The 72,089-nt window shown below is 36.3% G+C and overlaps 2 protein-coding genes across 2 annotated transcripts; both read right to left on the bottom strand.

The window, feature by feature from the left end:
- Positions 1 to 25,220: 25,220 nt before the first annotated feature.
- On the bottom strand, positions 25,221 to 27,257 carry LOC145661483 (uncharacterized). The gene is made up of 2 exons (XM_081726800.1): positions 27,092 to 27,257; positions 25,221 to 26,758 (listed from the first exon to the last, which is right to left on the bottom strand). The coding sequence occupies exons 1-2, from the start codon at positions 27,255 to 27,257 to the stop codon at positions 25,221 to 25,223; spliced, it is 1,704 nt and encodes a 567-aa protein (XP_081582926.1).
- Positions 27,258 to 27,679: 422 nt separating this feature from the next.
- LOC145661484 (uncharacterized) lies at positions 27,680 to 28,381 on the bottom strand. Its single transcript, XM_081726801.1, has one exon. It carries the CDS (start codon positions 28,379 to 28,381, stop codon positions 27,680 to 27,682), a length of 702 nt encoding a protein of 233 aa, XP_081582927.1.
- Between the last annotated feature and the right edge of the window lie 43,708 nt (positions 28,382 to 72,089).

Raw genomic sequence — 72,089 nt, forward strand, 5'->3', positions numbered from 1 at the left:
TCATTATTTTATGCGAAAAAATCATACTACTAGAAGGGGAATCGAACCGAGATTTTCCATTTGGAAGATTAGCACTTTACAACTACACCACCGATTGCTTTACCCAAACCTTATTTAAGAAATAATGTATTGTTTTTTTTTTTTTTTGAGAACGATAACATGAAAAGTGTATACTGCAGATCAATGGTGTGTTTGGAATGTCCTGGTAATTCAATTAACCTTTCCCAACCGACATTCGTAAATCGTCTCTATTACGATACAGGTGTTTGCTTTCACATTCTTAAGTATTGCTTATCCAGTATGATAAGCCGATTCTTCACAATCACTTGTAAAAATCTATTTTGGCGTGAACAAGATTTGAACCTATGTTAGGTAGCTGTATTACTCATGATGCAACGCCCTGATCTTAGGAACGAATCGACTTCTTTTTGTAAGGTTATTTGCACCAAAGTATATAACGAATTTCATTTATTAGACGACCTGGAGAGAAATTAGTACCCACTTATAAAGGAAATAACATACAATCCAGGAAAAAACACAGAAATAAAAACGTATTATGAAGTAATTTCGACATGCAAGTTCAAAGGTACGCAAATAATAATAGTAATAATAATAATAATAATAATAATAATAATAATAATAATATATTATAAAATTGAAAGGAATTATATTTGTGGCTCGTAATCTCTTGAACCAAACGACCGATTTCGATCAAATTTTCAACATTGGTAAGATTCGTACCTCGGAAGCATTTTTTATCATTTCATTTTAAAGGTAGAACTTAGGAGGGAGGAGGGAGAGGACGGGAGATATATGAACATATATAAAACTTAATAATAACTCTTGAACCACCAGACCTATCTGTTTCAAATTTTCAATATATATAATGTTCCGATCTGGGACGATATTTATCATTTCAGTTTGACGGTGTAACGTAGGGGCCACAGAGAGGGAGATATATGTAAAAAAAAATGAAAACGAAGTGTCTGTTTTGTGATTACATCACTCTTGAACCACGCGACCAATCTCGATCAAATTTTCAACCTAAATGAAGTTCGAACCTGACATGGTTTCTGCCATATCAGTTTGACGGTGTAACTTAAGGAAAGGGAGGGTTAGCGACATTTAAAAGAGTACGATAAATGATCAGTATTATTGACGAATCTATCATTATTGGAGTCGCTGAGATTAACACTGACACATCTGATGCTATTTAAATCCAAATTCAGCCAACCGACTTGGAGAAGGGGGAGATATATAAAAATAATCGAAATAACCAATATCAGTGTCGAATTCATAGTTTTCCGCCTCGCTGAGATGAACAATGACACTGCAGATGCTATGCTTCACAACATAGGGTGGGGAGGGGATATATAAAACTCATCAAAAATGACCGATATCAAAGAGCGCTTTAGTAATAGGAAAAAGTGACTAAGTAACGGAACATATTACTTTTTTCTCAATTTAATCCAGCGAAGCGAGCAATTGATGCTAATAGTAATAGTAATAATAATAATAATAATAATAATAATAATAATAATAATAATAATAATAATAATAATAATAATAATAATAATAGACAACTACACTGTGAATCTGCGCATTTCTTCTTCTTCTTCTTCTTCTTCTTCTTCTTCTTCTTCTTCTTCTTATTATTATTATTATTATTATTATTATTATTATTATTATTATTATTATTATTATTCACGTACTTTTGAACTTGTACGGCGAAATTACTGCAAAGTATGTTTTATTTCTGTAATTTTTCCTGGATTGTATGTTTTCCCTTCATTAGTGAGCACTAATTTCTCTCTAGGCCGTCGAATAAATGAATTTCGTTTTGCATTTTGGTGCAAATAACGTTACAGGAAGAGGCCGGTTCGTTCCAAAGATCAGGGCTAAAGTAAGTAATATTTGGCTTTAAATTTAAGGTCACATGATAGTGTAGGGCTAACGTAATGGCCTTATGAGTAATACAGCTACCTAACATAGGTTCAAATCTTGTTCACGCCAAAATAGATTTTTACAAGTGATTGTGAAGAATCGGCTTATCATACTGGATAAGCAATACTTAAGAATGTGAAAGCAAACACCTGTATCGTAATAGAGACGATTTACGAATGTCGGTTGGGAAAGGTTAATTGAATTACCAGGACATTCCAAACACACCATTGATCTGCAGTATACACTTTTCATGTTATTGTTCTCAAAAAAAAAAAAAACAATACATTATTTCTTAAATAAGGTTTGGGTAAAGCAATCGGTGGTGTAGTTGTAAAGTGCTAATCTTCCAAATGGAAAATCTCGGTTCGATTCCCCTTCTAGTAGTATGATTTTTTCGCATAAAATAATGACTGCAAACAGATATTCGTTTTCTATTGGAGAACTTACAAGGCATCACTGGTCATAATTCGAATAAACAGTGTGTGCATTCAATATTATACACTGTAAGGAGAAGTATGTTTCATATTTATATTTTTCCGCCTCTCTCTTTTTCTCTTGAAGTTTTCCTATAATGTCTTTGCATCTTTCACTTCTTCCCTCTCTCTCTCTCACACACACGCACTTCATGTGCATGTGCGTGTTCCAAAGTTAAAACGGAGCAAGAGCCCGATATACCTGGTCTGGAAAATCAAATAAACTGGGAACTTCGGCGTTGTGTTTTTCGTGCTCCGGGGATAATATCTCCAGTTCTGATCATCTCTGATAGAAATACTGTTTAAATGCTATATGTTAATATGTATGTTCATATATCGTAATATCCCTTAACAGGAAATATGTGTCTGTCAGACACGTATGGTTTTTCTTTGTATTACATTGGCAACACTGATTCACTCAATGTATCGGTTTTCTCAGTACCATCCCATTATTTAGTTGTACGTGTGTTGCAGTAGTTCATTGTTGGCGTTAATGTCTGAGTGAACATTTATAGATGATTTTAGAAAACCTACGGTGTCTGAGAGACACACATTTCCGTTATCGTCTATATTTTTGCGTGTTTATTGGACACACATTTCCTGAAGAGAGAGTTTTTCTTTCAAAAGGTTTTGTGGTTGACTTTTATTTAACATGAAATAGAAGCTATAGAACTCTTTAAACATACTATTTTATTTGTTTGAGATTTTATGTATTTGCAAAATATATACCTAGTACTTCGAGAAACAAATGTAAGAAAGAAACTGTAAATACAGCAGATCCTTATTTCACGGCAAAAAATTCCAAAAATGCTGAAAGTGGAGGAGGACTTTATGTTGTTGTCTTCAGTAGATTCTGATTAAGACCCCTGATGTTTTTCCTGAAAGTCAAGAATTACCTACTGACAGTGAGGGCGATGCTAATTGTGATAGTGCAAGGTGTGAGGTCAAGTAGTAACAGAAATGTCAATGTGAGCAGCCCTAGTTTCATGTGATAACGAAAGCCTTAGATACAGAGGTAAAAACAGGTTTGTTTGGAATTCAAATGAACCTCTAAGAAACCGAAGGGTTCTTCATCAAGACTTAGTAAGAGGGATGCCTGGTATAGCCACCCATGTAAGAAATCTGAAGAAAAAATCCGAGCAAAGTTGATATTTGGTCTACCTTATGTGATGATGATATAATTCAAGAGATTTCAACATGGCGTTGGAAGAAGGTGGAAACAAATTTGAAGTAGAATAAAGTCAAACTACAGATCTACTGACCTATCTGAAAATAAAGTCCTTATTGCTCTCCTAATGTTGTGTTCTATTTGTAAATCAGGATACGAAGACAGGTATTCACCATTTTCAAGACAATTTGGGACGACTTCTATTTAGAGCTACCATCTCCGTCAAATGTTTCCAAGCTCTTTTGGACAGATAGCACATTTAGACAGGGTAGCTACATGTGGACAAATAGCATATATGCAGGGTAGTAATGTGTAGAATTATACTAACTTAAAATTCGTCAGTTTTTAAATTTATGTACTATTTTTATTTAGATATTGAAATATTTTCCGCATTTATATGCCAATGGAATCGAATTAATGTATGTAATTCTTGTTTATCATATTGTGCTCAAAGTACAAAATATAATGTTTCATTAATCTACATTTCACATATGTTTTATTTAAAAAAGATATTGCTTTATTTATGTCCGTGTCTCACAGACACACATTTCCTGAAAGCGAAAAAAAAAATAACATTTCCTGTTAAGGGATATAGGTAATAGAGACATCATAACATTCTACGGGCCGCTCATCTCCGGTTAGGAATGACATGCTTTGTTTATTTATATCATAATATTAAATTATTCACATACAATTTCAATTGTGATTTAATATATGATCGACTTAAACTAATTCATAATGATCATAAACTCTTAAAAGAATTAAAAGAGAAACAAATATTATTAAGAGAAGACGAAATTGCGGCAAAATAACAAGAAATGCTAAAACAACAAGAAATGATGGTAAAAGAAAGATATATATATATATATATATATATATATATATATATATTAGAATTAAATTGAGATAGTAAATGTGAAATTGAAAATGTATCTCTCAATGACAATGACAGTTATGATGAGCTGAATTCTGATTTGCATATTGTTTAAAATATCATTGCGTCGTTGGTATTCAGAAAGAAAGTCGTTATTTTCTTCCTTATATGAGAAAGATCTCCTCTAATTCTTTACCGGTGGGTAACGTACCCAAAAATGCTGACACGTTCCCACGTTAAACTGCGACACTGATGCGTTGACTGAGGAAAGATTTAGATCGTTTACCTGCCGATATAAGTGAAATACAATGGTCGATTTCGATTGTTGCTTACACATATAATTTTAAATTTTTAATATAACAAAATATTGTTATAAGTTACTGTTTCACTTTAAATATTTTAAATTATAACTGTTATAACACAATATTTTAATTTTAAATAAAGAAATACATACTCTGGTCAGAAAAATATTATTTACACGATTGTTTTTTTATGTTGAATATTTAAGGATACGATATTTATCAATAGGATATCAAATTGCTTAATAGGTATATTATTGACATAGATAATAATGTAAATAAATGGATATAATTGAATAAATAAAGTTAAAGGATGCGGAAGAATTGTTGTCCTTGGTCTTGGAGACAAATTTCTTGAGCAAGTCCGTTTCACCATGTTGTCAGATACAAACCTAAATACAGTGCTTCTCAACTGATGTGTCGCAAAATTTTAGAATTTATAAATTAATTAATTAGAATCAATTTTGAAATAGATTGTACCAGTCAACAGCTTCAGCAGCAGCAACAATTCTACATGAAATCATTACTTTATATAAACTTTTATACTATTACAAGTGGCGTACGCAAAGGGATTTCTGGATTATAGCCCTCTGGAGCAAAGTATGGGAAAAGAAGTATTTACTATATTATGATATATATTGTAAGGATACTCACCTTTCAGAGCGAGCACATGTTATCCATGCAACATGTCCTATTCTTTACAATCATCTATACAAGCAGACGACACACATGAAATAAAGAGGAAGACATGAAGCCAGCGCGGAACCCGAGAAGGAACGAGCACCCCAGAAACTACGTATCAAAATCGACCTGAAAAGGAATAAAGTATCAGTTGACCATTGATCGCATAACATACATCTACTCCTGAAGTCGCCCTGGACGTAGGAGTATTTACCTAGCCCAAATCCGTGCAGGCTGCCATCCGCTAAGGAGATTCTTAACTATACCCTGAACCTCTGGATGATGCCATATGCTAAAGAGTTCCTTTGCAAAAATATTTCCTTTCTTCACCTGTGCTTGTAATAAGGTATACTCAGATATATTCTTTTTGTAAATTCAAAGAAGTTTTGTAATATTTTTATAAAATAAATTCGGTAAAGGGTTAAATCCCGGACTATTATTGTCACTACCAAATAGACATAATACACAAAAATCTTGCCTGTCCGAAATTGATTTGAGGTTGAGTGTATGAAGCCCCATGGATGAAATTCCTCATGCGCTGCTAATTATTATAATGAGATATTTTAATTAGAAATCAAACAAGTGTGTCACGTTGTCATATGGATACATTAAAATGTATCTTAGTCAAAAAAGATCGCGAACCACTGCTATAAATGTGTCGACACCAATTTTGTTTATTTCGGCTGTGATGTTTCGCCAGAGATCATTGGTAGTGCGTGGCTTGTTTATGTGGGCTCTGTCGTTTAAATAGCCCCACAGAAAAAGAGTTCACTGACTTCTGATCTGGTGACCTTGAATAGCACACCGTTTGATGACAAGTGACAACCAAAGACAACGAGTATACTACGTGAAAATGCAACATCTAATTGTCTCGAAATCGAAATTCGTGAATTCGTGCATCAATTAGTATGTAAAGGGGTCATGAAATGTCAACATTCTGACAAACTAACATGAGAATGAGGCAACTGGGAGGTGAAAATCTAGAACACAATGTATTATGTTTTGGGTTGGTTCAGCGAGCTGTATATGAAACGGAAAGTGTGTGCAGAATGAATACGGATTGTAAGAGAAATTGGCAAAATGTCTACCGTGGAAAAAGTGGACTAAAGCAAGGGTAACGGTTGCTGTAAAAAAGTGATAAAGGCAGTCGATTTCGAAGCATGGGATAGAGGGCTCAGATCCCACCTTCGAATCCTATCTATTGTTTTTGTTGGTTGAAACAGTTTTGTATATGGCTGATACCTGTTAACCAACGAAGCAAATAGCATTTTTGAATAATGACTTTGGTACTGTTTTCAGATAGCCAACTGATAGCGTGCAAGGGAGAGCTGCTAGTGTTTGTATTTCCAGATGTGCTTTGTTGGATCCAAAATGAGTAGAGCGATAATCACGTGGGGCTCTGTTTATGAATTTCAAGCAGGAAATGTGGTATATGCTCAGTTTCTCTTCCAAATGTATTAGCATTAATGTGCAAGCAAGTCGGTGTTTGTTATATGCTGTCTGCATGCAATTATGGGAAGAAAATAACACAGTATATGAGTGTATCATTACGGAATACATCGAACGCAATGAACTCGAAGAGAAGAGTATGACATACGATAGTGACGATGAATGCGCATCCTCGTCGAATGTAAACGACACATTCTATTTCACCGAATCAGGTAGTATTTAGTAACGGTAAACTAGTTTATGATGACCACATGCGTCAAGCTGTCTCATTCTATCGATCCTCTACCAGAGGACATACATGGTTCTCGTCCACGCAGGCACAATTTCGATCCATCAAAACTGGAATGCAAGTAACACCTTTACGCCAAATTGAACAGAACAAACAGCCAATAAAAGATCCTGGTAATCAGTTTGATGCACAGCCCAACCAACTGCGTACAGTAGTGAAGGATGAATTGGATCGCGAGTCATTCGCATGACAGTTATTTACAATTACCGGCACGTGAATTAAACAAACAGTTTAGTAAAACCCGATTTGAAGCATAGTTGGTTTTGAATTAGAGGTTTAAACAGCAAAATCTATATGGGTTACAACATATTACGAAATTTATTAGTCATTGGACATTGAGAAACCGAAACAAAGTGGAAGACGATTCCTGTGCGTTTGTTGCTAAAGTTGTTACTAAAGGCGTCGAGCCATCTTTTATCCCGAATACAAATGAAAGTAGTATCACTATATAACGGTATTTGACTGTACTTTGGCGCCGATAGTTGCAAGGAGCATCGAATGCATTGCGCAGACAGTGACATCCGTGACACATTTTTACACCATAGTCCCAACAATTAGGGCAGTTGGTACTCTCTCACTTAAACTATATGTTGTAAGTGGAACTAAGTTGCAAATTCGCGGAGCAAACTTCATTGTGACGAAATTTTGGTCGAGGAATGTGGCTATTTACATATCATCATGAAGAATGTGGTCGTTTGCATACCATGATGAAAAATTATATGCTCCAGTGGCTGCGGAAATCCATTACGGTACCAAATATGGCAAACCATGTAACATCAATCTTAGATTCATGGCTTCCATTCAAGCAACATGCAGCAATGAAAGCCTTACTTCCAATTGACAAACAGTAAAGGTTACTGATATTACCCAATATGCTACCCTCTATAAATAGCCACTAGACCGCTTCTCCTTCGGAATTAATTAATTCTGTCGTAAGATAAATTCCTACATACTTGCATATGATATTGATTTCGTTCTGCACCACCGTGAAGACATCTTGAGCATTCTCGAATTGGTAAAAAACGAATTTACGAATACTGTGTTCAAATCTAATTTATTACGCTAATGGTATGCATGTGTTATACATGGATATATGGAGTGGGTAGACAAAAGGTCTCGCGGCATTTCGGCTCAAATTTGATCACAATGTGTTTCTGAGATTCAAATATTGTTTTAAAAAAAAATTCACACTGCGAGAAACTCAAAGAGTTGTCCAAAATTACGATAGAATTTACTAGGTATGAGCAAGACTGCAAAAAGTCAACTGATTTTTAGTTCAAATTTGATAAGAAAGTAAATCAAGTTCCAAGTAGTATTTCCAGAAAGTTTCAGACTGCCGAAATCTCAAGAGTTTGTCCAATCTGAGAATTCAACTCTAGTATTGGGGCAGTGTGCACATATACTGGAAATAAGACTGAAACTGTAGTCTGAGTAGACAAACGTAGACTAAATAAATAAATTCATACAACGGTTGTAAAAGAATTCTTCCCCTGATTACAAATATTGATGAGTCATAAATGACTTACCATCCTGAATTGCATGTAACTTATTCACGTTTTTGTGTACTTACATAGTTATTTTGTTTATTACAGCGCCCAATGATGTAACAATAGCTGAATTGGACATCATTTACACAAACATGTACTCAAACGAGGAGAAAGCCACGTATGGCAAGATAGCCCCCCCCCCCCACTTTAGAAAATTGAAACAATGTTTAGGTCATTCGTTTGTACTACGTTTGTACCGTTTCTACCGAAAATATTTTCGTTTGTACCATTTTCCTTATAGGGTTACTTGAGAGGTCGACTGGGGGGGCTATCTTGGCGCCAAGATAGCCCCCCCGTATCACAGCACAAAAAATTGGAATACACCATTCGAAAGCAAATCGTTTCTACCGTTTGTACCGAAAAGAGTTTTCTTTGTACGCTGATAGTTTTCGAGAAACAGGGGATGACATTCGGGTGGGCTATCTTGGCGCCAAGATACCCCCCCGTATCACAGCACAAAAAATTGGAATACACCATTCGAAAGCAAATCGTTTGTACCGTTTGTACCGAAAAAAGTTTTGTTTGTACCCTGATAGTTTTCGAGAAACAGGAGATGACATTCGGGGGGGGCTATCTTGGCGCCAAGATATCCCCCCGCCCAAAATATCATCCCCTGTATCTCGAAAACTATCAGGATACAAACAAAACTTTTTTCGGTACAAACGGTACAAACGATTTGCTTTCGAATGGTGTATTTCAAATTTTTGTGCTGTGATACGGGGGGGTATCTTGGCGCCAAGATTGCCCCCCCCCAGTTGACCTCTCAAGTAACCCTATAAGGAAAATGGTAGAAACGAAAATATTTTTGGTACAAACGGTACAAACGTGGTACAAACGAATGACCTAGTCATTGTTTCAATTTTCTAAAGTGTGGGGGGGGGGGCTGTCTTGCCATACGTGAGAAAGCCCAATGTGCCCTCTCGTATCATCAGACATAAGCACGAAAACAGTCAATAGACAATTCCAGACGGCATACTATAGACAGTCACCAGATGTTAGAAGCATCAGGACTTACTACGCTAAGTTTAAGGAAACAGGCAACGTCAGTGATCTCCCTAGAACAGTCAGGCCTGGACCTAGTGCGCAGACAATTCAGACATTGAGAGAAGCCTTTCTGATCCCGGCGGGAGCTCATGTGGTTCGGAATCCACGTTAATCAGTAGGTCCACGTCTCATATAGCCTCGCTGCTGAAAAGGGACGTTAAAGTCAAAACCAACTCTACTCAACTCAACTCAAGCCTTTCTGAGAACTCCAAGATGTCTGCCTACTGAGCCTCAAGTAAGTTACAGATTTCTAAGACATCAATGGACCGTATCCTACATAAACAACGTTTCCGTGCATATAAAGTACATATCGTGCAGTATCTACAACCAACGGATTATAGTGCTCGTTGTGACTTTGTTGTTACCATGTTGTCTGAGACTGAGCAAGATGTTGACTATCTGAAACGTGTCCTTTTTACAGATGAGGCCACATTTCGTTCGAAAGGTGTTATCAACCTCCACAATGCTAGGATCTGAGGGCCTGAGAATCCTCACACTGTGTTTTTGGCCATCAGAGACAACCCTAAGCTAAATGTGTGGTGCAGTCTTATGCATAATAAAATTATAGAACCATTTTTCTTAAATAAAACGACGATCACAGCCTATAGCTATCTTGATATGGTGCAGTTATTTGTTGTACTACAGATTCAGAACATTTTGGACTTAATTTTACAGCAAGATGGTACGCCACCTCATTTGGGGTTAGATGTACCAAATGTTCCTCATTTGGAGCAATATTTCCAGGGAGAAGCATCAGGCATGATGGCCCCATAAATTGGCCTCCTCGATCACCAGACATAACACAACTTGATTTCTTCCTTTGGGGTCATGTAAAGGACCATGTTTACTAAACATCAGTGAACGACGTCCAAGCTTTACGGCGCAGAATTACTGAAGTCATAACATCCATCTCTCACGTAATGTTGACCAATACATGTGTGAAATTGGGATATTGACTGGATGTAATTGGGGCAACGAATTTACCTGCGTATCTTGGCCACGGAAAATACTGTTCTGTTATTTTAATTAACTCTTTCGTATTCCCATATGACAGGCAGATGTTCTGTATTTGTGAATGGGGACAAGAAGCATGGATTCTCACGATTTGTTCTTGGAGGTCAATGGCCAGAACCACCGACAGGGACATAACCCTATGCACGCCCCCTTCCTCAATACCGCTATTCTACCCTGGTAGGGGGTTGGTGAAGGAAGATGTGAATAAGAAAGAGCACGTACAGGAATTCAGGAACTGGTTGTAAGTATTTTTTTACCCTGTCTGTTTTGGTGAAACCATTAGCTATATCGGCTCCTTTCATCAGTGGAGAGCTTTAGTAATTCCGGAAAATTCTCAAGGTTAAAGCTAACCATGTCCATTGTCAACTATTGGCTCTTGACGGCTTGTCGAAAGGTAGCGGAGGTTTTGAGATATGAACATCCTTCTCAAAACATCTTTTGCTCCGAGAGAAACACTTGTAGCTCATTACCAAGAGGTAGTTAACTACAGAATTAGGACGTGCATATGTCCCAAAATAATAAAAGAAATACATTCAGAAAGAATCATCATGAATAAATTTGTATAATAAATGATTTGCAATTTTTTTAGAAAATAATCTACAGAAAATATTAGTCACTGTCCAAAAAAGTCATATAAACTGCACATAAATTGTTCAATTTATAATTTTGCTTTTCTTATTTTCAATCTAAATAACTCAGTGTGCTACAATATCAATTTCAATAAACTGCGTACAGTTTCTATTTTATGGTTGTATGTATTGATGTGTTTGCAATACGAATAATTCAGTGTACCAGACTAGTACATATATGAAACATACTGTAGTATTTTTTCTGGTATTGTATATTGTTATGATTACTCTATATACATAATTTAAAAGTGGCCGTTGTGTCATTGCTTATTAAAATATTAGAATCAAGTATTACTAGAAATCCTATTCTAAAAATACGATAATCACACTTTATCTGTAAGTTGGCCACTTTTCACTGTACAAGTTTTCTACCTGGAAATTTGATTGAGCCTTTTAAATTACGCTGGAACAACACCTGTGCCATGGCGTCGACCTTCGGAATTTGCTTTATATGATAAGTCTCTAGTAAAGCTTTTTAGACCGGGTTTTTTGCATTCATTCAAATATGGAAGCATCATAGAATATATTTTATGGGGCAGCCTCGCGTGCTCTGTCTGGGGGCTGTGACGTCACAAACATGGACGATGGGTTTTAAAAAAGGGTATATTTGAGAAGCTTTTTTCAAAAAATCCCTGACACATTACTATTTACCTTACAATCATGGTTTGTACCTCGTTAGTTTTGATATGAGACTGGCTTTCGAAATGTACCACTCAAATTTCCCTATCGTGTACCTGAAGCGGGAAAATCTCGTCCAAAATGGAAAAAATGGGATTTTTAAAGAAAAAATCCCATTTCCCCATGTTTCTCTTCACAGGTATACGATAGCGAACTTTGAGTGGTACCATTTGAAAGGATGTCTTACGCTGAAGAAAATGAGGTATGACTCATGTAGGTATAGTCAACAGACATGTGTCAAAAAAATCTAGATTTCTTTATTTTTTCATTTTTTTACACATTTTTAGTCAATTACTTTAGTACAGTAACTACAGTATTATCACTGTTTATTCTAAAGTCATGATACGTACCTCGTTTTCTTACGCATGAACCAGTCTTTCAAACGGAACCACTCGCAAGTCTTTAGCATGTACCATAGTGGAGGGGCCCAAAATCGGGGAAAAATTGATTTTTTGACAAAATTTCCATTTTTCGCGAATTTTCTTCACTATGGTACATAGTAGAGACATGCGAGTGGTACCGTTTAAAAGACTAGTTTTGGTCAAACAAAACGGTGTATCAATCATGTCTCTACGATAATTAGGGTTGAATCAGAAAATTTTTATGTAAAAATGGATTATCCATTGCTCACATAGGGGAAAGCTGATACTGTTTGCACATGGGGCAATATTTTTTCCTCTCTTATTTTTCAAGATATAACATTGACACTTAGTACAGTTAATACACATAGTATGTAGTATGTTTGGGATTTTTTAACAAAAATGTCCTTTTTTCGCGAATTATCTCCACTATGTTACATGCTAGAGACATGTGAATGGAAACGTTTAAAAGACTGGTTCATGGCAAAGAAAACGAGGTACAATTCATGTTCCCACAATGAACAGTCTTGATGATGATAGTATACAAATTCACTAAAAAGGTATTATCAAGGGAAAATATGTAAATCGGTTGTAGCATCAAAACTATTCATTCCAGGGCCACTCTTAGTATCTCATTCTCTTCAGCATAAAGCAAAGATTTTTTAGTAGCATTCGCATGATCTTATACTATACCAAAGGGGAGATATTCTTGATAAAAAGGGGATTTTTTAAAAAGAAAATCCCTTTTTCCCACTTTGAGCGGAAATTTCCCGCATTTGGTACACTTTCGGAAAATTTACGGATGCAGTTGGAAACACTGCTCTACTAGAAACAAAATGGGGTATGAACCATGATCCTACGATAAATAGTCTTGATGCAATAGATGATTGAGTGAAAGTCTACAAAATACCTTAAAAAAAAGCCATAATTTAAAAGGGTTAATAGGGATTTTGTAGGCTAAGTGTAATATTGATTCGAAAAACCTGATCCTTGTATGACGGACACACAATCCAAACAAGGACAGACAACAAATTTCATGCGTCATAATTCATGGTGCAGTTTATGAACTTTAAAGTTTCACTAAATATCATTTATTATAGAATTAATTGCATGAAATCCTACTTGAAAAATTAATTCTAGTTTTCTGTATAAACTCAATCAACTGAAGGTTGAACTCAGAGGTTTATGTCAGGGAACTACTGTAAGGCCTTCTGAACTCAAGTAAAAATCAAATTAGATTTAATTTATAAATACATTTTTATTTTTAATGGGGCAATTTGGGGCAAAATTTTATTCTTGGACTAAGTTAACAAAAGATTGAACTTTTAAATGCAAAAGGAATCATTGATCAGCTAGATTCAGAACATAAACAAAAACACTTCTTAACTTGTAAATTTTATATTTTTTCTTGCAATAAGCTCTTGACATTTCGTTACATATTTAACCACCAAGACTTAAAACTAAAATGTTAACATATCATCAAATTAAAATATCAATCAATGTCCTTTAAAACAATACACTTTTTGTTGATAATTACCTTAATACAATTACTAAAATTAATACCTTAAAAACTGTACGCGCCGCCACAGTAATTTAAATTCGCATGGCCAGAAAAATTGAGTGACTTCAGCAATTATTATTTACGTTCATTTCAATTTAAATGATGGAATTTATGTTTACAAGATCCACCAATTATCGAAGAACAAGAAATAAATTTTATTTCATGCCTTTTTCAAATTTTATTTTTTCGACTTTTGTCCGGGTTTTAGGGTTAAATATTTCACTGTACAGCGAGTGGGAAAACAGTTTGAGTCCAAAATAGGCCATTTTGAGGTAAAGGCAAAAATAACACTAAAGATGTAGAACTACAAGTTGTAATGAAGAGCAGTACAATTTGCAAGACCTCGCACGTTATAGCAGAATGCTATAATGTCGACTGTACATTTTTGGCATTAACAAACGAAAGTTCTTTCGTCAAATATCTCAAAATACCTTTTGTAGACTAGTAGTGTTTTTCCACTCATCGATTCAATTACATTTTCTCTATTTCGGCCCTTTTCCTTAAGTAAATACCGTATTATTCAACAATGGCCTAATTGCTTTCCGATGTTGTCTATGAAAGCGGCGAGCTTCTCGAGCCGCTAATGTGACAGATATAAACAGTCGATTTCTTCAGTTTGTGTAAAGCTGAAACGTGAGGGACGCAGTTTAGGTGAGTAAACATTTCATTTTTTTACTTTTCTTTGTTTAAGATTATTTCCGTAAATCCAGTTTCTCTCTGAATTTGTACACACTTTGTTATTCCTTTTACGGTATTTACTTACGGAAAAAGGCAGGAATAGGGAAAATTTAACATAATCGGAGAGTGTGAAAACACTACTAGTCAACAAAATGCATTCTGAGATATTTGAAGAAAAAACTTTCATTTGTTAATGCCACAAATGTACAGTCGACGTTATAGCATTCTGCTATAACGAGCGAGGTCTTGCTAATTGAACTGCTCTTCATTACAACTTGTAGATGGCTTATTTTGAACTCACACTGTTTTCCTACTCGCCGATCCAATTTTAACGTTGAGTTATTCCCAACAAGTTCTTTTTTGTTTTTTTTTTTTATCTTGATATGTACAATTAGAGTTCTAAATTCACATTAATTCACATGGATAAACACACAATACTTATTAATGGGCATGAAAAAAGCACACATTACGGGTTCTATCTTGTATACAAGATAGCCCCCCAAATGTCATCCCCTTTTTCTCGAAAACTATCAGGGTACAAACAATTTTTTTTTTCGGTATAAACGGTACAAACGATTTGCTTTCGAATGGTATATTTAAATTTTTGGTGCTGTGATTCGAGGGGGACTATCTTGGCGCCAAGATAGCCCCTCCTCCAGTTGACCTCTCAAGTAAGCCTATAAGGAAAATGGTATAAACGAAAATATTTTCGGTACAAACGGTACAAGCGTAGTACAAACAAATGACCTAGTCATTGTTTTGATTGTCTAAAGTCGGGGGGACTATCTTGCCAGACGTCTATAAGGTCTGTGTGTCCACGTAATCACCTATAATATGAACATAACTGGAAAAATATACGCCATGTGAGGGTAATCATAGAACCCAAGTATGGTAAGGAATTGGGTCTCACAACATCAGAGTGCCGCGACCGTATTTACGTAGGTGAGAAGGAAATTATTTCGGTGTCCGCCCTATATAAACAGCCTGTTGATGAAAATCAAATGAAAGAGAATTCGTAACGTGTTTCCAATGATCAACAGTCCATTTTGTATGTTTGCGGCACCATTTTCTTCGCGTTTTAACGTTTCTGGAGACAATTAGCTGTTTTTGAAGTTGAGCTCCAACCTCGGATGTTCATATTATGCAACTCAAGTAGGACTGTGATTGTTGTAACAGCTTGTTTCAGGTGTTGTCTGAGTTCTTAAACTAGTTTTGGTTCATTCTTATTATTTATTTATTTATTTATTTATTTATTTTGACTTATTTTACATGTCGAGGTTAAGGCTATATGTAGCCTTATCTACCACCTAAACATGACACAAAATTGAAAAATCAAAGGATATAGCTAACAATAGCAAAAGAAAAAAAAGTTAGAAAGTAAAAAAAAAAAACAAGAAACAGACTGTCACTTGAACACACACACACACACACACAAATATAATATAGTGCTACACGAAAGTACATACATGTTATAATATGTAATAAGTGTTGAATTTCATGTCTTTATGACAAGCTTCTCTATTGGCTCTTCTGTCTCTGTGTCCATTCAACCCTGCTTCGATAACAATAAATTATAAACTGCTCTTTTAAAAGATGCTAAAGATTTTGACTCACGTACCGAGGTTGGCAAAGTATTCCAATCACGACACGTTGAAATTATATATGATTTGGAGGAATAAGTTGATCTATGAATAGGAATTGCAAGTTGGCTATTAAAACGTGATCTTGTGCCTCTCATGAAAATCGCTTAAAAAATTAAGATGTTTTAGAAGATAGGAAGGTTCTGTAAAAGTAAGTGTTTTATACAGCAGTACCAACGAGTGTAATTTTTGCCGTTGCTGCATCTTCAGCCATTGCGGCTTTTTAAAGAATGGCGTAACATGATTTGAGAATTTTAAGTTAAAAATAAAACGTATACAAGCATTTTGTACTCGCTGCAAACGCTTTTGTAAATGTATATCAGCGTCAGTTAAGGCGGTGTCACAGTACTCCAAATGTGGCACCACTAGGGTTTGAACAAGTGTTTTTTTTCAACTGTGTTGGTAAAAAGTTTTTTAATTTGCTGAGAGAATGAAGAATTCCAAAAGCCTTCTTGCATGATGCGTTAATTTGATCGGACCAAGTTAAATATTTGTTAAGTATGACGCCAAGATTTTTCACAGAGGAAGAGAAGGGAATATTTACGCCTTCTAAAGTTATATTGGGAACAAGTGAAGCATCTATTAACGTCGTTGCACGTTTGGAAGTAATTAAAATTGACTTTGATTTGACTGGATTTATAATCAAACAATTATTTGCTGACCATTTAGCCAAATTACTCAAGTCTTCGTTCATCTTTGTTATACAAGTATCTATTTGCTTTGGTAAAGAAGATAGATACAATTGAACATCGTACGCATACATGTGATACTTACAGTGTTTTAGAGATTGTGCTAAGTCATTAATATAAAGGCAGAAAAGAAGAGGCCCTAAAACACTACCTTGAGGAACCCCACAAGGAAGGTTACGCTGACCAGAAACTAAGTTGGCAACCACCACATACTGTTTTCGGTCGCATAAGTAATTTTGGACCCACTTAGCAGCTGAAGTTGAGAAACTAAATTTTTGTACAAGTTTCTGTAGCAAAATGTCATGGTTTACTGACTGGAATGTTTTACTATAATCCAGTAAGGTAAGTATGGTTATCTCTCTCTTGTCCAAAGCAGAACGTATATAATCAGTAATACTGGTAAGGGCTGTAGAAGTGCTGCAATGTTTACGAAACCCGGATTGAAAAGTGTCTAAAAGGATATAAGTTCGAAGGTGCTCACATATTTGGTCACTTACAATATATTCAAGAGCTTTAGATAGGGCAGGTAAAATTGAAATAGGCCTTAAGTCTTCTGCAGATCGGACATCCTTAGTCTTAGGGAGAGGCAGGACTCGTGCTGTCTTCCACAAGACTGGGAATGTTCCGGTATAGTCCAGGCGCATTTGTAAGTCCGTGGGATTTTGAATGAAGGGATGTTGCGGGTAGGTGGAATATCTTTATTAGGACGTGCCTAATCATGTGGTACCAGGTGGCAAGCCCAAAACCGTGGCAGGGGACCGGGAGGGGGGAACAAAATGGCCGCCAGTGACAGTTGTCTCTCTGGCTTTAAAGTGCTATAATTTCTAGAACTTTTATATTAAAACCTTGAAAGTTGTGCAAATATGTAAATAACACATCAAACATTTCATTTTAGAACAATCTGGTGCAGTGGCAACGCCATATTTTAAATATGGCGCCCTTAAATCCCAAAATTCGGTATTATTTATTTCTTTTCTTTATATTCAAACGAAAATAACTCGTAAACTGCCACAGATAGGCGAAATCACCTTGAAACAAATGTTGTGGGTCCGTGTAAGGGCTTTTCAACGAGGTATATGCCATTTCTGTATCTTTAAAACTAACAGAACTAGACGAGTTTATGTTACAGTATGTGTATACCTTACAGCTTTTAATATAGGGCTAGTAAAATTAGGCGAAACCTGCACTTGTAAGTTCGTGAGTTTTGTGTGAAGGATCTTTACGGGTTGAGGGAATGCCTTCACTAGAAGGTACCTAATCATGTGGTACCAGATTGCAAGCCGAAAACCGTGGCAGGGAACTGGGAGGGGGAAACAATATGGCCACCGCTCTCTCTCTCTCTCTCTGTGAAGTTTTATAATAGTTTTTATTTTCATTGTTACTTCTTTGGCATTGAAAGATTTTTCTTTGTTGCAGGCCTGAACAGTATAGTAGAATGAAATAGGAAAATGGAAGAGCATGAGAAAAATATCAAAAGTCATCTGCAAGTGCAGCTACCTCCTTCGGCAAAGAAAATAAAATTAAGTACAAACTATTCCATGTGTATTTTTTGTCAAGAGGAAACAAAGAAACCACTTGTGAAACCCTCCAATTATGAAAAAGCGCTACAATGTATAAAATTGAGAGCAGAATGGATGGACAAAGAATACATTGAACTGAATAGACGTTTGGGTGAAGTAACAAGTGAAGATCTAAGAAATGAAAATGCATCATGGCATGCTGATTGCTATAAGAACTGCACACATAAGAAGATGATGGAAAGAACTAGAAGATCGTTTGAAAAAGAGCAACAGGAAATCCCCATTACACATTATGAAGACTCGGAGGCTTCAAACTCATATATTACAAGATCACAAACACCAACTTATGAGAAAACAAAATGTTTCTTCTGTGACGAAGAAGGGAAACGAAGAAACTCGCTGTATGTCATCGCCTACGATCGATCCGGTAGTCGTTTGAAAGAAGCAGTAAATTTGTCAAAGAATGAAGTGTTCAAAATACGATTAAGTAACTGCATTGATCCTGAAGATGCTCATGCACAGGATATATCCTATCACAGGTCATGCTGGAATACTCATGTTGTTAACGTGTTGCGGAAAAGCGAAGGAAAGAGGGATTCTGGTCTTAGCTCTGTGAGTGAAGAGGCTACCAAAACAGAATTTATTTATTCACTAAGCAAATTCCTTCATGAAGGTCGTGTTACGTCAATGGGTGAGGTAGAGAAACTTTATAATTCCATTGCTAAAAGCAATAATTTGAGTGACGATAAACTTCTGACTAGAAAACAGTTGAAAGCCTTGATAGAGGAAGAATTGGAAAATGTTGGTGTTGTTTTTTCCCATCCGAAGAGGAAGAACGAGCCTCAAAGAATTTCTTTAAAGATTACAAACGATATTGCTCTAGCTAACGCTGAGCAGGATTCAGATGATGTTGGAAGAAATATGAAGATTCTTTTTAAAGCAGCAGGCATTTTGAGAAAATATGCTTTCCAAAGTGAAAAGTGGTCGTTTACTGGAACTGTGGGTGAAAGTGATGTAAAGAAGTCTATTCCAGAGGAGATCTCTCATTTTTTCAAATGGTGTTGCAAAGGAGAGAATAAAATCGGATGTGAAAACGCAGATTTTGCAATCAATGAAAGGAGTCAAAGACTATCACAGACGTTTATGTACGAAATATTGTCTCCTCGTCAAGCAGCATATACAAAAGAAAGCTCTAAAGGCACTGTACACCACACTCATGATCTACCATTACAAGTGGCAGTTGGGCTCACTATGCACTCAGCAACACGAAGTAAATTTATTGTACAGTTTTTACACCACGCAGGTGTGTCTATCGAATATAACAAAATTCTTCGTATCGAGACTCAAATAGCAAATGAAATTATCAAGAGTATGGATTCCTCAGGTGGACATTATATACCATCAGAACTTGTTCCAGGAAGGTTTGTGTATTGCGCGGCAGATAATATTGATTTCCAAGAATACTTGCCATATGGTAAAGGGACTCTACATGGTACTGTTATGGTTATTTATCAAAAGAAACAGGAGGAAGATGTATTTTCTCAAATCAGTTTGTCTGGAAAACCTACGACTAGATCACTCGAGAAGATACCCGAATCAGTGTCTAAAATGCTACCTTGCGTCATCTCAGGATCATTAAGACCATCAAATCCCTCTCTGGTAAGTTCAGCAAAGTCTCCAGAAGAAAGTTCTGAGTTAATTCAAATATACGAACGAGATGACATAGTCTGGATGATGGCAAGTTTGCAATTTCTCCGATCGCATGCTGATGATGATTTTGAAGATTCAGAAGAACAGTATAAGAAATCTTCTGGAAGTACTACAACAAACTCTGAATCTCCTGTAGTGCCGACATGGTCGGCTTACAATTCGATTCTTAACAAGACCATGCCCAAAACGAGAGTTTGTCGACTACCTTTGATTGATAGCAGTCCTACCAATGCTTCAACTCAGCTTACGTTTATGAAAAGACTTGAAGATGTTTCAACGTCAGTTATGGGTCCAAATTCAAAGACAATTGTTACACTTGATGTTGGTTTGTACAGACCTACTTTGAAACTATCGATGGCGAAGAAAGAAGAATCGAAGAAATGGATCTTACGACCCGGCGAGCTTCATATACTAATGGCTATGCTACGAAGTATCGGTTCTTTTGTGGATGGAACTGGACTTGAGACATTTTTGAATGAACTTTACGATGAGAACGTACTTTCTAAAATTATTGCTGGCAAATATGTGAGGAGGGCTGTGGATGCTCACATAACATTGAGAACGGTTCTTTTCAAATTTTTCTCTGATATGTTTTTCGAAATGCATGTGGAAAGTAAAGCAGAGATTGAACAGGAAATTAATAACATCATAATAGGTTTGCAGCTTTCGAATAACGAATTAGTGAAGAAAAGTCACGAAAATACGACACAAGCACTGGCTCGTCTTCATATTCTTTCCAAGATGAGAGAGTTTGCAGCTGCTAAGTCGCATGAAAGTCCGACATTCAAGGTTATGTGGCAGTACATGGAAATGGTGAATCTTATGATTCTCTTCATACGATCTGTAAGAACTGGTCATTGGCTGCTTCATCTTAAGGTACTAGAAAAAATTGTGAATTATTTTTTCGCTCTTGACATGACCAACTATTCAAGCATGATATCTTGGTACTTGGCTGAAATGAAGCAGGTAAAACTGATGCATCCAGATGTATGGGCTGAGTTCCTAAAAGGAAATTGGGTAGTTAATAAATCAGCCATACCATTTTGTGCTTTGGGATCCGACGAAGCACTTGAACATGAAAACAGGAGTATGAAAGTTTTGGGAGGCATCAAAAATATAACTCAGAAGAAAAACGAACTAACAAGATTTTTCTTGATTGCCCCTGAACTTGCTAGAGTATCTGATGAAGCTAAAACTATGTTGGGGATGAAAAGTGACCATAAAAAAGACCATCATCAGCTTTCAGTTTCCAGATCGAAAAGACAACAGAATGATCTGAGACAAGTCTATACAGCCGTGTGTAATTCCAGTAATCCAGTGACGTATGATGGCAATGAACTCATAAATGTTCATACAAAGGCAGTTTTCAATAAAACTATCGAGAATGATTGTTGTGCAATGACTGAAAAATGACTTGAATTATTCAATAATTTCAAAGAGGATCGCATCCAGCATCAACGAACAAATCTTTGGGAAAGAGTAAGAAAAGCGAATTTAAAGCTTTGTAAGTCTGTACGGAAAACAGTGAAGACAAGGTTGTGTGATACTATCTTACAGCTTAAAGCTGATCGTTCCTTGTTTACAAGAATGGTTATTGCTTCAAGATCCCGAACAGACATTGATCTAGAGGCTGCTCTTAGTACGTACGAATTTTCACCAGTTCCACTTTCACTATTTCACCTGGATGGATCCATGATTCTGCCCCAAAATAAGAGTGTTCTTATGAAAATTCTAGAGAATGTAGGTAAAGCTACAGAAGGGAATGGGAAACCTGTAGAAGATTTGCTACTTCAGGAAGATGGGAATATCAGTTCAGAAAGTTGGAGAGAGAAAAAGTCAGCAGTGGAAGATGACGAAAGAGTAGAACTGGAAGAAAGAGATACAACAATACCCGCAATTACTTGCACTGAAGCTTCAATCACATGCAAATCAAGTACTTCTTACTCTGTTGCTGTTCTTGATGGCATGGCAGAACTCCAAGCGTTGAAAAAGCCAGCGCATGTTAACACATGTCTCGATTTGTCTACAGAATTCTGCAAAAGAATAGAGTCAACAATGTTGAAATACGATGAAACTCACCTTGTTTTTGATACATATGGAAATAAGTCATTAAAGATGTCAATGTGGAAGAAAAGAGCAAGAGACAGCCCAACAATCGAATACAAGATATCTGACTCTGCCAATATAAAAAATGTCACTATGAAAAATCTTTTATCTCATCCAAAAACCAAAGATGCATTTACTGCTTATCTTTCAGAAAAAGTTCTCCTTCATGCGAGTAAGTTGGGAAAACGCTTAGTTGCCAGCTGGAGGACAGAAGCAAAATCTTCAGAATTGAAGGACATCAATGAGTTAAAAAGTATTCATGAAGAAGCAGATACAAAAATAATACTTCACAGTCTTTATGCAGCGTCTCAAGGGGCTCAGACCATCCACATAATGTCCCAAGATACTGATATACTTGTTCTTTGTGTGTGGTGGTCTAGACACTTACCTGCCAATACGAAGTTTGTCACTGGAGTTGGAGTTAATAAGAGAATGATAGATATCCATACTATCCGTACCTCTCTTGGATCTTCTAGAGTAGAAGCCTTACTTGGATTCCATGCTATTTCAGGGTGTGATATTACTGGGGCATTTTCAAGGAAGTCAAAGAAGATGTTTTGGAAAGCATTTTACAGCGCTGGAGTTGACATGCTTGCATCTCTTGGAAACCGCGGTTCTAGTAAGTTCAATGAAAGGCTAATTGAGAAGTTCATTTGCAATGTTTATGTGCCGAACACTAAAATTCAAGATATTGGGAAACTACGATGGTGGCTATTCACGAAAAGGGACATTCAAGGCTCAGGTCTTCCTCCAACCAGAGCGGCTCTTACACCTTTCATTAAAAGGGTGAACTTCCAAGTACTATTGTGGAAAAGTGCCGGAAAATCACATCCAAATCTGCCAAGCCCACTAGATTGTGGATTGGAAGAAGAAACCAGTGACCAAAATAATATTGTTCCTGTGATGTGCACACTACCTTGCGTTCCAGAGACTGTATTGCAGTTGATTCGCTGCGGTTGCACAGTAAGTAAATGTTCTTTGGCATGCAAATGTCGATCTCGGACCATGCGATGTACGGAACTGTGTCTTTGTGGAGGAGATGAAGATCAGTGTGTAAACCATGACTTACGATGGGAAGATTCAGAAGATGATAGTGATGAGACTCTCGATGACTAGTGAGAAACCATGCGAGTTACATCGTAAGGGAGAAACCTTAGAAATAGTATATAAGGGATGCTGAGGTGAAAAACTATCGGTGTGACATCATAAGAGAGAAACCTTAAAAGTATAGTGTAAGGAATGCTCAGGTGAGAAACCATAAGTGTGACATCGTAGGGGAGAAACCTTAAAAAAATGATGTAAGGAATGCTCAGGTGTAAAAACATCAGTGTTACATCATAGGGTAGAAATCTTTAAAATATTGTGTTAGGAATGCTCAGGTGAGAAATTATATGTGTGACATCTTAGGGGAGAAACCTTAGAAATACAGTGTAAGGAATGCTAAGGTGAGAAACCAAGTAGTAAAAACCCACTAACGAACTCAGTGTTTTTTGGGTCAGACCGATTGGGACAGATAGACAGTGGGTTCTCTAAATAATAGATAAATGAAGTAAATAAAACCCCAAGGTTAATTTAAATGAAGCAAATCAATCTATATTATAAACAATAGTATATACTTATTAGTTACAAAAAATTCTCACAAGAATAAATATTTTCTGTAGGTGTAACTCTTTTACATCCACAACTGTGTAATTCAGGGATATATATCTAAACTAATTTTATCACAGAGCATCGTATTAAAGATATTAGATATAAGTACGTAACGCCAAGGTTAATTATGTTGCATTTCTTTACAGTTTATGTTTGTGTTGTGCTTTTGCTATTAAAACCCACAAATTCTGACACCTACCATTACATTAACTAGTTATTTTGTGTTAGTTTTAATGATACGACATCAATTTCACATTTCAAAGCCACCGATCTGGCCTACAAGTTTATTTCATGCCGATTCCGGCTACCTGTGACGGTTTACAAGTTGTTTACCATTGAATATAAAGAAATGGATAAATAATAATAATCTAATTCTGATACTGAAGCACGCCATATTTAAAATATGGAGTCGCTGTGGCACCAAATTGTTCTAAAATAAAATTTATAATGTATTATTTACATTTTTGCACAATCACGAAAATTTTAATATATAATTTGTAGAAGTTATAGCACTCTAAAACCAGAGAGACGAATTTCACCGGCGGCCATATTGTTTCCCCCTCCCAGTTCCCTGCCTCGGTTTTCAGCTTGCCACCTGGTACCACATGATTAGGTACCTTCTAGTGAAGGCATTCCCTAAACCCGTAAAGATCCTTCACACAAAACTCACGAACTTTCAAATCCAGGTTTCGCCTAATTTTACTAGCCCTATATTAAAAGCTATTAGGTATACACATACTGTAACATAAACTAGTCTAGCTCCGTTAGTTTTAAAGATACAGAAATGGCATATACCTCGTTGAAAAGCCCTTACACGGACCCACAACATTTGTTTCAAGGTGATTTCGCCTATCTGTGGCAGGTTACGAGTTATTTTTGTTTGAATATAAAGAAAAGAAATAAATAATACCGAATTTTGGGATTTAAGGGCGCCATATTTAAAATATGGCGTCGCTATTGCACCAAATTGTTCTAAAATGGAATGTTTGATGTGTTATTTACATATTTGCACAACTTTCAAGGTTTTAGTATAAAAGTTGTAGAAGTTATAGCACTTTAAAGCCAGAGAGACAACTGTCACTGGCGGCCATTTTGTTTCCCCCCCTCCCGGTCCCCTGCCACGGTTTTGGGCTTGCCACCTGGTACCACATGATTAGGTACGTCCTAATAAAGATATTCCACCTACCCGCAACATCCCTTCATTCAAAATCCCACGGGCTAGGAAATATTGACATATGCTCCTGGACTAGTAGTAAGGGAAAGATTAAATAAATTGGTAATTGGGGAGAGGACGAAGGGTAATATTTTCTTGATCATTGTTATGCTTATTTCATCAGCACCTATAGCAGTGGATTTTATCCTCTTAATCGCTTTCATTACATCATGTGGGGTAACACAAGTGAAAGAGAAAACATTTTCTTCAAAATTAGGGATTTGTCCTGTATTATCAGATCTTGCATTTATCTGTGAGCTAGAACTATCAATTCTACATAAATAATTGTTAAGATAATCGGCAGAGAAAGGAGCAGCTACATCCGGCGGGACTCTTTTGCTGCTACGAATGCCAAGTAGCTTCAAATTTCTCCAAAGATGGGAGGGATTCTTGTTCTCAAACAGGGTGTAGGAAAATTTTAATTTCGCATTGCGCACGGCTTGATTACATCTATTTCTAAGGATCCTATATTCCTCAAATTTGTCATTTAAGTTGGGTAGATTCAATTTACGTGCTTCCTTAAATTTACTATACGCTCTGTCGCGACAAGCCATTAAACTTCGAATTTCATCTGTAATCCAGGGCAAAGGAGAACGAGAAACACGTTTTTCTCTCAAGGGGGCATGAATGTTCAGAAGATAAAATATTAACTCATTGAAATAAGATAGTTGGTCATCCACAGAAGGAATAGAACTTATTAGATGCCAAGGCAATAACGCAGCATCACACAATAGTGCTTCATTGTTAATGTTGGCTAAGTCTCTGTATAAAACAACTTTAGGCTTGAATTTGGGAGTCTTAATAGAATAGCAAACAAAGATAAGATCATGACGCAAAATGCCAGGTACTGAAAATTGACCGAAATGAAGAACTCTGTCAATGTCGGAAGTTAAGATTAAGTCAAGAAGTGAATCTGAGGTGGTAGTATGAAACGTAGCTTCGAGCGGACAGATGGAAAAATTTAAGAATGTAGTAATCTCGCGGAATGTTTCTACTTCACGTTTAGTGGACAATAAATCAAAGTTCATGTCCCCAAGTATGAGACTATGCATATAAAGTGGTGAGATACGAGAAATATCTTCTTCGAAATTCTTAAATGATGCCCCTGGTGGGCGGTACACACAAGCCAAAAGCAATTTTTGGTTCTCAATACATATCTCAACTATGATGTACTCAGATTCGAAGCTATAATGACCACCTGATTGACAAAGAATTTTTGCGTCAATGTCATTTCGCAGAAAGATTGCAACCCCACCACCACCTTTGTTAATGCGACCATTTCGGATAATTTTGAAGTTATTTAACAATACCAGATCATTAGAAAGAGTTGGCTTTAACCAAGTCTCGGAAACTAATATTGCATGCAAGTTCTCAACGGAATGAGAAATAACTTCGAACTCAGTATAATGTCTGACAAGGCTCTGCGCATTAATGTGCACAGCATTGAACGTCGGTCGTTTCGGTTTATTAAGTTCTGTTTGCAATAAATACTGAGGGCCTTCGTAAGACACTTGGAGATCGGGTAGCTGTAAAGGTTCATTGTCTTCGAAAACAGAGGGACATATTTTATTTAGTTTGGTTAAAACGAATGAAGAGGGGCTAGTTTGTTGCTTATATTGTCAGTCATTGTACTCATGTAATATTGAATATTTCAATGGCAGGTATTGCGAAAAAACAGAAAGACTAGAGAAAACGAAAAGACTATAGAATGGAGATTTACTGTTTCCTTGTTGGTTATGTTTAAAAAAAAATCCATTGCCTCATAACATGCGGATTGTGCCTCAAACGAGGTTCTTGCTTGCTCTTCCCGAAACGGAGTGGCTATTGGTAACTTGGGGGGTGAGAGAGAGAAGAAAATAAAAGACATAGCACTGACCTTGAGGAGGAGGCGAGCCGAAACTGGAAACAACAGGGGTGAAAGAACGCAGAGACAGGGAGGTCTTCCTGTGCTGATGATGGGAGGGGACACTTTTGTATCCATTCCCACATGAATCACTAGAAGCTACACTCGTATTGAGCTTGACAAATGCATGTAAACGCATCATTGATAACCACATCCAACACAAAATATTGCCGACAAATAAAAATAGCAACACAACCACACACTTTTCAGAAAAAAGCGAGCACACCATACTTGTTGAAAATATTGTCAGATAAATATAAAGCTCATAAATCACATAGCTACTGCAGTTATCGCTTCTGTGTATTGTAGAATTAAAACACTGACAAGTATGCACACATAAATAGATATAGGACGTTGAAACACACGCACACGCACACAAACAATTCAGATGCACACAATATTCATACTTGGATATACATTTAACGAAAGGGGATATATGTATTAATAAAATAGTAAAAGAAAAACAAATCTCTAACATATCACACACAGTACAATATGTACACGTTCCGTGCTGCGATATTATGCCACTAACTGTTGGAGATATTCGCTATTTCTGTGTCCTCACAAGCTGTTAAGTTCTGCCTTGGTAGAGACGAAATGTCTAGTTCCGTTTTTAAGGACAACTATCTTTCCGTCTTGAGTATACACCTGCTTGTAACCATATTTCTGAACTGCAGAACGCAACAATTCCAGTCGATGATGGCACAAGTCTTCTTTGATGGTGATGTTGGAGCCCTTCAGTTTTCTTTTATTGCTGAACACCTTAGCCCTGGTTCGGTAGCTTGCAAACTTGACAATTATTGGACGTGGTTTTCCCTCTAATTTGGGTCCAGTCCTATGACTTCGACTAATGTCGTTTATGTCCATGGGAACACCTAGCCGCTCTTCAAACAATTTGATGGCTATAGTGTCAGTATCTTCATTTCTTCCTTCCGGTACTCCGAAGATCCGAAGGTTTTCCCTCCGCTGGTATTGCTCCAGTTCCACACTCTTCTCTTGCAGACCACTAATTTCTGCGTCCTTGTTCTTTAGCTCTTTCCGAAGGTCATGAACTTCTTCAGAATTGAACTTAAGAGTTTCTTCCAGTCTTTCCACCACTACTTTCGTAACTGATTCAATTATTGAATCTACGATTAGTTTTAAAATTTCAGGGGTTTGCACCACTGACTTGACTTCTTCGCAGATTTGCCGCACGAAGTCCTTTTTCTCTGCTTCGAGCGCACTGTTTCCTTGGGACCCTTTGATAGCCTTAGAGGGAGCCATTGTACTTTGAAGACTTCGTACAAACAAAATAACTGTAAATTAGGAAAGTAATATTTATACAAGATTTTCACTAGATAAGAAAACGTTATATTGTTCTTCTATCTATAACTGAACTATGGAAACATAGATTGTTGCGAAACACTTCTTCCACTGAACTTTATGGCATGAAAAACACGGAGCGCGATACGTGCACGTCTAACCACTAGCCATCTCACTACACTTTATCACTACACTACACTATTATTACAGTACTCTTCAGTATTCGGCGATCCTTATCATTGGAACGAAGTTATATCGCAGTGCGTTCTGTGTGTTTATCACTTTGGACATTGTTCCTCGAGAAACATTTTAATACAGTAGTAGTCCCCCCGTTATGTCCAGCCGAGTCAGCAAAAATTTTTGTGACGTCATAGGTCAAAGGTCAATGACCTTGGCCCGGGGTCAATGACCTAGGGGTACCTAGGACCACCCCCTCTAAATTTTGGCAGGGGTACCTTGGCCCACCCCCTAAATTTTGGCAGGGGTACATAGGACCACCCCCCTTAAATTTTGGAAATTGCCAAATCTAAAAATTGGGTATGGTAGCCTAGGACCATAGTATGTACCTCTAGCAGTATTCGGGGTTTATGTCGTTCCCTTTCATGGGTAAAAAATTGCCAAAAATTCAAATTTCGGAGGTTTTTGACCTAATTTATCCCCTTTGATGAGGTATTATTACCTTATATAGTTATATGGGCGTATACAGGGGTCCATTCCCTTTCATAAGACATGGGTATATTAATGCACCCCTTCAAAAATTTGGGAAGGGTACCAGGGCCCACCCCTTTAATTTTGGAAATTGACCAATTTCAACATTGGGTATTATAGTACAGGACCCTAATATGTATTATAATAAATTTGGGTGGTCCACCTCATTTCCTTCTAGGGGTACAAAATTGCCAAAAATATAAACGTAAGCAATACGTTATACCACGTGTTTGGTTTTTGGCTCAATTTATCCCCTTTGATGAGGTATTATTACCCTATATGGTTATATGGGCGTATACAGGGGTCCATTTCCTTTCATAAGACATGGGTATATTTGTGCACCCCTTGAAAAATTTGGGAGGGGTACTTTGGCCCACCCCTTAAATTTTGGAAATTGCTCATTTTATATATTTGGTATTATAGTACTGGACCCTAACATGTATTATGATAAATTTGGGTGGTCCACCTCGTTCCCTTTTAGGGGTACAAATTGCCAAAATATAAACGTAAGCAATACGTTGTACCACGTGTTTGGTCTTTTGACCCAATTTATCCTCTTGGATGAGGTTCTATTACCTTATATGGTTATATGGTTATTATAGGGGTCTATTTCCTATCATAAGACATAGGTACATTTGTGCACTCCTTTAAAAATTTCGGAGGGGTACTTTGGCCCACCCCTTAAATTTTAGAAATTGCTCATTTTATATATTTGGTATTATAGTACTGGACCCTAACATGTATTATGATAAATTTGGGTGGTCCACCTTGTTCCCTTTTAGGGGTACAAAATTGCCAAAATTTTAGTACAACCACGTGTTTGGTATTTGGTACATTTTATTCCCCTTTGATGAGGTCCTATTACCTTATATGGTTATATGGTCATGTATAGGGGTTCATTATCTATCATAAGACATAGGTACATTGGTGCACCCCGGGATGGGTACCTTGGCCCACCCCTTAAATTTTGGAAATTGCCCAATTTAAACATTTGGTATTATAGTACAGGACCTCAATATGTTTCGGTGTTTCTATTGTTAAATTTTTAAGTACAACCACGTGTTCGGTTATTGACTCAATGTATCCTATTTGATAAGGTATGGACGGGTATCCCCTTTCAATTTGGTAGGACCATTCGGGTGTAGTACAGTCACGTGATCGATGATTTGGTTTTAATGTGCGACGAGGTCCCTGGTCAATGTTCTCTAGGAATTAGGTGGAAACTTTGTACATGATTCTTGGCATTTAAAACTTTTTTTTTTCAACTTTTCAAACTAAAAAAAATCAAAACAAAAATTGAAACGAAAACTTTTAAACAAAAATCTTGAAACTAAAAAATTTTTCAAAACAAAAATTTGAAACGAAAAATTTTGAAACGAAAAAAGTTGAAACAAAAATTTTGAAACAAAAAATTTTCAACCCAAAAAAATTTGAAACGAAAAATTTTCAAACAAAAAATTTTGTAACAATAAATTTACAAACAAAAATTTCAAAACAAATTTTAAACAAAAAATATTTGGAAACGAAAAACTTCAAAACAAAAATTTCGAACAAAAAATTTTAAACAAACAATTTTCAAACAAAATTTTGTAAATAGAATTTAAATCAAACAGTGATCAGCTTTCACGGTTAACCGTTAAACTTTATCCGGTTTTTAACTATTCGATTAACAAATAAATGGTTTTCAACTATTCGATTAACAAATAAACGGTTTTCAACTACTCGATAAACAGATGAACTGTTTCTTTCCTTTTCACACCAGTGAGTGCAAGAATTGTTGTACTCGCTTTAAATACGCATCATTTTTGAAACAAGGTGTTAGTGTTCATCATGGATACACAGTGGAAACATCCATTTACCTGTATTCTCGCAGGGCCTAGTGGGTGTGGAAAAACGTATTTTGTGAAGCGATTACTGTCACATCTCCCAACCATGATCAATGCAAAATTTCGTAAGATATATTGGTATTATGCAGAATGGCAAGACGTGTATGCAACAATGCCAGTTCCAGTAGAATTTCACGAAGGACTTCCACGAATGAAAGATTTTCAGCCTCAAGATGGACCACATTTGATTATTATTGATGACCATATGCGAGAAGTGAATAGTGATATTGTTGATATGTTCACAAAAGGATCACATCATCGAAATATTAGTGTGATTTTTATAACACAAAATGTATTTCATCAAAGTAAAGCAAATAGAAATATGAGTTTAAATTGTTCGTATTTGGTGTTGTTTAAAAATCCACGTGACAAGTCACAAATCAAGCATATGAGTTATCAAATCATGCCTGAGCATCCACTGTTTCTACAAGAAAGTTATGCAGACGCAACAAGAAATCCACATGGCTATTTACTGATGGATCTTAAACAAGATACACCCGATGAAATGCGATTTCGTACAAATATTTTTCCCGACGATTTGCATCATTACGTTTACGTACCAACAAAACATGTTTAAATTATTGTGCATGCGAAAAGAATGACTTAGTCTGTCACGATGTCTCCTACAGTGAAACACGCTGATCTGCTACGTGCTCTGCACAAAGCTAAACCAAGATTGCGTAAAGCTATTATTGCCAATGCAGACGCTTCATTAATTCATAGTATTTGTGAATGTTGTTATAATGTCTTAAAAGGCAATGTTCCACTGACAAGTGCGCAGAAGTCAAGATTAAAGCGTTACAAGAACACGCTCCGCTATCTCGTAGACAATACAAAATCATTGGATAAAAAGAAGAAACATTTAGCCGTACAACAAGGAGGATTCTTACCTGCATTACTTGCACCTATTGTAGGAAGTGTGTTATCCAGTATTTTGTTTAAACAATAAACATCATGGAACATAGCAAGAAGATGGTTTTAGTGCCACCAGAAATGCTTCAACGAATGCATGCATCATCATCCCGTGTGAGTGAAAATCGAGAATCTAATCTCGATCGTGAAATGCAATCCATATTGAATACATCGTATCCAAGTGATGAAGAAAAATGGAATCAGTACAATAGAATATTACAGAAATATCTTTATGTGATACGTAAACAAGAAGAACCAATACCACTTACAATTACATCAATGAAACCTGATGGTGACGTCCCGAATGTTGACGATAGCACGAAACAAGAAATTTTAGCCGCAATACCACAAATGTATCGTAAGAAAGCCGAACTACTATTCCGTCGTTTAAAACAAGATGACGCAATTACGTGGGATCATAAAGGAACAGTGTACATCAACAATAATAAACTACAAGGATACAATATTGTAGATTTAATGTGCGATGTGACTCGACCGAGGAAACATTCTAATCCTCAAGGCTGGGAATTGTTTTGCAACTACCTTGCATCGTCAAACACACCTCAAGAATTGATTGGTAATCCACGAAGATTAAACTATATTGTCAAGCATAATAGTACAACAGCATCTGAAGGATCTGCACCACCAAAACCGGCACCTGAATTATTTTCTTCCGGAGAAGAAGAAGAAGAAGATGATGATGATGATGATGTTTTAGAAGTCCGACCAAAAAGAAAACGTATCATTCCACAATGGTCAACGTACAAACCATGAACAAAAAGTTGAAATCCATTTATTACAATCCAGCACATCCTGCATCGTTTTCTACTGCAAAGAAATTATGGCAAGCCACAGGAAAATCTATACCTCTAGCCAAAATAAAACTTTGGTTAAACAAACAACCTACCTACACGTTACATCGTCCTGTACGTCGTCGTTTCCGTAGAGATTTTTATCTTGTCAACAATATTGATGATCAATGGGAATGTGATTTAAATGATTTACAATCACTTCAAAACTATAATGACAATTACCGCTATATTCTTACAGTGATTGATGTGTTTAGTCGGTACGGGTGGGCTGTACCACTAAAATCAAAAAGTGCCGAGGATATAGTGAATGCATTTGAAATGATTTTCCAGGACAGGAAACCAATTGTGCTACGTAGTGATCAAGGAACTGAATTTACCAACAAGACAGTACAAAAGTTTCTCAGGAAACACAACGTGCAACATGTTACAACAAAGGATCCAGATATTAAAGCCAGCATCGCAGAAAGATTTAATCAGACATTGAAACATCGTATGTGGAAATACTTTACCAAATATCAAACATACAATTACATCAAAGTATTGCCTTTACTTGTAAAAGCATACAATGAAAGTCGGCATTCCAGTATTAAAATGGCACCTGCAAACGTTTCTCAGGACAATTTACTGGAGGTGTGGCATAACTTATACGACAAAAAGCTACAACGTTCAAAACAAGATACGGATTTATCTGTTGGTGATACTGTTCGTATAAGTAAAACAAAACGTATCTTTGACAAGGGTTACCTCGAGAACTGGACTTGGGAAATATTCAGAGTAAAAGCCATTGTACCAAGAAACCCACCAGTGTATCGACTAGAGGATTTAAATCATCAACTTATCGATGGTGTTTTCTACAGAGAAGAATTACAACCAGTACCGCTCCCTTCGACGTTCCTCATCGATACAATATTACGTACAAGAACAAAAGGTCGCAGAAAGGAGTATCTCGTCCAGTGGAAAGGATATCCTTCCTCATTCAATTCGTGGATCCCTGCAACTTCATTGAAGAGGAAGAAGAATGGAACCTGATCAAGATTTTTACGTTACACTTCCCAGTAATAGTTCCATGGATTATTTTCCAGAAAATACATTGACTTCATATATTACGAAATTACAACGACGTGTAGAGTTTCGCCAGAAATGGGATGTGGCAATTGTAGAGATTCATTATCCACATTCTTTGCTGAACATTAACAGTAAAAACAATAAAATATATTACAAATCATCAAGTAGTAATGATCAGGAACCGTGGAAGGTTGTAACGATCCCTGTACGCTATTATAACAATATACGGGATCTTATTCATGCAATTAATATACATCATAAAGAAACCAATTTATTTATATCTCATGACGCAACTAATAATATATGCCTCATAAGACATCCCAAAAAGGAAATCCATACTTCTGTACAATTGTCACCAAGTGTTAGTTTAATGCTTGGATTTGACCCGAAAAGTGATTTAAAAGATATGGAGAAGGGACAATATACACCGGATGTACGATTAGGCTTACCATCACAAATGTACGTCTATTGTGACATTATTGAATCTGTCATTGTTGGAGATACAATGGTACCCTTGCTACGAATTGTCAACATGGATCCTGTGAATCATACTTTTGGAAGTCATGCAGTACAAATCTTTAATCCTGCACATTATGTTCCGGTGGAAAAAATGAATTTTGAGCAAATACAAATCGATATAAGGGATAGCACAGGTCATCCTATGCCATTCACCTTTGGAACGGTGTGTACAAAACTACATTTCCGTCGTCGTCGTCATGACTGATCCGTATTTGCAATACTACCAAAAACAAGCGTTATCCGGTATCGGCAACGTCTATGTGGGAAGTCCCTATCAAGCAGGACATGGCATTGGAAGTTTCCTTGGTGGCTTATTTCGTTCAGTGTTACCACTTGTGAAGCAAGGCGCTAAAACTGTGGGAAAAGAATTATTAAAATCAGGTGCCAAAATGATTAATGATGTTGTGATCTCGAATCAACCGTTGGAAGAATCGTTTCATCAACGGATGCAAGAGGCAAAAACAAATTTACAAGAAAAAGCTAAAAACAAGTTGAAAACTATGCTGGGAAGTGGATATCATAAACGAAAATGGGATGACTGCTCTCAGTTTGAGGTTGACCTTCCAACGATCAACAACACCATCAATCCTACAAAGAGACGTAAATTATCACATAAGAAGAAGAAGAGATCATTGGCATCGTCACCAGATATTTTTGATTAATTCAACGATGGCTTTCTTACATCATCAATCCTGTGAATGTGTAAAAAGTGAATTGGACATTTTTTCAACGTTGCCCACGCAAACCAGTGTTCTGGACAATCGTATTATTGGCTACAAACCAATTAGTTCAATAGCTGAAAATTCACCAATAGAATTTGTAGTGAGTGGTAGCAGTGATGAATACATTGATTTGCCACAAACCTTATTATACATCCAAGCACAAATTGTGAAACCAGATGGTTCCTCCTTCATCAATACGGATAAAGCAATTGCACCTGTCAATGATTTTCTAAATGCTATGTTTAGTGAAGTACAAATCTACTTGAACAATAAACTGATTTCATTTCCGTCACATAATCATCCATATCGTTCGTACATGGAAAAACTGCTCAATTATAGTGATGGAGCTAAAAATACACATTTGCAAACAGCAATGTGGTTTCAAGATACGGCTGGTCATATGAACGCAACCACAAGTGAGAACAAAGGATTTCAACAACGCTATGAACTGACAAAACAAAGTATGAAATTCGATATGATTGGACATCTTCATTGTGACATTTTTAATCAAGATAAATTTTTAATTCATGGAGTGGAATTACGTGTGAAACTTATTCCTGCAAAGCCAAACTTTTGTCTCATGGCCGGTGAAAGTGGTGTCAGTGCAAAAATCAATATTCTAGATGCATCGTTGCAGGTGAAAAAAGTCAGCATCAGCCCTAGTGTCAAATTGGCACACAATAAAATTTTACAATCTACACCGGCAAAGTATCCTCTGACAAGGGTTCAAATGAAATCATTTACCATCCCGAGGGATATACAATCCAAAACTATTGATAACCTGTTTATGGGAACATTGCCAAATCGTATTATTGTAGGATTTACATCGAATGAAGCATCCAGTGGAACTATTACCACCAATCCATTTGAATTTCAACATCTAAACATTAATTTCTTTACATTGTACGTGGATGGAAAAGCTGTACCTTCAAAACCATTGCAACCCAACTTTGAAGAAAATCTCTACATTTCATCGTACCACACATTGTTCTCAGGCTCTGGCATACATTTTACCAATACTGGAAGTACAATTTCAAGAGCCGACTACAAGAATGGATATACACTGTTTGTATTTGACCTAACTCCCGATTCTTCTGCTGGAGATTGTCACTATTGGAATTTACAACGACATGGAGCCATCCGATTGGAAGTTCATTTCCAAGAAAAATTAGCACCTGCAAACTGTATTGTGTATGGAGAGTTTTCCTCACTCCTAGAGATAGACCACCAGCGCAACATTATCCTGGACTTTTAAATTACAAGGTACGTATACGTTATGTATCATTTCCATTCACGATGTTGAATACATTACAATTAGCTAGTGCTTTAAACGGTAGTCCATTATTCAGAAATCATTTTACCGGGGTATTTGCAAGCGATGAGTTGCCCTCACGGATTTCTCTTCCTCTGGCAATGATTGTAAATACAGATCCATCCACAAAACTAGGAAGTCATTGGATTGCAATTTATATTGATCATCGCGGTGTTGGAGAATATTTTGACAGCTATGGCCTTCCTCCTTATGTACCACAACATGTTGCATTCTTAAAACTTCATTGTATGTACTATAAATATAATAATAGCCAAATGCAAAGTCTTGGTTCATCCGTATGTGGCTATTATGCTTATTTTTATTTGTGCTGTAAAGCCCAAGGAAAATCTCTGCGTGAAATTCAATATTTGTTCACAACAGTACCCACGGTTAATGATCGTAGACTGCTGCAATATACCTTCCAGGTAATTTTATCATATTTATCATTGTAAGTGTATTTGTTTTATCATCATCTATTTCTATACTAATCATCTCTTTCCTCGTTCTTTTTTACAGAATTCACAATACGAAGCTTTGCAAACGGGTGCTATGCTGCAAAACATGGAAACAAATCATCGCAATCAAGAAGAGGAGGCAGTCTAATGAAGAAACCCAGCTCAATAAACAAACATTGTCAATAAGAAAGAAAAAGAAGAAACCAGAAAAATGAATAAAATACAATTTATGCTTATTTATGTGTTTTTATTGTCCATTCCATATACAACGTTATCAGATTCTCCTAAAGAACTGTGCGATATAAGACGAGAACCCTGTGCAAAGTTTCCACCTAATTCCTAGAGAACATTGACCAGGGACCTCGTCGCACATTAAAACCAAATCATCGATCACGTGACTGTACTACACCCGAATGGTCCTACCAAATTGAAAGGGGATACCCGTCCATACCTTATCAAATAGGATACATTGAGTCAATAACCGAACACGTGGTTGTACTAAACAAATTTGGTAATAGGACCACCGAAACATATTGAGGTCCTGTACTATGCTTCAATTGGACAATTTCAGTGGACCCCCATTGCCAAAATTTAAGAAGGGTGCCCATGTCTTATGATAAGAAATGAACCCCTGTAATCATAGAATCTCATCAAAGGGGATAAAATGGACCAAAAAAAACAAACACGTGGTACAACGTTTATATTTTGGCAATTTTTGTACCCCTAAAAGGGAACGATGTGGACCATCCAAATTTATCATGATACATATTGAGGTCCTGTACTATAATACCAAATGTTGAAATTGGGCAATTTCCAAAATTTAAGGGGTGGACCAAGGTACCCCTCCCGGGGTGCACCAATGTACCCATGTCTTATAATAGATAATGGACCCCTATACATGACCATATAACCATATAAGGTAATAGGACCTCATCCAAGGGAATAAAATGAGCCAAAAAACCAAACATGTGGTTGTACTAAAATTTGGCAATTTTGTACCCCTAAAAGGGAACGAGGTGGACCACCCAAATTTATCATAATACATGTTAGGGTCCAATACTATAATACCCAATGTTGAAATTGGGCAATTTCCAAAATTTAAGGGGTGGGCCATGGTACCCTTCCCAAATTTTTCAAGGGGTGCATTAATATACCCATGTCTTATGAAAGGTAATGGACCCTTATACATGACCATATAACCATATAAGGTAATAACATCTCATCAAAGGGGATAAATTGAGCCAAAAACCAAACACGTGGTACAACGTATTGCTTACGTTTATATTTTGGCAATTTGGTACCCCTAAAAGGAAACGAGGTGGACCATCCAAATTTATCATAATACATATTAGGGTCCTGTACTATAATACCAAATGCTGAAATTGGGCAATTTCCAAAATTGAAGGGGTGGGCCAAGGTACCCCTCCCAAATTTCTCAAGGGGTGTACAAATATACCCATGTCTTATGAAAGGTAATGAACCCCTGTATACGCCCATATAACTATATAAGGTAATAAATAACACCTCATCAAAGGGGATAAATTAGGTCAAAAACCCCCGAAATTTGAATTTTTGGCAATTTTTTACCCATGAAAGGGAACGACATAGACACCCAATACTGATAGAGGTACATACTATGATCCTAGGCTACCATACCAAATTTTTAGATTTGGCAATTTCCAAAATTTAAGGGGGGTGGTCCTATGTACCCCTGCCAAAATTTAGGGGGTGGGCCAAGGTACCCCTGCCAAAATTTAGAGGGGATGGTCCTAGGTACCCCTAGGTCATTGACCCCGGGCCAAGGTCATTGACCTTTGACCTATGACGTCACAAAAATTTTTGCTGACTCGGCTGGACATAACGGGGGGACTACTACTAATACACTGACAAACTTAGACACATTAGAGCCAAATAATCACTCACCCACAATTTGGCTTCTCTAAAGATCTTTAATAGTGTCTCACAACCGTATGCCCGCTTCAACATACACATCCCTCTACCCCACCTGACGTACTACTGTTAATTAGGAAACACATCACCAATATTTATACTCATTGTTACAACTGCAAATGTCAAGTAACACAAACAATACTTCCATTATTTGGACAACGATCTGTACATGTATCTAATATTACAATTCAGCAAATTAATGATTTACTATACTTGCTTCTTAGATAAGCTCTTCACTATTATCGTCTATCATTGTAATCATTTACCTTCTTCTTCCTTTTTCTTCCACCATATTTTTATAATATAATTCCGAGTACTATTTTTCCGAGATCACTTTTCTTGACCACATTTTAATTACTGCAAATATTCTTACTTTTCTCCTCCGAAGCATAAGTTTATTGGATATTCTCTGTTAATATTTCCTTTCTTTTCTTTCACTCGATCTCAAGTTTTATCGTATGGATGGTTTTGTCTCTTGTTCTATGCCTTTGTCTGGGGTCTTTTTTAAAAAGTATTACTCTGCTGAAATTCAGAGTTCTCCATCACGAACAGGATTCTGCCCTCTTTTGAATATTTGGCACGAAGCCACGGCACAACCTCTCATGCACAGAAGCTTTGTTCGTTGCAAGCTCTCTTGTGCATTTTGGCTTATTCAGAATATTCTCGCTTCACATCCTAATGTAAAGTATACACTTATGTGATGCTTATATATTGCTTAACAAAGCAGAAGAGTAAGCATTAATTCAGTTTTTTTCAAACTTTTAAATAATATTCATTAGCGTCGAAAGAAACTACTTTTTTTTTTGTTACGTCAAGCACAAACTATAGATATTTCTGAATTTAAATCAATATTTTATATTAGGTTGTTCTAATTTACAAAACATTATCATACCTTTTATTGGCCGATTTCAAAGAAAGGAGGACGATCTCAAGTTGATTTTATACAGAGGCGGAACCTCGGGGGTCCAACGAGTCCAATCCCAACTCAAAACTTCCTATTTCATCATACACTTGCCGACTTTCTCAATATAACTATGCTTTTTTAGCAGGAAAATGATTGAAGTAGCAGGAAAATTTGATCTTATACATTATCTGTGCTCTTTCTCTTATAAAAACAATCTAGTTTTATCAACTCCCCCCCTCCTCCGAAAATATAGATGGAAGTATTTTACAATTACTTATCGCCTTTTCGGGTGCAAAATAATACTCGTTCAACACTACATACACGTAGTGGTTTGTAGCATTGGACCCCGCAAAACTGGACCGCTCCGAAGACAAATTTGTGAGTACATGCCTGACTTTACCTATAGTGGGCAACCTAGCCCATGTCACGTGTAGTTTTATGTGTCCTCATTTTGAATGCTGGGTGTTATTACCCACTTAAAGGAAAGTAAATTTCTTTTGGCCACGTGATCTGGTTCACGGTCGTTTAGTCACCTACTGGATTCAAGGAGGCGGATCGTGACCTACTTTTAACGTTCATAACTTGGACATTTATGGATCGATTTTGATAATCTTTTTTCTTTAAAAAAATACTCTACAATTTTGTATCCTTGCACTTTTCGCGGAATCTCCACCGTTTTCCCGGAAAATAGGAAAGTATATAATTGAAGACAAAATGTTATTCTAGTTTCGTACTTTTGTTTTTCGAAAATGGCTAATAATTCAACATTTTAATAAGACACAAAAAGAAGCATAATTTAATAAGCTTTAAAGCGGTATACAACAAAGTGGATTTAGTTAAAACTAGGCTATATACACTACGTGATCAAAAATATCCGGATACGTGGCTGAAAATGACTTACAAGTTCGTGGCGCCCTCCATCGGTACTGCTGGAATTCAATATGTTGTTGGCTTACCCTTAGCCTTGATGATAGCTTCCACTGTCGCAGTCATACTTTCAATCAGGTGCTGGAAGGTTTCTTGGGGAATGGCAGCCCATTCTTCACGGAGTGCTGAACTGAGGAGACGTATCGATGTAGGTCGGTGAGGCCTGGCACGAAGTCGGCGTTCCCAAAACATCCTAAAGGCGTTCTATAGGATTCAAGTCAGGACTCTGTGCAGGCCAGTCCATTATAGGGATGTTATAGTCGTGTATCTACTCCGCTACAGGCCGTGCTCGATCATATTGAAAGATGCAATTGCCATCCCCAAATTGCTCTTCAACAGTGGTAAGCAAGAAGGAGCTTAAAACACCAATGTAGGCCTGCGCTGTGAAAGTGCTACGCAAAACAACAAGGAGTGAAAACCCCCTCGAAGCAAAACACGATCACAACATAACACCACCACCTCCGAATTTTACTGTTGGCACTACACACTCTGACACACTACACACTCGTTTGGCATTTTTCTGCGTGATTTGTGGCTTATGATCAGCCGCTCGACCATGAAATTCAAGTTTTCTCACCTCACGCCTAACTGTCATAGTACTTGGAGTAGATCCTGATGCAGTTTGGAATTCCTGTGTGATGGTCTGGATAGATGTCTGCCTATTACACTTTACGACCCTCCTCAAGTGTCTGCGGTCTATGTCAGTCAACAGACGAGGTCGGCCTGTACGCTTTTGTGCTGTACGTGTCCCTTCACATTTTCACTTCACTATCACATCAGACACAGTGGACCTTAGGATGTTTAGGAGTGTGGAAATCTCTCGTACAGACTTCTGACACAAGTGATACCCAATCACATGACCACGTTCGAAGTCCGTGAGTTCCGCGGAGCGCTCCATTCTGCTTTCTAATAATGTCTACTGACTATTGAGGTCGCTGATAATGAATACGTGGTAGTAGGTGGCTGCACAATGCACCTAATATAAAAAACGTGTTTTGGGGGATATCCAGATACTTTTGATCACATAGTGTATATTACAAGAAAACTAATATTATGTACGATTTTAATTGTTACAAAAATAGCTTTTCCGCCGTTTTTACCTTCTAGTAATATACTTGCAATGTTTTATGTCTCCAAAGTTTTGTTGTGGGTTTGTTAAACACCTATACAAGGATAAAACTTGGTCACATCATCCAGATCATGGTCATTTGGTTGCCATATTTAAAAATGGACATCAAATTACTAGATTTTTTGTGTAAATATATATCCGTACCAAGTGATCCGGATTTACAGCCTATTGTCCATTTTACTCCTTTGTAAAGTAATTGTCGTATTTCTAAATTGTAGTGTAATTTTAAAAAAATGGAGCAATGACGTATTTTGAGTTACAATTTTGAAGAATGTGGATTCAAAGTGCATTTTTGTTTTATAAATAGAAGAAGTATGTACTTTTAAACCAATACGTCATCGTGGATAATATTGATAAAAAAAATTAATAACAGAGTATCGGAAATTAAAATGAATAATGGAAATCTTTCAGAGTCGAGATAATACTTTAACAAAATAATGTAATGATGGTTCCTGCATTAGTCCAAAATAGTATATTTACATTTACAAAGTCACAGCACATTAATTGCAATTTTCTACAATGACATAGAGTTTCTCTGAAGCACATCTAGAAATTACATGCTTTAGGAAAATCTCAGGCTTCGAATGGCTTTTCTTGTCATTTGCGGAATTAAAGAACTGTCTTCCTCTATGTAACCATAGTCCAACGGATTGAGTTTCACAGACCTAGCGCCGCCCCTAATGACGTGACAGTCTTCAAAAATTTTTACACAAAATCTACTCTATAAACGATAAAAAGCCAAGGACTTTCAGATTTCTAAGTAAAATAGTTAGAGAAGAGCAATTGGAAAAGTTAGAAAAAACGGCCAAATTGAACGCCCCGTCCTTTTAGTGTTAAAATGTTGAATTATTAATCATTTTTGAAAAAAGTACGAAAATAGAATAACATTTTATCTTCAATTATACACTTTTCGATATTCCGGAAAAACGGAGCAGATTTTCCGAAAAGTGCAAGAATAGAAAATTCAATGGAAAAAAAGATAATCAAAATAGATCCATAAATGGCCAAGTTACAGCCGTTTAAAGTAGGTCATGATCCGCCATCTTGAATGCAATATGGGTACTAAACGACTATGAACCAGATCATATGACCAAAATAAATTTACTCTCCTTTAAGTGGGTAATAACACCCAGCAGTCAAAATCAGGGCATATAAAACTGCAACGTGACATGGGCTAGAGCCTAGACTACTAGGTATTTACTGTAAATAAACTTTGTGATATACAGTGTGTTTGAAAAAGAACTCCCTAGTTTTAATGTGTCCTAGAATCTGTACAAACTGACATACACTATTCTAGTCTGTGCTGTTTGATTCATCAACTCTCGAATTTTGGCTCCCCTGCCGTTGGCAGGTCTGCTTGACCTTGAGACGGCACCAGTGCTGTTTTTGCCTCTGTTTCCTCAGTTCAGTCCACGTAGTCTTGCAGTGTAGAGCAACTTAGCAACAATGTGTATTTAACAACAGAAAGAGCACTGTGTTACTTGGCTTGTGAAAACTGAGTCAGTTATAACAGTGCAACGTAATTTTAGACGTCAATATGGTGGTGAACCACCTACAGCAAAAACTATCCGTCATTGGCTAAAGCCTTTCAAGGAAACCGGTAGAAACCGGCGAGAAGTGGAATATCGTCTCGACGTAAGCAGGGCCACAAAGTGGATCCTACATTAAAGTCTACCGACATTAAACAAAACTTGAAGGAATTCTCTTTCATGATATGTACTCATTGATGTAAGTTTCCGTTAATTTCCCAATTAAATTTATATTTAATACTAGGAGTCCTTTTTCAAACACCCTGTACTGTACTACATGGCGCAAGGCATTAAATTACCCACAAGGAAATATATCATTCATTGAGTTGAATCGTTTCTCAGAAGATGACAGCAATGTAGCAATAGGAATAAAAGCATTTAGATCATCAGTCGTAATAATTCTGACATAATGTAAAGTGCTAGTTGTAGCATGATGTAGAACAGTCTTCCTTGTCAGCTGAAGTCCAAAGAAGTAAGTACTTTTTGTGTGTTACTAAATTCATTTTGTTAATGTTCTCACAAACACTTATCTTCTATCCTTCTTACACTATACACATTATTTATAGAAGGAATGTAAAAATGTGAAGTTGTAGCTGTCTACAAATTGAGACTCTTTTCTTTTCTACCTTAGTGTGGTTAAATACTTACGAGATGACACTGATTTCCAAATAATGCATACAGTAGAAGAATTGGGTGTTCTGTTATGGGACATTTTGTAAGCATGAACAAAATACAATATTAGTTTCGAAGACATATTTCTTGTTTTATTGTATAAGTCGTATCTAAAACACTATCAAGAAAGGTGCCAAATGGAATGGGTAAATGGAACCGTCAATTTAATAACAATGAAAGTTTAATTTTTAATATCTTCGTCCTTTCAAAAGGAAATGATACATTGGTACAAAACGATTTGAACAGTAGTTAGCTATGCCCTTGTGCTCGATAGACCAAATGAAATAAAACTCGAAATTTCAATAGATACCTCAAATTACCCAAAATCGCCACCGCAGAAATAGCATTAACATCTGCGGTGGAACCCTTAAAAAAATCAACTGTCTTAGATGGAAGATTGGCTCATTGTGATTTCATATTTGTTTTAGATGGGAAATTGAATAGAGATAGCTACTTTATTTAAGTATTCAAAAGTTTTCACTTTATAAAAATGAAACGAAGTCTCTAGTTTTACTTCCAAAAATAAGTTCTACTGAACGGAACTGACCCTTATTAAAAATAGAGTAATAATGTATTTTGAAAGGACCTCTTGTGCAAACTTAAAATATATCAAAAGAGACGTAAACTATTGAAACACATTTCTAGTAGAACCAATCTTCAGTGTTCGTAAAGGCACTTGCGATAGACTGGGCATAAAGAGTTCACTAAAAAAGGAAAAAAAACGAACAGTTATTACTGTTTGTGACACCTACCAAAAACAAACATGTGTTTATTTGGGTTTATGTTTTATCATGTGGCAGTTAAGCTACATCGATAATATATTCAATTTTATCGCTACATGCAAAGAGATCATCATCATACACATTCTGCCATTATCGGCAGGTCGATTGCCGCAGCTGAGAAGCTTCCATGCCCCGCGGTCTTCTACTAACCTCTTCGCCTTCATGTACGATTTTACTATAATTTGATATCGTCCATTAATTGGAGTCTCCTTCGCCCCCTCCCTCTCTTTCCTGTCATTATACCCTCTAGCACGTCCCTCATGATACAGTTCCTATGTAGCTAATGTCCCAACCAGTTTCTCTTCCTCTTCTTAATAATATCTAAAATTGTTCTTTTCTACTACTCCATTTCTAACACCCTCTCATTCGTTTTCCGCTCGACCCAGCTGATTCTGTCCATTCTTTACACGCACATTTCCAAAGCTTCCAGTCATTTCTTATCATTTTTCCGTAATGTTCATGTTTCTGATCCATGCAGTACAATACTCCATGAGTCTTTTCTCAGCTCTTTATTCAAGGTTGCACAAAATAGTATTTTCTTCCTCCTAAAGGCTTATGTCGTCATTCCTATCCTTGCTTGTATTTCACATTCACACTTCATATCAGCTCTAATAATAACACAAAATTATCGAAAACTAGACAACTGTTCTATTTGCCAAGATAACAAATCTGATCAAATATATTTATTCGTGTATAAAGATTTTCGAGTTTACTCGTATCTGAAACTTTCTTTTGTTAGTTTGTACTAATAATAATAATAATTAAATTGTTACCAATGAAATTCCCGTTAACAGCAGCCACTAAATTTATCGTAGGCTAAAAGTATATTTAAAAAATTCTTTAGTATTCTGAAAATATTTGCAGGGCGAATGAGAAATATTTAAAGTTGTTACGACACACATTTAATACAAAATAAGTACCAGTAACTATATCATAGATTAGGCCACGTGTTTCTTTGTCTGTTAAGGAGAAATTTATTTCTACGACTTCCGGTTATAGTAAATATTTTAGAATGAAGACAAAATTTATTCTTTGAACACTTGACCGATTGCAAAAAATCACTTCTTGTAGTATTGTTCTTGCCCCACAGTGATCAACGTAATAGCCGGAAATAGTCCATTTTTATCACTTCCGATTTGAACAAGACCTACATCATCGATTTCTAAGTTTATAGCCACTACAACCTGATCAAAATTGATAGTGATATATCAACTATTTCTAGAGACTCTAGGCCTTATGCAGATACGTTCTGACGCGTAATTAGAGACATACTAAAGAGTTTGACTAACATGTTTCCTGCAGTAGTCAGACAATTAGTATGGCACTAATCATACGTCAAAACGACTCTGCGTAAGGCGATTTGTATCTAATGAACAAAGACGCGGATAAACAGAGCATTCGGATTGTTAAACACACTGTACTAATTACGACATGCAGAAATGTTGGCTTCCTATCTTCTTTACTATTCAAGACAATATTAATTCTATTAGGTAAACATTTACTTTTGACCCGCACATTTTTAATTATATTTTCTAGTTATATCGTGTACTGAAAAGTAGATAGTTTTATAAAATTTTCACTCTGCGTGACACGCGTTTCATAGTTCAACCTTTGTCAACAAAATATTCAATCAGAAACCGTATAAATACATGTCTTGTTGAAGAACCTGTGATGGTGGCTGCCGTGCTAAAAAAGAAAAATGCGTACTTTAACACAGGAAAGGAGAAAAGATTATCCACATCAAAGAAAAATATATCTAACGGATGAATCAAATAATTTAGTCACGTCTTCTATGAAAAAAATGTACGGATCTAAAAGTTGTATTTAAGACTCTGAACAATATTCGTGAGTAGATGGGGGTCACCTGACACCCGGTAGCTGAAAAATCGCCTTTTTTTCCATGGTCTCCTGAGAGCAAGGACTCAATTTTCCACTGTCTCACGATACGCTATGACCCACGCCCCGTCCACCCATGGTCTTTTACGACCTCCATGTTAGGGGTGAATTTGTTCCCTTTTATGAGCACTTTTAAGGGGGTGTACTCGTTCCCTTTTATGAGCACATTTTAGGGGGTGTACTCGTTCCCTTTTATGATCACTTTTCCACCCCCTACGAACACAAAGAAGAGCAGAGATAACACATAAGAGTACGTATCACATAACAAAGGTGTACTCGTTTTCAACCCCTACGAACACACAGCAGACCAGAGAATACATCAAATTCATTCCCTTTTATGAGTACATTTTAAGGGGTGTACTCGTTTTCAACCCCTATTTTAAGACAATGAATACCTATGTAACATAGCGATTCGATACGCTCTTTGAACCGTTTTGGATGATGGGGGTTTTCGACCATGCTGAGTACGAATATCATACTTATTTTTACCTGGGTCCTATAGTTTATGTGGCATACGCCCTTTCTATGACAATTTGAACCGATTTGGATGAAACTCGGCATATGGGGGTTTTCGGACATGCTGAGTACGAATATCATACTTATTTTTACCTGGGTCTGATAGTTTATGTGGGATACGCCCTTTCTATGACAATTTTAACCGATTTGAATGAAACTCGGCATATGGGGGTTTTCGACCATGCTGATTACCAATACCACACCTACTTTTACCAATGTGCTCTGAGCACTTTTAAGGGGGTGTACTCGTTCCCTTTTATGAGCACATTTTAGGGGGTGTACTCCTTCCCTTTTATGATCACTTTTCCACCCCCTACGAACACATAGCAGAACATCAGACTACGTAACATAACGAACATGACAGCAGAGCAAATTGAACTCGTACCCTTTTCTGAACACTTTTTCAAGGGTGTATTCATTCTCTTTTATGAGCATATTTTTCAACCCCTAGACATACGATTACGAACACATAGAAGAACAGATAACACATAACACTACGTAACACACAGCAGAGCAGATATAAGACTCGTACCCTTTTATGAACACTTTTTCAAGGGTGTATTCATTCTCTTTTATGAGCATATTTTTCAACCCCTATTTTAACATAGGAGATAACACATACGATTACGAACACATAGAAGAGTTGATAACACATAGCACTATTAACATAGCAGAACATAAGACTACGTAACATAGCAAGGGTGTACTCGTTCCCTTTTATGAGCATATTTTTTCAACCCTTATTTTAACATAGCAGAAATTACACTGAGACTATGAACACACAACAGAGCATAAGACTACATAACACATGACAACCTCCATTTGAGGGGTGGACTCGTTCTCTTTTATGAGCGTATTTTCCAACCCTTACGAACACAAAGCAGAGGTGTTATTTTAACACAGCAGAACAAATAATACATAGCACAGCTAATAAAAGAGCATGGCTTATTTTCCAACCCCTATTTTAACATACCAGAAATTACACTGAGACTATGAACACATAGCAGAGCAGATAATAATCACAACAACCTCCATTTTAGGGGTGTATTCATTCCCTTTTATGATTACCTTTCCAACCCCTATTTTACCATAGCAGAAATTACATAAGATTTTTTTCGACCCCTATTTTAAGACAATGATTAGCTATGTAACATAGCGATTCGATACGCTCTTTGAACCGATTTGGATGAAACTCGGCTTATGGGGGTTTTCGACCATGCTGATTACAAATATCATACTTATTTTTACCTGGGTCCTATAGTTTATGTGTCATACGCCCTTTCTATGACAATTTTAACCGATTTGGATGAAACTCGGCATATGGGGGTTTTCGAGCATGCTGATTACGAATATCATACTTATTTTTACCTTGGTTTTATAGATTATATGGGATACAGTAGTAGTGGCCCCCGTATATTGCGCCGAGTCAGCAAAATTTTTTGTGACGTCATAGGTCAAAGGTCAATGACCTTGGCCAGGGGTCAATGACCTAGGGGTACCTAGGACCACCCCCTCTAAATTTTGGCAGGGGTACCATGCCCCACCCCCTAAATTTTGGCAGGGGTACATAGGACTACCCCCCTTAAATTTCGGAAATTGCCAAATCTAAAAATTTGGTATGATAGCCTAGGACCATAGTATGTACCTCTATCGGTATTGGGTGTCTATGTCGTTCCCTTTTATGGGTAAAAAATTGCCAAAAATTCAAATTTCGGGGGTTTTTGACCTAATTTATCCCCTTGGATGAGGTGTTATTACCCTATATAGTTATATGGGCGTATACAGGGGTTCATTACCTTTCATAACATATGGGTATATTAATGCACCCCTTGAAAAATTTGGGAGGGGTACCATGGCCCTGTCACAGAATATTTTGGTCTTAGAATATTTTGGTACCCCCAATAAATAAAAGAACATCCGAAAAAGAGGCATGGCAATAAAAGTGACAGCGGTCATAACCGCAAATTATCTTTCCCTCAGAAGAAGAGGGACAACTTGGCACGCGACACAATGACTGACAGGTAATAAACAGACCGCTCAGAATCTGCAGATCCCTTCAACGAATGTTCCCAATTTTCTTTCTCTGTTTTCTTTTTCTTTCTTTCTTTCTTTCTTTCTTCTTTTTACAAAGAATACAGTAGAACATATTTATATTTATAAGTTTTTTTTTTTTTTAATCTATTCTGGGTTACCCTTAGTGTTTTGCAACAAACATCCTGAATCGAATTCTGGAACATGTTTCTCACTCTTAAAAAGATAAAGATTAGTCAGAATTTTAAGAATTTATTGCCGAAATCTCAGTTTCGTGTGCTGATCTGAAATATCATGTACCTATTAAATGGATAACTAAGTTAGATAGTTCGGATTCGGGTCAGTCACATTTGAAATAGAATTGAGAAACAAAAAAGAAGAAGAAGAAGAAAGAAAGAAAGAAAAAAGAAAAGAAACTACAGTGCTTCGAATTTTATATTTACTGGTTTCTATTTTAATAATTCCTTAAGCTTTATATGTAGAGTTCAGAGCATAAGGCAATTAAGCAATAAAGTTGGGAGAAAAACAGGCATAAAATTTGTGCTGTAAACTCTATTCCTTGGAAATTTCAAGTCTTGGACGGTATGCTTAATTATATGAAAAATTTTACACTGCTTTTATTTATTTATTTATTTTCCTCTTTACATTCGCCTACTTTACCTTGATTTGAGACTTTCAAATTTCATCATATTTTCCACTGACAAGTATATGTAACTCTACTAGGAAATAATTATATATTATAACTATGTTGAAATTCATTGTGCTTTGGCTAATGACGAACACTTTAGCATTTAATGTAGTAAAGGTCAGATCCACCGGTACTGTAAGAGAACGGTGCTTCAGCTAGAAATTCAAACTCCGATTAGTGATAATTTCACAGCCTTATTTATTACAAGTGTAAACTCTTCATTTAGTGGAAGGCGTGGATCATGGGCCAAAGTTGATGACAATGGGTTTCGGTGGATGATGGGCCAGAGTAAGTCATGGTGAGCCAGAGTGGATCATGGTGGGTGCTGGGTCAGAGAGGGTTATGGTAGGTCGTGGGTTCAGTGGGTCATGGGTCACGGTGGGTGGTGGGTCAGTGGATCATGAGTCAAGTTTCTATTGACCCACGTCATCTCTGTGCACAATCATGCAACCTATAGGACTAACCGCCACTTTCATTATCTGGTGTAGATCTAATTCAGATACAGCATGGCAAATGCTGACCGTGAAAAACCGCCTAAGTCGACTTTTTTTTGAAAATTGATAGTTCTACATTGTGTAGAAGCGGCTAAGGCGAATTCATAAAATTGAGGAAGTTACAGCATTTCGTTCTGTCAAAATTAGCATGGTAACTGTTGTAAAATTTAACTTTAAACTGCTCTCCTGTAAAATTTACTTTTCTCAACTTAACCGGTTATTGACTGGAACCAGCTATTTATCTGGAATCTTTTCCAAGATGCGAAGTTTAAGAGTGTTTCTTGTTCTCTAAAAATAGCATCTCTAAAAATGGCATAATAAACGATTGAATCAATCTCGATAAACGCACATAAAATGATGATTCAGTACTAAATGTAATAGTTATTAACTGACTCCCGTTATGAATTTGTAAAATGCATTTGAAATAACACATCACCCCAGAAAGCAAAAAGGTGCTAAGCGCCAAATTGCAAATTTCTCAGGAGATGAATAAAAACGAATGAAACACTAATTAATTCCGATTCTTTCTTTCTTCTAGAATTCAGTTTTCACTACAAACCTTTCATATTGTCTCCTGCCACTCGTTTCCTTTCTGCACAACATTAAACATGGAATGGGTAGTCAGGGTATGCGCTTAGCTGGAAATTAAAGAAACTGACGCTTAGCACCTTTCTGCTTTCTGGGGACGATATATGTAAATAGCAAAAGAATAGATTATATAATGTTTCTGAGAAACTGGGTTTTTAATTGGTTTGGAGTATAATGCCTTTTCAGCACCAAAGATGCATGAGATATAGACATACAGCTTAACATGAATCCTAACAACATTAGAACTACATCGGGATCTTTCCCAGCGAAGGTGTGTATAGTAGCCATACAGAAACAGTGAGTTCGATAAACCGATTGCTAAATGCAGAAAAAGGCTTCGTTGACACATATATCCATTATTTGTTGATTCTCATCGTGAAAGTCGCATTAAACAGCAGTTTAGATGGTTAATTCATTAAGAACCTATTCCATCTTTAACTTTTAAGCCATTAATTTTTCTGTAGAGTTACTTTTCTATTTGTATTTTATGTGAACTGGAATTTTCATGACGTGATTTTATTTATTTTTTCCTCAAATCTAGTTAAATATTCCTTGCTTCTTCAAAATACATTTGAATTACTTATACATTTAATATTACTAAAATAAAATTTGATTACTAAATATAAAAATTATATTAATAAATTTAATTTTCACAAAATATATTTGGCAACGAAATCAGGAAAATCGAATCATTAAAATTTCAGTTGATTAAGAAAAAAATACTTCCCCATATAAACCAATGGGCTGAAAATCAAAGATGGTGCAAGAATTCAACATCTTTAATAACTACAACGAAAGGAAGAAATAAAACGAAAATGTAACAAATTGCTTGAAAATATCAAATTCCTATTGTTATTGGAACAAGTAGTTGTCAGCGTGGTTTGGTGGTTAGCATACCGAATGCCCATTACATGCGGCAGATTAGGATTACAATTTTATCCATATCATCAATATCGTAGCCCTCTCTGCTTGTTTAGTGGCTACTACGTGTGCCTTTGGTGTATGTGGTTCCGGATTCGATTCCCTGTAGGAGAGCCTTTGGTAATTTAACTATCCTCAATTCTTTATTTATGTCTTTGTAGTGTCCGGTATTTCTCAACAGCTGAAAAAGACTTAAATAACAATCAAAAAAGTTTATTTTGTTAAAAAAAAAAAGAGAGAGAGATACAAAACTCAACTCTGATGTATGGGTCCCTGCTTTGATCCTTGCCCACACGAGTTTGTGGAGGGCAATATCATGTCCGTTTGTATTCTTCATGTTCTCGCATATTCTCATTCCACCAATTATTTTATAATAGCTCAATTTCTATACCCACCTGTCTCATTTTGCCTAACCCTATTGCCATAACCATGAGACGATAAACATTTTTTTAATATCCATAACAAATATTGATAGTACGCATGTATTGTACTTTCCTTTTTCGCAGAAACCAAGTAAATGTGTGAAAAGAGTAATGAAAACAATCATATTATCAATTTCTGCAGATTTTAACCTATGAGTTTCAAGCTACTGGTTGTTCTTAAAGTAATAATTTTTGAAGACGACAACAATTTGCCTAGATAAGGAATACGTGAAACATTTGGTGCTCTTAGTTAGAGGCTCACCACATATTACGTAACGCTATTTTTAACCAATTTTTTACCCCTCCTTCCCTCTTGTCACACTTCGTAACGCAAGGCCGAACCCATGTGTTACGTAACACTTTTTGATTCTTGCTTTTCAGCAATTTGGCTTATTTTGGTGGTTATTACAATAAAAAACTATTATTAATGGTAGACCTTTTTTACTATAAAATGCTTGTATTACCGTAATAATAAGTATTTTAACCCCATAAAGTTTTGTAACTAACCAGTCTTAATTCTTCGAAATTTCATACTGTCGTTTTCCCAAGGATATCGCACCCATCCTTTTAGGTGACCGATGATTGGCAAGGAGGAAATACTGCCGGAATATGCAGGTGAAATAAGATCTAAAGAACTGATATCGACTGCTTTTTCCACGATCCAGGATGCTTCATGCATTTGAAGTTCACCAGTGGTGACAATGCAAAGAAGTTTTCTTCCTCGTCGACCACAGATTAGAAGTGGCTGCACTCGTAAATGAGCAGGGACATCTCGTTTGTGAACTTGCTTTCGAGCGTCTTCTTTGGACTTCAGTTTGCCCCGTTTCAAATTGTTCTTATTCTAAATCAGTGGCAAAATGCATAAAAAACTCGATTTCTCCAGAAACATTCAAATCCAAAAATAAAGAAATTCCGTACGAAATGAATATCCGACGAATTAGGTTTTTAATATCTTATTTTTTGATGCAAATCGAGGATCGTTCCGTCGCAGAAACTAATATTCTCAGAAATAGCGATACTAGTGGGGACGCGATACTAGTTACAATCACTAATAACTACCTGCAGAAAAGCGTATGCCATAAATGCAATGCTGGGATAGTAACAAAACGTAATTTTATTGTGGGACACCCGAATTCCATTCCCGGCGGGAGCTCATGTGGTTCGGATTCAACGATAATCATGTCTCATATAGCCTTGCTGCTGAACGGGACATTAAACTCAAAATCAACCCAACGGAGTTTTATTGTATTGTAATAACCGCAAGGTTCGTCAGCAGTCATGCTACTATCAAATAGCGTTTTCGAATCCCTTCTGCATTATTAAGTTTATACAGGCTGTAGTTCACAATTTCCCAAAACAATAGAAATATTTATTTATTTATTTATTTATAGAAAAGAAAAGAATTGAAAAAACTAGTTTGAAAGACTGCATATAAACCTGAGAATAAAAATAAATATTACAGCTAAAAAAACTCGTTACGTAACGAAAATGTAACCCCCCTCCTTCCCCCTTGACACGCTTCGTAACGCAAGGCCAAACCCCTTCCCACATTTTGCCGCGTTACGTAATACAGTAAAACCTGTCTTCAACGGACCCTTTATTAAACGGAAAACTGTCTTAAACGGAAATATTTCACGGTTCCATGAATTTTGGAGAACAAAACGTGTAAAACTCCCTTCATTAAGCGGAAACTGTGTTACGCGGACAACGGAAAGAAAAATAAACATTTAACGGAAAATTCTGAGTTCCGGACTACAGCGTTTAGAAGATGTTTAGACATTCTGCGAGACATATACATTACACTGTATGCGATAAAATGTTCGTTCTTTTGTTAAATATTTCTGGACAGTGTTGACCTTCCAAAACCACTACTCATATTCACCCCCACAAATTGTCCTTAATCCTCGCAACTTAATCAAGAATCATACGAAATGTCGGAAAGAAGAAAACGAGATAGAGGAAGAAGAGGAATACGATACCGAGTTCCAAGAAGAGTGTAGAATAAATATATATCAAGATTCTCTTAGAAGTTTAAAGGAACTGCAAAAATTTGCCTTACGAAAAAATGATTCTGATTCACTTAGTATAATTTCTCAGGCTAAAATGTATGCGTAAAGTCAAGCATCCAAGCAGCAATGTACACAGAAAACCCTGCTTGGCTGTTAGAAAAATAAAGGAAATGTGTGCATAGCATATTTTCTATTCATTTTAATTTTTGTGTGCATTTATTCGTAGAAGAAAGAAATACTGTAATCGAACAATGTACGTACAGCAATATATTTTCTCAGTATGCCCCTTTATAAGCGTGTATTTTTTTTTAAAAAAAAAGAAAGGAAAAGTCTACCTCCACTAAGCGTAAACCTGACTTTAACGGAAATTTTTGCAAGTCCCGATCGATTCCGCTAGACAGGTTTCACTGTATGTGGACATCCCCTTAGCATGGATTACAAGCAAAAAATGAAATGAACTCTGAGAATTAAGTGCCACGTTTATACCGGTTAGGCTAAAGGAAATGGTGATGATGATTGAAATGGTGGAATGAAGAGAGTGGGAGGAAACGGGATAACCCCGAGGAAACCCACGCACACGGTGTTTGTCCAACAGGAAGTTCACTTGGCGGGGGCTGGAATCGAACCTGGGACCCCAAGCACCAAAGGTGAACGCTCTACCATTGAGCCGCCGCGGCCCCAGGATTACAAGCAAAACTAAACAATCTTTTCATTGAATTCGATATGTGGTCAGTGCATACATTATGACCACAGAAACCTAATAGCGGACTGTATATTTGATTTTATTTGATTGTCTTAGTTTTGCGTCCCTCTCAGCAGGCAACCTATATGGGACGTGGGATCCGAAACACATGAGCTTCTGCCTGGAATCGAATCCGCGCCAGAGACTCGTGCGTTATTCCCATAGTCACGCTATTCGATAGTACAACAGTGATGCCAGTTTGGTAACAGTGAAATTCCAGTCCGAATCCATGAAATTTCCCGACTAGATGCAAAATTTGCCGCCAACTAATTTACAATATCTAGAAAAAAAAATTGAAAAATACTTGTTTACAGAGCTTATGACGTATAATTGAATTCATTCTCTAGTATAAAAAGACATTATTTACAGTTATGCATGACAAGATCACAAACAACATTTACAATGTGCTATGTACTTTTTTTATTTCTTTCTTTCTTTTTCCTAATGAACACAATGTTGTTTTTATAGTTTGGAAGTGGATGTATTCGGCAAAGCAATAATTAATTCCATTTTACTGATCTTAACACGATTTTTGTCAGTGGACACCGCTTGCTACAAAAAGATGCAGCAACATGCAGGGTATTTTGCAGTTACTTTACATTAGTTTGACGTTTTAAGTCTTTTGTGTTTCTGAAACTAACTTTTATCACAAAGAGCTCTATGTTACAGGTATCTAACCCGGATCTTACTTTTGTATCTATTCCCGACACGGACTGTAACAACCCGTTAAATTGTTGATCCGAAAGCCACTTCTTGTTTAATCTCAGTTTTATCTCGATTCTTACCATAGCTTATCTTACATATATAAATAAATAAATAAATAAATAAATAAATAAAAACAAAACCTCCGTGGAGCAAGTGTTGCATTTCTCTCTTTCGTCCTAACACGAATTCGAAAAAAAGAAAACTATGCTTCTATGCAAAAAAAAAAAAAAAAAAATCAGAGATGTACACCGAATGATAGGAATATGAAGAATTGTTTTTTTCCTTGTCTATTGATATCAGTTGGTATTCTTAATGAGTTTACTCATTAGTTTAGAAAGAAAGAATACTATTCCAGACATATGTCCTACGTATTCTCGTGAGAAATTCGTGAGACCAGAATTGCCGAAAAGTTATAAGGACAGATGAAATAGGTTTAAGCACACCAACGTGATATTATCAAAAGATTTATTTTCAGTAATGGTGCCAGGCAGAAAAGTTAGTCAACTGCAATCTTTATCTCCATCTATTCCATGTATTCATAAGTATCGGATGGTTTTGATATTTCTTCTTGTACTTCTCAAAAATGGAGGAACACTTTATAACTGCGGAAACAACAAACACATCTCAGGTGTGCGAGGGAAAAGGTAGGTTTTTACTCACTATCAGTTCGCAGCAGGAGTCCATCGTACCAGATTCGTTTTACTTCGTTTTCTTTGCTTTTATCTAGTACCCTTCTTCAGTCATATGGTTGCTGTCTATTTGCCTGCTTAGATGAATGCAAAATCGGTCAACCTTGAGATGAGTCAGTATATGAATTGTGTGAGAGAGAATGTGCACCATGTTAGTATATTAAAAAAAAAAATCTCGCATTTCAGCAGTTCTCATAATTTCCCGCCAACTGGCATCATTGCTGTACAGCTATATGGTTTTTGATGTCTATATCTTGGAAAATGGAAGTCTGTTTTAGTATTTCAATAGGTCAACGAATGTGGGGCCAACATGTTAAAATTCTATTCAGAAGCCAGGTAGAAGGGGTAAAAAGAAGTCACGTAGACACGACTTCTCCATGTTTCCGTGTGGTTTATTGTTATTATTCATAATGTCGGCAAATGTATGAAAGAAGCCTTTGCTCCAGTTCCCAAGACACTCGCAAATGTCGTCTTGATGCCTCAAATAGGTATATTGATTGTGAATCATTTTGCAAGGATGTTGAATTCTGGTGAACACATGCATGGAATCATTAAAATGTCAAACATATTCACATCGCTAATTAAATACCTTCATGTATCATCAAGCTGGAAGGGGTGAAGGAAAGGAAGAATGTACTGCATGCTTGCGGTATTGTTTCTTTGTAGATCCTATTTTGCTACTTCTAAAATTACATAGATCAGAATTGTTTCTTGATGCTTATAATGAAAATCATAATGATATAGAATTTATATATATGCATCAAAGTGTGATCAATGCAGCATTTTGATACTCTACGGGAAAAAAAGAAAAAAACTTATTTTATATCTGTTTATAAATTTCGAAAAAGGAATTAAAATTTGTGAAAGTAACATAAATTAAATAGTTTTAGATTATATTTCTTAAGTCAACTACAACTTAACTATAGTACTTTCTGTAAGTTGGGAGGAGTAAAGGTAATATGCCCAGTAAGTAAAATAAGCTTACATAGATTTCACTTCACTGACAGATATAAGGTTAACTCAAAGTGCATATTGGTTATTTTTACATATTTCTACAATTATGAATCCTACAAGTGAATAAATCAAAGTATATCCATCCTTAACTTCAATATATATATATATATATATATATATATATATATATATGCTGTCCTTCTTCACGAACCTCTAAATTTCCAGAAAAATATATTTGTAGTGTTCTGATGAAAGTAGATACTGCTACAGACTTGAAATCTATTCAAATGCTCTAGATTCTATAATTTGTTGTTTTTCTGACAAATGAAGCAACTTTTTAAAACTCGCTTCGACATGCTATACTCTTAACTTTTTGGTTTTGTGCACTTTATTCTTCCGAGAAAAATTACAATTTTATTCATATTAATTTTCATGAGTGTGAACTTTGTCAACGCTCAAACTCCTTAAATTTTCTTGGCGCATCCTTAGAAGAAGGTCTGAATTTAACTCTGATCTTCTATGATCGTCTGTGTGCTGATCTGTTGTATTTGGAAAGACATGAGATAAGACTCCTGTGAGTGCGAAGAGAAGAAACATCAGAGTAGAAGAAAAATAAGGCTACATGGCAGTTACTGGGAGAAATCATCATCATCATTGTAGGTATTCTGCCATTATTGGCAGGTCACTTGCAGCAACTGAGAAGCTTCCATTCCCCACGGTCTTCCGCTACCTTCGTCTTCACGTACGATTTTTCTATTTTTATATCGTCCATCAATTATACTCTCTTTCGCCCCCTCCCTCTCTTTATCCTCTAGCATGTCTCTCATGATACAGTTCCTTATAAGCCAATACCCTAACCAGTTTCTCTTCCTCTTCTTAATAATATCTAAAGTTATTCCTTTTCTCCTCCACCATTTCTAACACCCTCTTATTCGTTTTCTGCTTAGTTAATTCACTCCATTCTTCTCCACACCCATATTTCGAAAGCTTCCAATCATTTTCCATAATTTTTTTTCGTAATGTCCATGTTTCTGACCCATACAGTACAATACTACACACGAAGCATTTTCTCTCGGCTTGAGCTCGTATGGTTCGGACTGCACGTTAATCAGCAGGTCCAGGTCTCATATAGCCTCTAAGCTGGACGGGACGTTAAAATCAACTCAACTCAACAAAACATTTTAAGAGTCTTTTTCTCAACTCTTTATTCAAGGCCCCACAAAACAGTATTTTTTTCCCTCCTAAAGGCCTCTTTCGCAATTCTCATTCTTGCTATTATTTCACGTTCACATTTCAGATCATTACTAATAATACACTTTCTCCCCTTCTACTTCTATATTTGACAATGTTTCCTTGTTCCAATCACCATGTCTTTTGTCTTTCTAACATTTATTTTTATCCCATATTCTTCACAGCCACTCCTCAAGTTTGCTAACATCTTATTGATTTTCTTCTCAGATTCTGCAACAAGCACCGTATCATTTGCAAAACGTATACACCTAATCATTATACTTTCTACTGAAATGCCGTCTTTATTTTGTAGACTCTTTTTCACTCTCTCTCTTCTAGATATACATTAAATAATGTAGGTGAGAGACAGCATCCTTGTTGAATTCCTCTTCCAATTGTACTCTCCTCTACCATTTCCTCCCTATCCTAACACTTAATTGTTAGTTCATATAAAGTTTCGTATTGGTCTTTGATCTTTTCATTTCAACTCAGCTTTATTCAGAACTTCCAACAACAATTCCCAATTCACGAAGTCAAAAGTCTTTTCTAGATCAATAAATACCACGTACACCTCTTTCCCCTTTTCTGTAAACATTTTACCGATCACTCTTAATCACTGGCACAAATCCCGGAGGGACGAGGGGGACATGCCCCCCAATCTTGGACCTGGGCAGACTTTCCCCCCGATAATCCGATTTGAAAAGTGCTTTTTGGGATAAGTGTGATGATTTTTGTCCGACTGCCGCAAAGGAGTCTAAGATGAAATTGATTTCTCTTGTCTTTTCCATTTTTAAAAAACAATCGTATTCTGTAGTATTTCAAACTGAACTTCGTGCTGTAGTGCGTTTAGTAATCTCATCAATATGTATTAATTCCACTTCCGCTACTTGGGTACAAAAATCGCCAGAGCAGGATATGCCCCTCTCCTCATGCTAGAAAGTTGTCTCAGCTGTAGGTACGAGCATAAATTCCGGGGAAATGGGGGGGACATGTCCCCCAAACATTGGAACTGGAGGGTATCCCAATAATCCGATTTGAAGAGTGCTTTTTGCAGATAAGTATGATGATTTGTAGTGATGCGCACGAGACGAGTCGAGGCAGGATTTTCCTGACAAAATTCGAGTCTCGAGACACGGCTCCTCCAATAAAGAAATATACATTTTCGAGACGAGACAGACACAAATCTTGTCTCGTGCGCATCCCTAATGATTTGCGTCCGACTGCCACAAAGGAAAGTCAGATGAAATTTGTTTCTCTTTTCTTTTCCAATTTTAATGAAAATGAAGGTGTGTGACTGTGTGTGACGTAACCTGATGTGAAATCTTATCTCCTCCTCTCTCCTATGCTCTAGCATACGAAGAGTATATAGACTACTCAATGTCAGTAGAACCCATCTTTTCATTAAATGCACATTTAATCTATTTGTAGTATCAGCCTAGGCATCTACTCATGCTTCATAAGCTAACTAACTCTATGGCCTATGGAACACGGAGGTTCAATTTCGCGTTCACAAAAGCTCTCCACTGACTTCTATTCTTAGCCAACTGGATACAGTTTCAACTTTGGATTCCTATTTCTGCAAGATCCATCTTAATATTGTCCTCCCATCTGCGCCTTGGTCTTCCTAATGCTCGTTTTCCGATTGGTCTTCCATCAAAACTATCAAAGCGTTTCTACTTTCTTCTATCCTAGCTACATGACCTGCCCACCTAAGCCTCCTAGACTTGATGACCCTAACAATGTTTGGTAATCCGTATAAATTATGTAGTTCCTCGTTGTGAAGTTTCCACCATTCCCCATTCTTGTTCCTCTTGTGTCCGATTATTCGTCTCAGGATCTTGTTCTCAAATACTTTCAGTTTATGTTCTTCCCTCAGAGTAAGCGACCATTTTTCGAAACCATACAGAACAACAGACATGATTATCGTTTTATATATTTTAAGCTTCAAATTCCTCGACAGAATTAACGACGACAAGATATTTTGAACTGAATAATAATACGAATATCCCGTTTTTAGTCGACATTTAATTTCTTCGTAATATGATTTTCGTTTGTTAATATTGAAAGTATCCTAGATATTTGAAAGTATCCACTTTATCAAAAGTATTATTTAATATTTTAACGCATTCATAATTTGCTGTATTACGGTCCTGACGCACTTCCATGTATTTAGTTTTCCCTGCATTTACTTCTAAACCCATGTCTCTGCAAGCTTTTAATATGACCTCGCTATTCCATACTATTGTTCTCCTATCATCCCCGTGTTAATTTTACATCATCAGCGTACGTCACAACCTGTTGAACACCGTTCAACTCTAGGCCCTGGTTGCTATTTTTGATTTTACCTATAGCGTATTCCAGGACAAAGTTGTATTCTCACTTCTTTTCGAGTATTTGGCGAATGGTAAATATTTGGTCGATAGTTGATGGATTTCTCTAAATCCCCAACAATTTCATCTGTGTATGGAGTCAATCTTGCTAATAGAATGTTTGAAAGGATTTTATAGGATGTTGACAAAAGAGAGATGTCTCGATAATTATTAGTCAGTTTTGTCGCCTTTCTTGGGACTAATAAGAGTTGTGTGTTTCTCTGAGCGTGTTCTCTTGATGTGTGTGTGTGTTTCCTCAGGTACGGGTCTTGAAATGTTTTCTCCTTCTTTGTTGATTTTCAGCTACGTCTTTCAACTCCCAATACTTTTTTCCGTTTCTCAAATCATCGACCAGTTGCAATCTTCTTCCTATTCCTCTCATTCCTTCCATTTTTCCCTCTATGGCGTTATAAAGGAGACAGTTTCTTCGCTAGATGTGTCCAATCTAATTAGTCTTCCTACAAAGGATGTAGTTTAAAAGCGTCATCTTCCTAACAATTTGTTTTAAATCGAATTTTTCTTTGTTTATCTGACAACAGAAAAAAAGGCTTTTTGTACCTTTTAAAAATATTAAAAAATGTACAAAACGCTCAAATGAAACTAAAAATTAATGACAATCGAGACTGGTAAAGTAGGGGTATGGACACAGTTATAATATGGGAAAATTGAGACATTACATTTTAGCTATCTACTTAAACACGTCCAAGAATCAGATTAATCGCATATTACTATTAACAATCACATACAGGTAATATAATGATCAGTACTTCTTTACTTTTCTTAGTTTTACCAATCCTAACGTTAGTCCTTCATTTCTACACTTGAAATTGAGTGGTGTTGAAAGACAAGGTTAACCCACAATTTCAAAGTTATGAGAAAAAAGAAGAAAATGAGAATTAACCTATAAGAAAAGAAAACCATAGTGGAAACATTTTATTATTATTATTATTATTATTATTATTATTATTATTATTATTATTATTATTATTATATTATTATTATTATAGTTTATTGTGTTTGCTTCATAATGTCAAATACTCTTAGCTATAGCATTGAAATGTATTTAACTGTTGCTGTAGGTAATTGAAATGAGATGAAATGAAATCTTTGAGTTTTACGTACCACGATTATGCCGGTAAGGCTAAAGGAGACGGTGATTATGAGAAATGAATGAAATGGTGGAACGAAGAAAGTGGGAGGAAACGGGAGAACCCCGAGAAAACCCACGCACACGGTGTTTGTCCACCACAAAGTTCACTTGGCGGGGGCTGGGGTCGAACCCAGGACCCCAAGCACCAGAGGTGAACGCCCTACCACTGAGCCACCGCGGCCCCCACTGTAGACAATTGTCACTACTTTTACATAATAAGGTAATTTATCAGTAGAATGTTCTCTAGGATTCGATAATGTAAATCAGTGTAGTAAGAATACAATAAATATAGAGTTTTCTGCTTCAGAAATAAAAACTTCGAACTTTTTGTAGAATGTGGATACAAGAAGTACATACCCATGCATAAAATACTTAACGGGATCGCACATTAACAATTAATCAGTATCGTTTAATTTTCGTATGTGGACCGTAATCCCCTGCGGATGGGAAACATGGTGACATACATTTTATCATGTCATTCAAAATACATTTCAGCTTAAAAGAGTGCTAGATCTCTGTGCGATATACGTTATAAGTTTATCAGTATCATTCTCTGTAATTTAAAACCTTCTACAATATACTTAAGGCTCATATAGAGGTGACGTACAATAACTTTACGAAAATTACGAAAAGATTGGAAATGAGTCAACGAGGGTGAAATAAATCCGAAAGAGACCGAGGGGACATAAATACTAAATTATATACATTAACTAAAATCAAACATAACACATTTTTTACCCCTAAGAAAGCATTTTTCTTCAGAGAATGTAGTTTAAACTAAAATTTATCTGTTTTAACTTTGTAATGATTCCAATAAATTTACAAAAAATATTTACTCAGAGCTCGCTCCGTCGTTTGTAACAAGTAGTGTTACTCACAAGACGAGAACCCCTTTTAAAGTTCAAGACGGGACAAGATGATAATATTCTAATATCTTCTGAACATTAGTACGCCCATATTAGATTTTAAACACGGTTTTAATGTTCCAGTACTATCAATGTAAAAGCTATAAGTTGGTAATCTGATTGTAAGTACAATGTAATAGCATTTATGAAAGTTATTGAGATACTAGTAATCTCAATTAATATACTTGAATTATGAGTAACCTTTAAACTAGGGTCTTAAACTTTAATATGTTATAATTATGCTTAATTTGTTTTATCAGTTAATGTCATCTTAATATACAGTGGGTCCTGAATATGAAATTATTTCTTGTATGTGGACTATATAAGAAATAATGAAGCTAAAAAATTAGGCTTTATCATATATTAATAATTGAAATAGCGTTTCTCAAACCTATATAAAGAAAATTGTATGAATCATCCTATTTTAACCTTTGAAAGAAAATTTATTTATTTATGTTTTGAGCATATACAACTGTGCCAGTATATACTACTAACATTTCGAAAATAGAATTACTTTGTTATTTTAAATTGATATTCATACTAATACAATACATATTAGTTTTCTTGAATAACTGAAGGCAATGAAAATATTTATACCATTAACATATTTGTGATTAGATTAACCGCTCACTTGAAGCAGCACACGGGTGGAAAAAACTGTTGCGAGTCATGATGCATTAAAATAACGGCACTGAGGAAGCACATGCTCCCAGCGACACAACTAGGCTAGTTGTCGCACAGGGCAGGAACTAACCTTAGCGCACCCCCCCCCCCCTTGACCAACCAAACCAAAACGCTCCCAGACTACACCTGATATTGGCATTACACAGTAATTCTCCTATTCCATTTCTTCTTCAAGTGGTAAAGCTTGATTTCAAAATTGCAGTACATAATTTAATTTTTAGCACAAGATAAAACACCAAACTAGTTATTTGATTGCTAAATAATCTGAGAGTAGCATGCTTGACATATTCTTATAGTCTTATCATAATAACTGCAAACCACAATGTTTCTGGAATTGCATTGGGATGTGCATATATGTAGAATGAATCAACAATCTGTTGCTTTAGAATAGAATCAAGCTGTTGTTTCGAGTATTATACTCGGACATTTTACAAATCTCTGAAATCGATGTAAGTTTGGTGAAAACACAAAAAGCTGGAACTAAAATTTAAGTTTGCGGGCTCTTTTGGCTGCAAAGGTTTTTATAATGTCCTCAAAAGATAGCTTTGAAGCTAACTTATGCTCTATGGATATGATCCTAACGTTGGTGAGTCGTTGTTTCCCTCTTACGTTTCTGAAGCAATTTTATTATGATCTTTAGTTTACTAAAACTACTTTCCTTGCTTTATAGTGAAAATAAATATTAGCCCACTTTTGCGTCCCCTATCCGGCGCCAGCGGCACAGGCCCGTTTGCTTCCCTAGTTACGTCACAACGTCGCGCGGCACTTAGAGCAGTATAGGACATCTACTCTTATATTTTTGATGGGTTACAAAACTGCCGAAGGACTTCGATTGGCGTATGTGCAGACGGAGACTTTAACTACCAGTCATGTGTCGGTTATAATGTGAATTGTGTTACTGCAGATGTGAAGCTACCGCGCAAACCGAGGGAGCAGAGAGCTAAATTCTCCAGCGGAATCTGATTTGCAAAAGCTGCTTCTAACCGTTCTAACATTAGTTTGCGCCCAGACTTGGAGTTAAATGTACTCTAGAATGGAGGGAATATGAAACGAGGACCTGAAATTTAAAGTGGAATTCCAACCACTAAATTACGTTCAAATTTCAAAGCTGTACCACTAGGAATCGAACTTGGGATCCCGTGCGCCATGTATAATCTATTGCTTACGCACATATTTATACTTATTTAATAGTTTTAAATATTCTCACTTAGTACTTGCATTTCAATGGAGTTATATTTTAATATGAATAATGGTTAATCTAAGAGGCCTATTAGTAGTTCGTGGGCCACAGAAACTCTCATATAGCTTCGCTGCTGGAAGAGGCTCACACCACTCAAATCAAACAACAGAAATGCTAGGTTAGACTTGAACGATTTTTATAGAATGTTTTAAGTTTATATGGGAAATACGTACATAAATAGCCACACACACACACATACACAATACAGGGTCTGTATATAAGGATGTTTGTGGGTGTGAGTGTATCTGTGTGTAATACACATAATTCAAAGTAATTAATATTACACTGTGCTATATGATCCCATAGTCGAGTAGTTGTGCATCATTTGCCATAATTTACGCATAGAAAATTTATGTGCTGTATACTCCACTATAATCTGTTCCACGTTACCTGATAGGAAAAAGAAGTTCCTTCACGCCCCCCCCCCCCGCTCAAGTACAGATGAATGGTGGTATTCCGTCTTCCACCATCAGCCCCCGCACACAGAAGTGTAGAGTGTATCTAAATATGTCTAAATAATATATTACAACTTTAATAATATCACTACGTATTTTAAAACACTTAATTGCATTTGCCTGTATTAGTGAGGTAAGTAACACATGTTATTATAATGGAAATTTTATTGAACAATTATATTCTTTATTTTTATTCCTTTGGCAGTCGGGGTTGTGACATAATGTTGGAATGGCAAGTGATGGCAAGTTTGATTAGTGAATCGATATTTACTTAGTAATACAATAATGTAATAATATAAAATCGAAAACCGAAAATGAAACCTTTATAAGTTTTACGTCTTACTATTATGCCGGCTAGGCTAAAGAAAACGGTGACATGAGAAATGAAAGAAATGGTGGAATAAAGAAAGTGGGAGGAAACGAGAGATCCCCGAGGAAACCCACGGACGCGGTATTTGTCCACCACAAAGTCAACTTGGCGCGAATTACGATCAAACTAAGGAACCCCAGCAACCACAGATGAAAGCTCTGAGCCACCGCGGCCCCAGACGTGTAGGATAGTCTAATGTTGTAACAACAGTTGAGTATTGTATAAGAAATGAAGAAAAAACACTTGGCCTAACGGCCCGATTTGTGGGCCTCAGCCGCTCCACGCTATCTGTTAATTGTTGGTGGAACTACGTCCAGTCTAGCGACGAGCACGCGCTCAGCGCGCCACGTCGCCCTATCATTAACAGGCGTATCGGGAACTTTCTAGACTTAGTGGCCGTTACGTCTTATATTAACGTGACTTCCCAGTTTGCCACACAACGTTGGGGAAGCACCGGACGGGAATCAAACCCGGGACCACGCGGACATGAATCCACTAGACTACGGTGTTCCCACATAAGAAAAGAAAGTAACGATAAATAGTAGTTCATTCAATTATACATAAATAACGAACGGTTTGGCTTAAAGAGCTCAAAGGCTAATCGTAGCAGAAACAAACATTTCCATTACATTTTAACCTGCGAAAAATCTATGTCCCATGTTTGTTATCAACCATCTTTCAAAGACCTTGCTTTACATTGTCTGGAAGCCTTCTCTTTCGCCCAGCTAATAATCTCCTTCTCCTAGGCTTTTTGAATATGACTTAATGAATACGTGCGTATTTCCCCTACAAGTAACATGTCATGCTTATACGTATTAACTTCACTCTTTCTATAATACTCGGTGACCTGTAGTTATTGTAAAATAAAAGCTTGTATACTGTTTTAATTCACCTGAATGTATGTCTCTTTTGCTCCAAATATTTTTATGAACATTTTGTTTTCGAAACCCCGCAGTTCCCGTTCTTGTATTCGTATTAGGGATCAGCTTCCACATTCATACAAAATTGGGCAGATTGAGCTGTTATTGATTTTAATGTTTTCAATATTTGTTAAGACAATAAAATATTTTACAGTAGGCTAAACTTTAGTTCATAAATGATATGCAATACTATTTAACAAGACAAAAACACTAATTGTTTGTTACTCGGGGTTGATAGCTAAAAGGAACAGCAGTGCTTTCTCAACATTAGGTGCGAGCGAATTGACGTACGAATTTATAGTTTACACGATTCTGTTTATTAGAAAAGCTTCCCTCCCTGTGAAGGCCAACGAGTTGCTTACCCCTTCTGCAGTGGTAAGTTGTGGGAGGTAGAGGATTTTCCTGCCAGGTTGCCTGGAACAGACTTTAGTCCTTATCATATGTCTATTGAAGATACCATGCATGTTCGTTGTAAAACAAATTATAACTTATATTACTCTTAGTTATATTACTTTCAATGAGAGAGAAAACCTTACATATACAGTAGGTATTCAATATCTTTACAGCCCGCATATGTGGAGACACACACATGTTACCTAACAAAATATTAAAGCATTTGATTATTTACCATGAAATTGTATATAACATAATAATAAAATTAATACTTCAATACATGTCTTAAGTATGTTTTAAAAAATGACATATAGGATCTAGGATGGTAATTCTTTTTAATTTAAGACTTTTTATTGCATTTCTTATGGAGCAGTGAGGGTATATTAGTATTGTTTCTGTATGTGAGTTTTGAAATACGGGCTTACTGTACATTGTGTTGCAGTTGTTTAGCTATTTCAATTTGTCTCCATTTAACCTGATTGGAATGATAATGATTGAGATATTGTTGCCTTGTTTCTTATAATTGAGACTAATTGAAGTTTTAAACTAATAGTTTTCGATAAATATACTCAATGTGTTTATGTTCTAATGATTTTAGATTCTTGTCTGTACTTCCGAAAGTTAAGTTTATTAAATTCGTTATTTATATGTGATATTCTGTTATGTTTTATTATTTAGTAATTATTTCCTTATTGAAAAAGTAAGGTACGCCACTTTGAACCTAAGCTAAATTTCTAATGGGAAGCTTTTTTTTTTTTTTTTTTTTTTTTTTTTTTTTTTTTTTTTTTTAAAGGGAAAGAAACTTTATGCTTTAACTTGCGTTATATTTCTGATACCCATTGGTGTCTGAAGAAAATTTTCTAGGGAGGGACATCTCCATGGTTGCTATTTTAAGTCTGGTATAATTGGTTTGCTATATTACGTACACATTTTCATGAGCCAGGGCCCTCCTGCCTTTCCCTTCGACCGCCCATGCTGATACCTGTAAGAGGTCAGATGTTTAGTCAGGATTTTTGCATTCCATCCTATATTCTCAAACTTCTATTTTTCAAAATTATATGCTAGTAGTTTTGTGAAATCAGTGACTTTTAGTTTAGTTTCGTATGAGTATTAATTAAGAATGTGGGTGATCAGTATTTAAGAAGGAAAAAACTTAGTTATCCCTATATAGCAGTTAGTTGTATTACCTATTACTAAATGAAATGTTATGCCAAAGCTAGTTATAACACTTCCAAGAAACAGAAGTCAATTAAATAAAATAAGAAATCGATACGAGAGAAGAATTTTCGAGAACCCTGACGAGACGAGAATATTTCGTGAACCAATACGTGATCTCATGGCCAACATTAGTAATTAGTAAAATCATGCTCAGTGACGGGACACGTTGTCCTTTCATCAGGCTGTCAAAAAAAAAAGTATGGAGCCTTCAAAGGTCAAAATTGAGAATAAATTTATTGTTATTTGAAAATAATATTATGAAAACACATATGTAATATTTTGTTTGGTGAACTTCTGTAATTTTTCGAGCAACATCCCGTCGCTATAATATTTCTAAGCTTTCTGTTGAAAAAAAAAAAAGTAAATAAATAAACGTGATTTTCACAAGTCTTTTTTGAAACTAAGTTAACATCGTTCCGGAAGTTCTACAGAGACCGAATTAAATTATAGTTTTATGGTGCAAGACTCGGGTTGTACTTTGGATGCAATAAAAGCTCCCAGGCAAGTTCTCGCAATATTAACGGATCTTTAAAAATGTATGCGGTCTGGTATTTTAGCCGTATGACACCACTTCTATTAACCAGTTCCGACAGTTTATTTGAACTGTTAGATGCACTAGCGCTAACTGTTGACAGTACAGATCCGAGTCTATCGTTCTTCCCGGCAACAAGTAGTGATGCAAATGGGTAACATTCATAAGATCTAAACGGCATAAGACCCAAAAATATAAGCACTAGACCTAAATTTTAGGTATGGTGCCATTTAGGTCTTATGCCGTTCAGATCTTGTCCATTTTTCATTCAATTGTCTTAGTTCTGAAATTCGCCATCATCACACGACACTGCGACGATGCAGTAACTACTTGGCAATAGTGTTACAAATGTAGCTAATTCCAACGGTAACAGTTACATTTGTAATACTAAAATCTGCAGTTATACATGAATTACATAATATAACTTATTTAATTGTAAGAATTAACTGTTTAAATTTTCTACAAATTCGTATCATTCAAATTTAGGTACGAGAATCCCATGACAAATTCCTAAAATGAATAAAATAGAAGTGGTTAAAGAACATATTTGACGAGACTTTTCTGAAACCAAGTTTTACATGCTGAGGGATATGATTCCGGAAGTCCGTCGTTCGATTCTAGGGATGTCACAAAACTGTATTTCCCTCCCCCCAAGAAGAAATACACTTATGAAGCCTCAAGCTTCTTTGAAGCATTTTTTAAAAACTTCTTTAGTTAACTAAACTAGGTGCAATAGCAGAAGCCCTTCGCCCTGCACATATCTACATCATATTCCATATCTTGACTTTTATTCCCTTACTTGCTACTTTTACACAACACACATCTTGTTATATGTTAGCTATACTTTGTTGTAAATAAATGAAATGTTTGAGTTTTACGTCCCACGGTTATGCCAGTTAGGCTAAAGGAGACGGTGATGAGAGATGAATGAAATGGTGGAATGAAGAAAGTGGGAGGAAACGGGAGAACCCCGAGAAAACCCACGCACACGGTGTTTATCCACCACAAAGTTCACTTGGCGGGAGCAGGGTTTGAACCCGAGACCCCAAGCACCAGAGGAGAACGCTCTACCACTGAGCCACCACGGCCCTCTATATTTTGTTGTGTTACTTTGTCGAATCAATATTTTGATATTGACTAACATGCCAGATAATGCTTTCTACAGAGTGATGTTATCTATATCGGCATACATAAACAATATTTAGTGTAGAAATCCATCTTTTCTACTTTAATCAGCTGTATTGATAAATTCACGTTGGACGATGTCACCTCCTGTGAGGTCGATTGAGGGTAATGCTTGAGGTACTGAACCTTGGAGATTTGTCCTAATCCTTCTAGAACTTTCGATCTACGTAATGACTACCTGGCTGTGGGTGTTCCCTAACATTTGAAGTTTACTACCTTTTATGGAGAAGATAAGAAAAGGGGTGGGCTTTTGTAAAACAGCTTTGAATAAAATTACGAACACAAAGTTTGTGAGGGAAGTGTGCATAAGATTTTCACGAAATAACTTCGTTGGACGACAGCTCATGGGGCTACCTCGATACATAAAGGTATTGTAATCAGCCGAAATATTGAAGGAACTTTAAATTACAAACCATTACATTTTACAGACCAAAGATTATTATTTTACCAACTCAAATTCTGCTGCATCTTTTCAAATATGCATTTTGTGTATTTGATTTATAATTACAATAACAACTGTTAAAGTTACATCAAGAATTTAGTATTCATGTATTTTAATGAAAGAATTATACCATTTAATCATTCATGTTTCCAACATCTCATGAAGCTGGTAGTTGCAAGGGACACTTCGTTACCTTGCTTGATTATTCATGTTATATATTTTAATATTAAATCCATGGGCGGCGATTAGGGGGGCAAATGGGGGCAGTTGCCCACCCACTTTTTTGAAATGACCCATCAATGTATATAATTTCATTTGGAAATATAAAGTTTTTATATGTATTAATGGTTCATAGAATAAAAATGGTGCCATAAAATATTTGCCGTTCCGTGAGTACGTATTGGTTGTCTTCCCGTCCAGTGAAGAAAGTTACATGAATTGTGTTTTAATTGCCACGAAAAATGGCCCAAAAATTAACCTATTGGAGTGCCACAATTCGAGTGTACTTTCATTTCTTCTTACAAGGGCTCGATATGTTAGTCAGTTGCTTTAGAACTAAATGAGATAATATTTCGCAAAAAAAGAAGTTCTTCACAAGCAGTGTTTCTTTCAGGAACAATGTTCCGGGGTGCACACTTAGTATTCCGGGGGGAGCACTGCTTGTACTATTCTATTTATTATTATATTATAGACGTATTATTTTGGTCTCGTTAGGGGGGTGGGATACTCTCAGAGCTTCGGGGGGCAGTGCTTCCCAAAAGCATGTCTGGAAGAAACACTGTTCACAAATTATTATTTAATTGCACAGAAATCGACAGTTCCTAAAATGTCTTCTTCTTTCTAATGGTAAGGAATGTTTTGTTTTGATTTTTTTTTTAGTTTAACATCCCGTTCAGTAGTGAGGCTATATTAGACGTGGACCTACTGATTAACGTGGAATACAAACCACATGAGCTCCCGCCAGGAATCGAACCCGGGTCTCCCACGTCAAAGGCGCGGCATTGTTTTGCAGTGTAATATATAAATTTAGGGGTATACATACTGTATACAATTTTGTATATACAATTAAATTTAGTGAATTCAACATAATTCTAGGTTTTAGGTAGGGATGCGCACGAGACGAGTCGAGACAGAATTTTACTGACAAAATTCGAGTCGAGACACTGCTCTTACAAAAGAGAATACACTTTTCGAGTCGAGACATCACTTTTACAACACATTTTCGAGACGAAACAGCCTGAAATCTTGTCTCATGGGCATCCCTAGTTTTAGAATTATTTTGCATAACCCGAGTCTGGAGTGATTCTAAGTATTGTTGAGTTCTGATGTATTCCAAGAAAGTGAAAACTGTACCTAATGACAACCAACATTTTTCGGGAAGCTGCAAAAGCATTTCTTTAAATGTCGCAGCATATGCTTGTAGTATTTACTGTTTTTCTAAGAGTAATAACATGTAATAACATGCATGGAATTAAAAATATAAGTTGCTCATTAATTTCCAGTTTCAATATAACTTTTGCGAAACAAGCCTCATTCGTCATTACTGTTAGATTAATATTATCCTTTCTGTTTGTTTTGCGAATTTATCAAATAAGCCCCTAATCCGACCACACAATTTTCCAGACAGAATTTTAAGA

The sequence above is a fragment of the Thermobia domestica genome, chromosome 10 (genome assembly GCF_964235325.1).
Source record: "Thermobia domestica chromosome 10, izTheDome1.hap1.1, whole genome shotgun sequence".
Classification (NCBI taxonomy): domain Eukaryota; kingdom Metazoa; phylum Arthropoda; class Insecta; order Zygentoma; family Lepismatidae; genus Thermobia; species Thermobia domestica.

What these genes read in the sequence shown, in the direction of transcription:
- LOC145661484 (XM_081726801.1), bottom strand. Translation starts at nt 28,381, where the DNA reads ATGGCTCCCTCTAAGGCTATCAAAGGGTCCCAAGGAAACAGTGCGCTC.
- LOC145661483 (XM_081726800.1), bottom strand. Translation starts at nt 27,257, where the DNA reads ATGCGTTTACATGCATTTGTCAAGCTCAATACGAGTGTAGCTTCTAGT. An exon ending in CGGCTCGCCTCCTCCTCAAG is followed by an intron (nt 26,759 to 27,091) that starts GTCAGTGCTATG and finishes CTGTTTTCGAAG; the next exon opens with ACAATGAACCTTTACAGCTA.